The sequence below is a fragment of the Primulina huaijiensis genome, chromosome 1 (genome assembly GCF_012295235.1).
Source record: "Primulina huaijiensis isolate GDHJ02 chromosome 1, ASM1229523v2, whole genome shotgun sequence".
NCBI lineage: Eukaryota > Viridiplantae > Streptophyta > Magnoliopsida > Lamiales > Gesneriaceae > Primulina > Primulina huaijiensis.
Window position 1 is genome coordinate 21329835 of NC_133306.1, and position 72089 is coordinate 21401923.

The 72089-nt window shown below is 34.1% G+C and overlaps 4 protein-coding genes and 1 long non-coding RNA gene across 16 annotated transcripts in view; 1 reads left to right on the forward strand and 4 right to left on the reverse strand.

The window, feature by feature from the left end:
• LOC140984114 (golgin candidate 1-like) overlaps nucleotides 1-6495 on the reverse strand; it is a 23377-nt gene extending 16882 nt beyond the window's left edge. The window contains exons 1-2 of one of the 3 annotated variants that reach the window (XM_073451333.1): nucleotides 6174-6495; nucleotides 5815-5892 (exon numbers count right to left, since the gene is read on the reverse strand). In XM_073451333.1, coding sequence (XP_073307434.1) covers nucleotides 5815-5892; nucleotides 6174-6201 — 106 coding nt within the window. In that variant the 5' untranslated portion in view covers nucleotides 6202-6495. The remainder of the gene's footprint in view (nucleotides 1-5814; nucleotides 5893-6173) is intronic. The other 2 variants (XM_073451324.1, XM_073451316.1) reach the window with 2 other exon arrangements.
• A 6979-nt stretch (nucleotides 6496-13474) lies between these two features.
• LOC140984142 (uncharacterized) lies at nucleotides 13475-17358 on the reverse strand. Its single transcript, XM_073451373.1, has 5 exons — nucleotides 17031-17358; nucleotides 16911-16948; nucleotides 15583-15853; nucleotides 14993-15279; nucleotides 13475-13929 (listed from the first exon to the last, which is right to left on the reverse strand). Exons 1-5 carry the CDS (start codon nucleotides 17310-17312, stop codon nucleotides 13488-13490), a joined length of 1320 nt encoding a protein of 439 aa, XP_073307474.1. The 5' UTR covers nucleotides 17313-17358; the 3' UTR covers nucleotides 13475-13487.
• Nucleotides 17359-17757: 399 nt separating this feature from the next.
• LOC140984130 (uncharacterized) lies at nucleotides 17758-49714 on the reverse strand. 3 transcript variants are annotated; one of them, XM_073451347.1, is made up of 13 exons: nucleotides 49189-49714; nucleotides 46155-46881; nucleotides 39396-45382; nucleotides 34683-36160; nucleotides 34159-34422; nucleotides 31517-31737; nucleotides 30121-30392; nucleotides 25593-28635; nucleotides 25387-25519; nucleotides 20239-20753; nucleotides 19249-20148; nucleotides 18332-18541; nucleotides 17758-18219 (listed from the first exon to the last, which is right to left on the reverse strand). In XM_073451347.1, the coding sequence occupies exons 1-13, from the start codon at nucleotides 49518-49520 to the stop codon at nucleotides 18022-18024; spliced, it is 14280 nt and encodes a 4759-aa protein (XP_073307448.1). In that variant the 5' UTR covers nucleotides 49521-49714; the 3' UTR covers nucleotides 17758-18021. The 3 variants fall into 3 exon arrangements, with proteins under 3 accessions (XP_073307448.1, XP_073307466.1, XP_073307457.1); XM_073451365.1 differs by having other exon boundaries at nucleotides 46155-46951; nucleotides 49189-49307; XM_073451356.1 differs by having other exon boundaries at nucleotides 17759-18219; nucleotides 18332-18514; nucleotides 49189-49713.
• Nucleotides 49715-57854: 8140 nt separating this feature from the next.
• On the forward strand, nucleotides 57855-60116 carry LOC140984148 (uncharacterized). 8 transcript variants are annotated; one of them, XR_012176574.1, is made up of 5 exons: nucleotides 57855-58147; nucleotides 58240-58273; nucleotides 58411-59056; nucleotides 59475-59725; nucleotides 59855-60116. It is a non-coding gene; the product is annotated as an uncharacterized lncRNA (long non-coding RNA). The 8 variants fall into 8 exon arrangements; XR_012176571.1 differs by having other exon boundaries at nucleotides 58411-58648; nucleotides 59016-59056; nucleotides 59475-60116; XR_012176572.1 differs by having other exon boundaries at nucleotides 58411-58648; nucleotides 59016-59056; nucleotides 59480-60116.
• Nucleotides 60117-60490: 374 nt separating this feature from the next.
• On the reverse strand, nucleotides 60491-64714 carry LOC140984171 (palmitoyl-acyl carrier protein thioesterase, chloroplastic-like). Its single transcript, XM_073451414.1, has 8 exons — nucleotides 64516-64714; nucleotides 63676-64207; nucleotides 63434-63567; nucleotides 63212-63325; nucleotides 62700-62871; nucleotides 62532-62600; nucleotides 61898-62200; nucleotides 60491-60789 (listed from the first exon to the last, which is right to left on the reverse strand). The coding sequence occupies exons 2-7, from the start codon at nucleotides 64186-64188 to the stop codon at nucleotides 61928-61930; spliced, it is 1275 nt and encodes a 424-aa protein (XP_073307515.1). The 5' UTR covers nucleotides 64189-64207; nucleotides 64516-64714; the 3' UTR covers nucleotides 60491-60789; nucleotides 61898-61927.
• Between the last annotated feature and the right edge of the window lie 7375 nt (nucleotides 64715-72089).

The window sequence follows — 72089 nt, forward strand, 5'->3', positions numbered from 1 at the left end:
ATGTTACTTTTCTCCAATTCTAAATTTGGATGTTTTAAGTTCTGATCATGTTTTAAACAGTGACTTTTTTATTCATAAGAAAATATAGCTAATAGACCACTCTATTTGCAGAGCTCCATGCTTTATGGTTTAGCACTTACCAGTTTTTACTTTGCACAACCATGATTTGAAGCACTATGGCATAACACTATATCTTCAAGTTTCTGCTTCATTTGTTTGATCTACCCAGTACCCATCCATCTTTTTCACTTATTTTAAAGTTAAAAAAAAAAATACCCAACCAAATTAATGGCTGCCCAATATCACACATTAGTTGATACATTGACAGCAAAATGACTCAAACATCAAGATGTTTTTTAAAAAATTTTGCTGCTGGTATAAAAAACAGGAATAAGAAAACTCATTACATGTATCTGCATACTACCTCTAAATTTTCTAACTTCTTAGAAATTATTTTTTCGAATTTGACAAGTTGGGGATTTTACAGTATAAATTATCTGACACGATGATGCTTCGTTTTATAATACTAACAGTACGGCTCAATCTTGGCTTAAGTTTGTAATGTCACTGACGTTAAAGTAATCTGCCTGATGCATCAATAATATGAGACCAAGTCACTGGTTCACTGCCAGCTGTAGGTGTGGGTGTTTGGTGTCCTATTTTTCGAAATTCTACACTACAAGGACACACCAGAACATTAATGAGATACTCCTACTGTTAGTTTTCATGAAATATATATATTCTAAACAAAATTATAACTATTCACATTACACATGATAATCTGGGTATTAAAACAAACTTGTTTTATGCAATTTCCTTCTGCGGGGTAGAGAATTATCGCTTTATTGACTTGACAAGGTAAGATTCTGCAGCTAGTGCAGAGGTGAATTAAAAAGAAGAATTCTCACTGAGGGGGGAAAGAAGATAAAGGCAGAAGCTATACACATTGAGTCTGTACAGAAAGGTGAAAATATAAAGAGGAAAATGGATTCAAAATATTCAAAAAATTCTCTCTTTGAAAATGCTCTCCCCACCTTTCCCTGACTAACGACGACGGACACCATCATCTTCTGACCTTAGCCAACCATTGCCTACCCTTCCAACCACCGCCAACCATCGCCGACCTCCGCCCCACTTCACTGATCGTCTGTCTCTCTTCAAAATGATCTGCCCACCACTTCTTGACTATTGACGTCCCAACCCATCACCTCCCGACCTTAACCAGCCACCGCCAACCTGCTCCTCCGCCCTTCACCGACCCTCGACGACCTCAGCCTCACTTCGCCGCCCCTCTCTACCCTAGTCATCGGCCGCCTTTTCTAATTTTTTCTTGCTTTTCCCGTCTCCTTCTGACTAGCATCGGCCATCTTTCCTTTCTAGACAGACAGTTTTCTTTCTTGCCATTCAAAGTCCTGCGCTTACCCTCACTGAACCCAGCCTTCCAGAATTGTCCTTCTCTTTCCTAGCGGACTTTAGCCTTAGTCTTCGGGTTTAGTTAACCGTTCAGCTTTAGCTTCACCGGCCATGTACTTTTACGTTGATTCAGTCTCCACATTCCTACCTTGGGCAGTGGCTATTCTCTTGTGGTTTCTTTTTTTTTTTTGGATACGAAACTATTTTTCATTAAAATAATTAGTCGGGTTACAATGGATAGTAATCCTAAAAACTAGATTAGAAATAAATTGAAATATAATCTTTAAACCAAACTCAACAACATACAAACTTCCAATCCCTAATGACATCCGCAATAAGTAAAATTTTAAACTCCGGTAACATTGTTGTCCAAGTCGCGACCCTGAATTTGATCTTTGCCCATACTTCGTCCAAAGACTCCTGAATCCGCAAACAATCTACTGTTCTCTTGTGGTTTCAACGTCGAGTTAGTGGATTATCGAGTCATATGCGTTTTTTATGGAGATTCTAAACTCATTCTGCCGAATGTCGTGATTAAAGATACATTTGGAAAAAAGCGCATTGTTGGGAATCAATTGTACAGAAGCAAAAATGGAAGGGTTAGCTAGAGAGATTGGGTGTGGGAGGGAAGAGTGGCCTATTAAATATCTAGGGGTTCCATTAAGTGGCAACTCTTATAAAACTAAATTTTGGGAACCTGTGGTTTCTAAGATGTCGAAGAAGTTAGTGAGCTAGAAGAAAGCCTTTTTAACCTGGAGGGTCGATTAACTTTGATTTATGCAACTTTGAATGCTCTTCCAATGTACTTCATGTCTCTTTTTAGGGTACCAAAAGGGGCAGCGGAGGTAATGGAGAAGATCGTGAGGGGATTTTTATGGGACGGAGCTAAAGGAGATTAACATTGTCATTTGGTCGTGTGGGAGCATGTTTGCAAACCGAAAGAAAGAGGAGGCTTGGGTATTGGGAGCATATGTTTGAGGAATAAGACTTTTTGGGGAAATGGTGGTGGAGATGCTCTGTCGAGGGGGAGCCGTTATGGAATAAGGTTATTGTTAGCAAATATGGGATGCGAAAAAATGGATGGGATGCGGCTTTAGCAATGAATCTTACATTCAGAAACCCGTGGAAATTTATTTCTCAAACTTACACAACTTTTCATAAATTAGTGAGGGCAGTGGCTAAAAAGGGGAATATCATTAGATTTTGGAAGGAAAAGTGGTGGGAGAGATTCATCTTTCGAAGACCTTTCCTCATCTTTATTGCAGATTTCTTCGCTTCATAACAAGCTTATTATCCAATTCATTCAAGAAGAGGGAGGGAGCTCGTTCTTCTTTATCCCGGGTCTGCACTTCCATAGGGATTTGAGTGGCGAGGAAGTGAATGAGTTGAGTTCTTTGTTAGGGTCTTTAGATAATGTTAAGTTGGATGTGGACGGTGTAGATATCAGAGTTTGGGAAGGGGATTCTTTAAGAGTCTTTTCTGTTAAATCTTTCTAGGAGTATTTCTTCCCGATCAGTGCCTTTTTGTTATTTCCTTCTTTTCAATCTATTTGGGAAGTACCAATCCCACATAAGGTTCAAGTATTTTCGTGATCTGTGGCTCTGGGTAAATTGCCAACTTGTGATATGTTGTAAAAGAGATGGTCTACTTGTGCGACATGTCCGAATTGGTGTGTATATTGCCCGAAAGAGGAGGAAACTCAAGATCATATGCTTATGCATTGTCCATTCACGACTTATATTTGGTCCGAAGCTCAGGAGGAGTTAGGTTTGGTGTGGGCTGCTCCAAGATCAGCGCGTGAATTTTTTGTTTAGATATTGGTCATGATATTGGGAAGAGATGCAGTATTTTTTGGAGTGTGACAGTCCATTGTATATTTTGGTCAATCAGGCTGGAGCGAAACAGTAGGATCTTCGATGATAGAACAGAGTCAGCTGAAGATTGTTTGGGAAAAGATCAAATTTATAGATAGGAAACAAAGTCGTTGAGGGTAGCAGTGAGAAAGTTAATGAGGTGTGTGCACTTCTATTTCTTCTTTTTATTTATATAGGACACTATATTATATTCATTAAATAGGATCAATAATTACAGATAGCGGACAAGAAATCACTATTCGAGTCTTTATTTTCATATTCTAGTTATCCCTCTTTTTCTCCTTATCAAACAATTTGGAAAGTGCCTATTCCATCCAGGTTGCAAGTATTCTCGTGGATTGCAGTGCTTGGGAAATCACCAACGTCTGAGATGTTGCAAAAAAATATTTCCTTCTTGTTCTCTGTCCAAATTTGTGTGTGCTATGTCGGCAACAGATGGAGATTCAGAACCATTTGATCATCCATTGTCTTTTTCGGCCTTCTCTTGGGTTTCAAGCATTGGCGGAGTCCAGATTGATTTGGGTATCTCTCTTTTTTTTTGATAGGAAACAATATTTTTATATAATAATAAGGTCATTTTACATTACAAGCGGATGAGTAATCCGCAAAAGAAAACGTAAACAATACACCATCAATCAGGACAATACAAACTTCCAGTCTCTAACAACATCTGACAAAGATAAATGACTGAATTCTCTGAGCTTTGTTGTCGATGCCGCAACCCTGAATTTAATAACATCCCAGATTTGGGTATCTCTCATATCAACTTGGGATTCATTCACAGCAGATCTCAATCGTGATTTGGGGAGGGGTAGAATTTTTTGGGCTGTGGTGGTTCAGTGTTTGAGTTTGTCCGTGTGAATGGAGAGGAATATGAGGATTTTTTTAAGACCAAGAATACTCGATTGATGAGTGTTGGGACAAGATTAAATTCAGAGTTTCTTAATAAGTTTGAGGAATATAGAGTTCAAATCATTCTCGGTCTCAGATTTGTATAGAAATTGAGGTCTAGTATTATGTTAATCTATTTTGACCATAGATCTTACTTCGTTTTGTGTGAACCTCCGGTCCATTATTTATAATTAATATAATATCATTTTTTATAATAAAATAAAAATAAAAATAAAAAGAGATTGATAGTGAAAGAAATATAGTCCATAAGTTTAAAGGTTAATATCATTAAGAAAGTTAATCATATCTTTTTTTGTTTGTTAATCCCTGATTTAAAGTTGTGTAAATGCCTTAAATTAGTTTTTTTTCCTTCCCACCTTGATCTCTTTTGTATTAATTATTTGCTGTTGTAATTGAAAATTATAATTAAAAATTTGTTTTTCCTCCTATCTGCATGGCAGGTAACAAAAAAGGCCCAAGACCTTTGCATCTCAATCATGGACGCATGTGGAATAAACATCCTGAATGAGGACTAGTTCCAAAATTTCTATTTCTCAAAATCCAATAATTTTTTAATAGGAAACTATAATATATTCATTAACTAGAAACAATAATTACAGATAGCAGACAAGTGATCCGCACATAAAGAAGTAAAAAAGACAAAAACCCTTTGCACAAGTCAACAACATGTATAACTCCAATTTCTCATTAAGTCTGAAATCGATAAGTTTTTAAGCTATACATGCTTCTCACTCCAACTAGATGTCTGAATCTTAATCTTGTCCTAAAATTATTCAATTAACTCTTCTAAACTGTCAAAAAACCGTCTATTCCACTCCAACCCTACTAACCAGCAAATAAAATGAACTATTGTTGTACAATAATCATTATATAGTATATGATCATTCTGCTCTTCTCATTGCCAACCACAAATTAGATGTCGAACTTCCTTTGGTGATCTCAATGCATTCTAACGGTAATTTAAGGAAGAGGGAAATGGAATCTCTCATTGGAGAGGCACGAAACCGAGTCTAGACAATCCTACTCAGCATGGGGATTCAAGAATTTGACTGTAATTCAATGGAGACCAACATCAGCCACACTTGACTAATGTTTTTTTAAGCCTGCAAAGGCAATTTGGGGATGCTATTGCAAAAAATTATTCAAATCTTGAGAATACTTCTCAAGTGTTGGATATTAATATGAACCTCGAGCACTTTTGTCAAGGAATTTCGGAGTTAACTACATAAGATAATTCTCTTAAAGTTCTTTAACAGTAGCTTGATGAATTTCATGAAACTGACAAGGCAGATGCTGAAGACCATGTCACATTTAAAGCACATCTTGATAAATAAATGTTACATGATTTTCTGGCAGGATTAAACCGAGTTCAGGACAAAGTCAGAGGATGAATCTTTGGGAGAAATTTATTGACCTTCCATTGGAGAGGAACGCGTGATGATATTGGGAAACACTAAGGAATTAAAATATGTCATGTCTTTGGACAAAGATGATTAAAACAAAATAAAGCAATACTGCCATCTTCATTAGGGACAATCTAGCTCAAAGTAATAGTTTGCGATTGACCAGCAATACTTCTGTCAGAAAGGAGTGATGAAATTTCTCAAAAACATACCCGAGGTGGTAACTGGCAGCTCGTCCGATTGTTCACCAACCACAAGCTTTGCCCTTCGGTCCACTACTTCAAATAAATCTAGCACAACAATCATACATGAATTATCAAACCTAAACATTATAAGGTTCAACATGATATTTTAATTCAATTAACAAGATAAACAATTCAAAAAACTACAAATTTTTTCCCCTTCAGTAAAACTAAGTTTGCAGTCCATGAGGTCTGAAGAAATGCAATGCGTGCAATAATGTGCAAGTTTCTACATTTCCAAACAATCAAACGACAAGAAAACAAATACAAGAAACACTAAATTCAGATCAGTTCATATTCCAGAATAGCACAAAAAATGAAAATCCTACCTTCGGCCGCTTTCAGCCACGATGCCATCGAATCAACTTATTACTGAAACAGAAACGTCCTACACTTTTGAATCATCGAATAAAGAGGCAAATCAACAGGTGATCTCGATCAGTTAGAACGATCGCATAACAAATTTTTGGAGATCAATGAAATGATATTCGGAAATAATTCGATAATATTAATGTTGAAATGAAATGGTATGCATGAAGAATGACTCGTGGATCTCTAATGTTCAGTGTATCGCTGTCAAGCTGTTGGTTTGAAAGCCGAGTGCAATACAAGCAAAGGGACGACAATGATACGCCGTCGCTTGGAGATCTTCGGCCCGGTTCAGTCGATGCTGATAATGGGCCTTCTATGAAAATAACTGTTGGGCTTATTGATTGCCCATAAAACTATTAGAGCCCTAAAACATATGGTGATAGAAATAGAAACTGCCTTAGAACTATCCATAAAATTCTTATTCATGGTAATTTTAAAATAATTAAATATGTAATAATTGTTTATCCAATTTGGTTATCACCTCCCGAGCCCAACTTAAAGACCCGGCTAGGGCTGGGAAAATATACCGAAATATCGAAATACCGAAATATCGTACCGAAAAAATACCGAAATTACCGAAAAAATCAATATACCGAAACCGTACCGAAATTTTCGGTATCGGTAATTAAATTTTTTTTTTCGGTATTTCGGTATATACCGAAATACCGAAAATAANGAACCAAATACACTATACTATAGTTGTACCTTAGGCTTTAATGTTTGTATGTTAATGAATTCCATGAAGTTATTAAAAGTTTATTGAAAATTTGAATACCTATAGACTTTTATAGAGTTTTTAAAAGTCAATGTTTAATACCACTTGACTTTTTAAAACTATATGAAAGTCTATTTTGAATATCACTANTCCATACCGATATTTACGGTACGGTATACGGTACCGTAGTTCGGTACGGTATACCGTACCGTACCCACCCCTAGACCCGGCCCAATTTCTAACATATTAATAGAATGTTTTATCGATGATTAATTGTATTTTGATTATTACATGATGTTTAGTATTTTTAATTTTTAAAAATTTGTGTAAACGAAGTATGTTTTAGCAATGTATATTAAAAAATCGATAATAAATTATATCTCAATCACGATAAATGAATTATTGATGATTTTTTTAATTAAAAAATATATGTGTGAATCGAATTTGTAATTTATTTTTATTTTCTTCATGCATAGTATTTAGTACATTTACTTTTAATAATTTTTACAAACGAAGTTTGTTTGAATAAAGTATCGCACGATTTGAAACACCAAACGTAGTATATGATTTCGTCCCCACGTTTCATATCTAAATGCATAAGCCACCTTTACATTACCAAACATTCGTGTTCTCGATTCTTGCCGGAAAAGTGGACAAGCCAGCAATATATATACATGTTTCCATCCTCAAAAGATTCCCCAACATTCAGCAATAATATACTACAAAGAACACTTGAGTAAAAGAAAATTTCCAATCAATAAAATAACACATGCTCTTTATAAGAATCACCCCCCAAGACTCTACACAATACATAGTACAATTCAAGACTTAATTATTACAACCAAGTTTTTTGGGAAATATTAGACGATACATCCATCTATCTATCTATCGTCCCGGGAGAAAGACTGGTGGACGCAGTCTTGGTGGGTGGGAGTGGCATGGACGTGGATCTCTTAAACCATTTGGTTGAAGTATTTGAACGATGAAATTTACATCTAAATGAACCTTCATGTGTGGTTGGAGAGCATAAACACTGCCCAGCTTTCGGAGACTCGACGCTTCCATCTCCGCTTATGTTGCTGTTATTGCTTGTTTCTTGGGAAGCCATATATATCCTCCTGATCTATATCTTCAATCTTTTTTCTTTTCTTTGCTGAGTTGCTAGCTAGCTAAAGAAACTGGAGATGACACTAAAACCAATATATAGAGGATGAACAAGTGAAAATTAATGATTTAATACCAATCACAGAATAATATCTATCTATAAATTAATTTGTGTTCCAAACAATTTTCATATAATCTATTTAGGGAAAACTATTTTTCCTTTCATTAACTTGTTCAATGTTTGATTTTGGTCTTAAGTTTTCAAACTTTGGTTACGATGTATTAAATTTTAATTTTTAGCTATTTTAGTCTGATTGTTGACTTTTCTGATGTAACATAGTATTTTCTTGTTTCACATCAGCACTTCGATGTAAAAGGACTTAAATCCTAAAAAATTCGAATTTGGTATAAAAAAATCAAATTTTGAAAATTTAATGGACCAAAAATCACAATAATTAAATCTAGTGGACCTAAAAAGTTATTTTCCCTGATTTAACACCAGCCACAAGAATATAATTTTGAGTTCCAATAATTTTCATATTAAAACACACATCTGATGGATGGTATTTTCTTTTAGAAAAACACAACAATCGTCATATATTGTTAGTGTCTGTTATTTACTATAATATAGAATATCTTTATACAAGTGACATGGATCCACAAAAACTCAAGTTATATATCTCAATATGGAATATGTTATCTAGTCATCGTGTTCATCTCGATGTCTATCAATAAGACGACAATCGTCTATTAGATGTGATGAAATATATCCAAATTGTACATTCAATAGATGAGTATCACCTTATCGATAGACACAAAAATTTGTAGGTACACATGTGTGTTATCCAAGAGCAATTTATGGTGTATCGAGAAACATGAAACGTCGTGGAAGCCATCATCCAAAGTGATGGAAGCATGTTTGGCGTGGACACAGACAGACAAAAATTAGTTCAATTCTTATCCTTAGGCATGGAATCCAAGTCCCACGTAAAATCCAAAAACCTCGCAACAAAGCACTTTAAATTTGTGTCCAAAATTAAAAATAAACTAGACTACGTATCTCTAATTTTCATTTCTCTTGGTTTTTTTCCCAACTTCAAACATACCTTTCTCGTCTTTTAATTAAGATTGATCATTTTCGATATAATATTATTCAAATTCATGGCTTCAAATCATTCGATACAAGTTCACCATTAACTAATTTATTATTTGATAGACAATTTTAAATATGATATGCATATTTTCACATATTTTGATATATTGACTTAATAGTGTTGATTTTTTTTTTAAGTATATGTTGATAGGCAAAAACTCGTATGAGACGGTCTCACGGGTCGTATTTTGTGAGACGGATCTCTTATTTGGGTCATCCATGAAAATATATTACTCTTTTATATTAAGAGTATTAATTTTTATTGTGAATATCGATAGGGTTGACCCGTCTCACAGATAAAGATTCATGAGATCGTCTTGTTAAAGAACTGCTCATGTTGATATTTATTTTCAATGTCGTGTACATATATAATACCTATAATTTACGATATCAGGAATCGTGTCATATGAGTCATATCCGTGTCACGACGTCAGTATCATTGATGTCTCTACATAGAATAACAATTAACAAAATCTTTAAGAAAATAATAATAATAATAATAATAATAATATCAGTCAACAATTTATTATTTGTTGGACGACTAGTTCTAGCCTCAATTTCTTGATTTGTGCTTCGCACTAGATATAAATACCACTACATAAATACAAGTTCTATTTTCTTAGGAGATCAAGACATGAAATGTATTTAGTGGAGTATTTTTATTTTAAATGTTATTAAATACATTTATAATATTTATTCCGAAGTATGATACGTTTAGTTTTGAACTTTTCAAAATTCTAATGGGATCGAGTAGGTTTCTTGTGAGAATTTCTCACATAATCTATTTTCTATGAAATGGGTCGACGATCTATATTTAGAGTGAAAAATAAATATTTTTAGCATAAAAAAATAATATTTTATATAGATCGGGTCGGATTGAAGATCGGTCTCACGAAATGACCCGTGAAAGTGTCTTATAAAAGTCTTTGTGATGCGATTAAAGATAGAATTAGAAATTGAAATTTTAATAACAAATTTTATTAATATTATTGAAAATACAAATAATCAACAAAATATATTTAATGTTGAGTCATCTATTAGATAGAGTTTATGCAATAATTAAAATTGAATTATATTTATTATATAAAATATAAAAATGTGGGGGTAAAGTTTTCATTTTGAATCGTAAAATTTGTCTTTCATCGTATATATTTAACAAAAACACTACAAATTGACTTAAATGTTTCTTTTAAAAAATAAATTATTAAGATAGGACTAAAATTGGAAAATATCATATGTTTTATTGGAGACAATAAGAGATATCTGAAGATATTTGTTAAAATAATTATATGTATTTAAATATTTATATAGAGATTTTTGAATATTTATTTTTGAAAATTATAATTAAAAATATGATAAATCTTTTGAATAAGTTTGTATATATGCAAGAATTTTATCAAGAAGAAAAATATGTATTTGTCAAAGCATGAATGATGATTTGATAATTACCTATGAAACAATTATCTCAATTATTTGGTCTTGTTTGTTCTCTTTAAATTTAAAAGAATAAACTTTATTTCACCGTGCAGTGCATTTCTTAGAGGGTGTATTCAATGCAGGAGATTTAATGACTTTTGTTGATTTTATAAGTTTAGATGTATTCAATTAAGACTTTTATATACTCTATAGAAGTCTAGTGGTATTCAAAATAGACTTTCATATAGTTTTAAAAAATCAAGTGATATTCAACATTTATTTTTAAAAACTCTATAAAAGTCTATATGTATTCAAATTTTCAATAGACTTTTAATAATTTCATGGAATTCATTAACATACAAACATTAAAGTCTAAGTTACAACTATAAATTGTCAAAAATTGTATTTGGTTCAACCCAAATATTTGGATGGATTTTTAAAACTTATAACTCATATACAAGCTATTTATTTTTCTATGTCGTTTCACATCACATCTCTTCTCATATTCTCTCCTCTCATCTATCTCTATCACTCTCTCAAATTTTCGAAGTGTATCTCTATATATATTTTCATCTTTCTTTTTCAAAATTTTCATTTTTTGGCTGATTGTTCATTTAATAATTTTTTATTTTAATATCATAGAAAATTTTGAATTCTAGAATTTATTTTGTGATTTTTAATTTATGATTTATACAAATTAATGTAATATTCAATAATAATAAAAGATGATCCAAAAAAATGTCGCTCAATTCTTAATAATTGAATAACCTCGCAACAATCATTATTTTTTAAATTCTTTTTAGTATTTTTAATTAATATGTAAGATATGATATTTTTATACAAAATTATATCCACACAATGCTAAATAATATTTTTTTCACATGTATATTTTCAATTCAAAAACAAGGTTATAGATTAATCAATTGATGTATTTTAAAAAATTTACAAACATGCATACAAACCCACATATATATACATGTAAGGATTAAATGATTTAACTTTTAAATAAGTAAATTAATTTATAAACATAAATATTGAAAAATTATTTCAAACTGAACATGTTATATATGTCAATTAATTTTTGGTTCAAAAAATTAATAAAAAATAATATGTTATAATTAAGTACAAAATTTATAAAATCATATAAAAAAATTTACATAAGTCCAAAAAAATCTTACAAAAAAGTCTACATGAATCCACATAAATAGGTTTATAAATCTGTGAGATTCTGTAAAGTTCAATACAAATCTATCAAATCTATAAAAGTCTATCATTTGAAAAAGTCATCAAAACTCTGGATTGAATACACCCCACTTAGTGTTTTAAATGCATTAAACTCCATCTTGATTTTAATTACGTTCTAGATTTCTTTGTTTGTTGATGCTCAAAATACATTATACTATTTCAAGACTCGAGATATTCCCAAAATCATACACTTAGGGCATCTCCAACCCTTGCACCAAAATGGCGCTATTTTAAAAATAGCGCAGCTCCATTTCTCCTCTGCGCCAAATTGGCGCAGAGCTCTCTATTTTTTTTTATTTTTTTTTGTTTTTTTAATTATAAATATTAATATTAAAAATTGTAAATATTATTTATATAATAATAATATATTATTTTAATAATTAGATATTTTTAAATAATAATATATTCAATAATATATTTAAAATAATTAAATAAATCAAATAAAAAAAGAATATTCTAAGAATATACTTTTTAGAGTAAGATTTGAAGTAAATAGGTTGGAGATGGACGTTGTATTTGGTGCAGAAATCGCACTATTTTAATGCAGAATTTACACCAAAATAGATTTTTGGGTTGGAGATGACCTTAGTATATACATATAAGGTATCCATGCATGTATGTATTATACAAGCAAAGCAAAGGATTTGCAACTACAATGACTAAACTTCTAAGTCGAATACAACAATACCGAACTTGCCAATTTGTTATCTTGATGGAGTAAAAAAAAAGAAGTGATAATAACTTAGTATACTATAGTAATTATTCATTACAAGTCTTCAAATTTTGGCCATCCATCTCCATTTATCTTGATCTCAATGTCCCATTATATCCATAATTTTATTTTGAACATGGGCAGATATGGTGGTATATATTAGAAAAAGAGGTGGTGTACTTGCATACTCTGGCGCTTTCGGTTTATATGAAGGAAAATGAGATATAACAAAGAAAACACTCAAAGAAACTGAAAAAATCGGGTGAAACCCCTTTTCCAGTCGTCCTTTAACTAAGAATGGAAACGGAAGCCTTTCGACTCACTTCCGTTTACGGCCTGTTTCGGCTATATATTTGATGGACGAATGTGCCCCGTTTTTCCTACTTCTCTCTGGGGGCCGGACCACAAAAGAGAACTCAATACGGAGATCCTCCCCTTAGGGATTCCCTCCGGTGGTGGACCGAGGCAGAACCTTGGCCCTCGTCCCGATTCAAGCAGTCCATCTAATTCTATTTCGATAATTCCAGATGAGGAGACTCTCGGGCAATCCCATGAAGGAAACAATAATAAGAAAAACATACGGACAAAATAATATCGGTCTCACTGACAATTATCACGAAAACAATACATTCCTCAAACATATGATATTTTCATAAATCACATCCTGTATAAATTTTATGAACTTCATATGCAATTAAATTAATTTATATTAACTATATCATATGTACTTAAGAACACGATGCATAAAAATTCAAAGTTTAATCTAATTAAAAATCAAATAAATATTAGGCATTTTAATTTTATTATTGTAATCGTATCCCATTAGTTTGATTTTAATTCGAGATAAAATCAACAAATTAAATAAAATGATGCAATTGCAATATATATATATATATATATATATATTGCTATATATATACACGCCATTACATAAATGGAGTGGCGTCAACATGTCGAAACAAGTCTGCAGCAACATGTGAAATCCAATCTACTGTTGTACCAAAAAAGAGTTCCCAGAACCAGAGATCCAAGGCAAGGACTGAAGAAAAGATGAGCAATGCAAGAGTCTGGTATCGGTTTAAAGGCCAACCAGAGATTTCAGCTAATGTTCTCAAGAAAGGAAAAGAATCACTGGTGATATTTTTATTTCTAATCGACCATGCTGTTACCCAATGCACCTGGGCAGGAACGAGGTCAAATTCTTCTCGGAGGCGTCGTCCCAAATCTGGCATGTGTCCAGCCCCATATAGTATTGCAATCTTTTTATGTCCGACATTAATTGCTCTATCAAGTGCTTCTGTAGCGGCTCTGTTTCTCTCGCCAATAATAACAGATCTCTCTTCCACATCAGCTGTAACCTGTGAGAACCTACAGAGAGTAGTGGTATAAAGTTATCTACCATCACAAAAGAGTTGAATGAATAGATACGTCGCTATAAAATTTCACCATTCATCCACACTGTCATCTATGTTATGATGGTAAAATACACATTGCACAAGTTTTGTGAAGTTATAGCATGTCAACAGCTCGTGCTGCAGACTTGTACAAGACAGTGATTCAATTAACAGTACCGTCTCATTTTTACACGCAAAATGCATAAACACTTCATTTCAACTCCTTGACTGGCTCATGTGTAATGGCTTCTGCAATTATGGCCTTTGGACACAACAATAGACGTTAATAAGAACTTGAACAATCTTTAAGGACCAAAATGAATAGAAACAAAATTATCTGCAAAAGAGCTTCTGCTTGTTAATCTCTAAAATTAAGTATTCAAAGCTGAAAACTAAAGGCAAAGCAACAGGTGCCACTTTTGGGTGCTTTTTTTACCAATAATGGAACTACAAAAAATATAAATATGTAACACTCATTATATATGTATTCATAGTTACGTGCACATTAATAAATAATATATGGATACACATATATATGCATACAGCCACTTACACACGCATAAAAACACACGTACATGTATATACTAGCTACATAGTATATACATTGGGTGTGTGGCTCGTATGCCCTACAAATTGTCTCGTCTAAATCATTTTCGTCTATAGGCTCAATCATAACATAAAGATCAAAACTAGGAATAGTTTTTATAAAGAATCTTTTATTGAATTCGAATAACAATATATAAAAATTATATCTAAACTAAAACTCCATCTAGATAATTCGAATAATGGCAATTTTGGTAGATTTAATTGGTGACAGACAAAATAGACCAAAAAATAAATGATGCGTTCATTAAACATGTAGTATAGCATAGATACACCACACACAACACAAAGATATATATACATACATATGTACATCAAGCTTTCATTACTTTCATAACTAAGTGAACAAAATAATTTCCAAAACAATAAAGAACATGCTAGAAGTTCAACAGATAAAATAGAAAAGCGTATATTTCAAAAGTCAAAATACTCACTCAGATGTAAGCCTCTTTGCAAGGAAAACTTTCATTGCTGCACTGAAGTCAAGCCTGGACAGGGCTTTAAATTCAAGATTTTCTTCTGCTTCACTTCCCATATCTGTGCACACACTTCCAATTATGAGAAGACCAACAAGAGGCATCGGTATCACTCTGGAAGCCCATAAAAGTTTAGATCTCCAAGGACCAAGATCTTCTCGAAGGGGAGCAGGCATCACTATAGCTTTCGTGGATCTAAGTGTCATATCCCTGGCAAATGTGATGAAGCTCTCCCCTTTTTCAAGCTGAAATGGATTGATTGGTAACAACAATAAGGCTTCAAACTTTTAAATGGTATCACAGACATCGGAATGAAGAGCGTAAACAACAATTTCATGGCAGTAGAAATAAATCGACCCAAAATCTTACGCTCGCCTAATTTTCTCAAATGTGATTCAAGAGTTTCGACAGGAAACTTATTTGTTGAAGCGTAGAAAAAGAACGTACATGAAATATCCAGCTATTAAAACTTAATAGTAGCAATGGATGAAGTAGTGTTTAAGGTTTATTGGTGTTAAGAATGGAACGAATATATGACAAAATGATACCTGAAGTGACTTGAAAGTCTCAAAGTCCAGATCAGCATGATACCAATTCTCAAGTTGATAATCAAGACAATCTAGTTGAAAATCAAGCATAAGTAGTTTAGACATCTGTCTCTGAATGCATCCAACGATATTAAATCCCCTAAAAGATGATCCCCTCAGCTTCTTTTTAGAATCAGGTTTTCTCCTGCTTTCTAAACTTTCTCTGCTAGCAACCATCTCATAAAGAATACAATCATACGGCTCAAGTACATTTTGCAGGGTTGCAAAGTACCTGCAAAACATGCCCTTTTGTTGGTTCCTAATAGTCGGAAAAACATTAAGTATAGCTCATAAAAAATACATGTTGAGCAAAACTAACAATCGGATGAGTATAATATTTAAATAAATTAATACACATTCTCCTATGTAGCCCACTTCTACATTCTCTTTCATTTGTATTTCTGAAAATACTTAATCCACAAATAGACGACAATATTGTACGAGCTACCAATCGCCTCCAAATGAAAATGGAGAACCAAAACTCCTACTTATTCCACAACTCATTTGACCTAAGCTGCTCGTGAAGGCCATGATATTCAAGGGTTTGGCGAATCTGAATGGTAAAGCGCAAATTCATACAGGCAGCAGATATATGATTGAGCTGTTGGTGTCTTGATGTCTTAGGAGATGAGAAAGAAATACAAGAAAGCCCTGTCTAAATATATCCATGTATATCAAGAAAATGTAGCACAAACATTGTATCTCACTTGTCTAACATCAGGATATATGAAGAATTAGAAAAAAGAAAGTGAGGGTGTGAGCGAGGAACCCAAAACCAAGGAGAAAAACCAATAGAATCAAAAGATCAAAATAGGAAACACGACATGACAAGAAGAAAACCAAAGAAGCTCGAAAACACAACTTAACAGCAAGACAACTCTGAAGCTTTAATCAGCATGCTAGTTAGGAGCACTCATAGAATAAAATTGATGCAAAGAGAAGAGAAGTGAAGGAGAACATAATTTTGATACAAAAATATGTGGGATATTATTCCAGGAAAATATTTCTCAACATGTATGGTTGCATGCTTCTGGCAAAGCAGCTCTCACACATATAAATAAAGAAACTCATCCCCGCCAATAAACGCATCCTTAATGCTTTCTCAATCACCATTCTTAACCTTTTTAGGCAGTAGCACCTTATCCTGTTCTTCTGACTCGATTAATGAACATATTAACAATTATCATGAATATGCATAAGATAAGTTAACTTTTCGACTACAATTCCAAACAAGTAACATGGAAAAGGACCCCCAAAAGTTCCCAGAATTAGAGTGGGTAAAAACATACTCCTTATCCGCAATGTGAATAGTTGATACCAAGTCCACCTACAAAAACAAAAGAACCGCTTGAAAACAGAAAAGGAAGCCATCTCCATACACCAAAACCGAATCAAAATGAAAAACTGACCTGCAGAAAGGGCTGAAGAAGGGACCAAGGGAACTTCTTGCGGTAACTAACAACAGCAGTCTGCAACTGGGAATGTCCGTCCCTCTTAAACCTCATGAAATCCGCAATAGAATTGTTCTGCAAGAACTGCTCCGCCGACCCATTATCACCGCCATCATCTTTCTTGGAAAAAATCTTGAACTTGGAAAATCCAAGGCTTCTTGTTGTTGAGCACAACAGGGAGCGATGAGAGTCGTAGGCAGAAGTGGAAGGAAACGAGAAAGCTGGCTTCTGATACGTCATCGCGAGAGAATCTCCTGGAGGATCACGCAAGACCAAAGAATCACAAGTGATATTTTGTACTCATGATATGCATATATTCAAGATTTTTAGGAATTTCATGTCGCTCCATCTATAACTCTGAATTAAAAAAATAAATCGAAGATTCATAATCCTTTAAGACAAGGTGGATGATGCCTGAAACATCATAGCAGAAGCTATAAATTCGGATGTAATTCGTAGAAAAATTCATATTATATGACGTATTACACCAATTGTATTTATTTTTTGTTGATGGAATAATGAAAACCGTAGAAATTTAGAATTCAAGGATTTAAGTTTGGTTTTAATTAAAATGAGGAGAGATTTAGATTCAAGTTAACTGGTTCATGATTTCTGGTGTTTTGGGCATTATTCCATTCCACATATTTTGTGCATCATGGATTAAGAACAACTTTGCAAATGCTGTAGCAAGAATAGCCATGAAATAGGTTTGTTGCGATGGTAGTTGTGTAGTAATATATATATATATTACAACACACACTAGCCTAAGTATCCGAGCCATCTTGGGACACACACACTAGCCTAAGTATCCGAGCCTCATCGAACTAGCCTAACCTCGGGAAGGAAGACCATCCGTCCTGGTTTGTAACAACACATTACTTACATACAATCATATGACCAAATGTAACAATACATCAATAACTTAATTAAAAACCTAATTGAGTAGTGATCAAGGCCTATATATTCTCATTGTTTTTGAAACTTGGAGACGACAGAAAGGACACCTCGAAACTGCAGATGAGCATCGTCGACATAGTACATGACCACAGGGAATCAAGGAAACATCAACTTCATTATTTAAACAGACTCGGCATGACCATGCTGCTTTTGCTGTATCAGCTTCTTTGATAGCCATCTCAGACTTTTCCTGTTCATCACAACATATTATAGTTAATGATCTTTATCAATTTCGAACGTTCTTTTAATTGGTAAATTTTTTGTCAGCGCACATTTCACAACACAAATTTTAATATAGTTACCTGTTCCAGCAATAGCTCAGCCCGAGCTTCCTTCAGCTGTTCTTGAAGTGTCAATGCTGTTTGCAGTAACGACTGCTTTTCTATATCGAGATTGATGCCAGCTGCAAAAAGCATTTCATGAACCGCCTGCACGAATTCTGCAGCTGATACCCGGCCATGCTGAAGGTCTTGCACTGGCTGCCGCTGCTCATTTATAACATTGGTCAGCATCTTCTCATGGCAAGAAATCAAACTAATTGAAATTATTTTCAGACAATGGTACGGTGGATTGCCATAATTACAAATTGAGGATTGAGACTTGCATTGGGAAAAAAAAATGCATGTTAAGAAGGAAACAAGTGCTCTTCTCGTAACTTCTAATCTCAAACAATGATGAGCCGATCCATGAAGGAGAGTTTCATACTCTTTCAGAACCACAGTGAACATCTATCTACGCATACATATTTAAAAAGAAGAGCCACTAGAATAACTAATTTTAATATTTTAAGCGTAGATGAAAATGCTTCTTCAGTTAAACAGGCCAAACCCTATGATGGTAAATAATTAAAGCCTATTCATTTTATCTAACAAATCTCATATTAATCATTCCTAAATTCTCTCTCTTCAATATTAACCATGACTTCATTAAAATTTAATTCCATTTGTTCTACCACACTTGTAATTTAAGTTACATCAGCAAATATTAAATTTAAATTTTATAACAGAATAAAATTTTCAAAATATAATAAGTTGTACACACGCTACATCTATCCCTGACAGCTTCTATAAATTAGAAATCCATGGTTTCAATCACTCATCAAAATTCTGGCGAATTCACAAGAAAGGATCTATCGAACTTATCGAACCATGCTACAAAATATTCTAAGATTATGTAATTCATTAACAAGTAAAGGACGCCGACTGAGACAGTCGCATACCTGGAAGGACCTTGATCTGACACCTCCAGACGTTTCCGGCATTGATTTATCACGAATCATATGCTCGCTCTCCTGCATAGTTGCTGATGAAAATTCACTGCTGCATGAAATATTCTTGAATGAGAAAATGTTTGAAGAAAGAAGGGGCACAATCATCCCTGGTGATGTTTCCAGCATGAATCTGTAAAGTGCTTGTCCCACTGACGGCCTAACATTCTCTGGAACCCTGCCGTACTTCAGTCTTTCTCCATCGGAAGATTTCCAGGCCACTATCTCTCCTTTGTAGAAAGGTCTTAATGGGTTGAATTGCACTTGAATTGCATCTTGGGGCAGTATCTCTTTGCCAAGCAAATTGCTACCACCTTGAAACTCGGTCTCCCTTATATGAGGAAAAAATTTCAGGATATCGAGGACTGCAGTCTCAGTATACTCCGGACACATGAACAAAGATCCAATGGGTAATGGGACTGGTGAGTCCAGTATGTGACTTACAGCAGCAGCAATTACATCAGTAACGGCAATATATTTTGTTGGCTCAGCAATTAAGAAGCAAGTTTTGAACCGATCGACAAAGTATAAAGCCTTGTGTTTGGATACATCCTCCCACTCAGGGATGCCAGATTTCTTTGCAATGAGGGTAATGTTTAGTGACTTTGGCAGTAACAAGAAACGAGTGTATAAGAATCGAACAAACTTCAATCTTTCTGCGATAGATTCCAATGATTCTTGGACAGTCTCCAAGACTGGAGGCCTAAATCCAGAGGAAAATCTTGCTATGCTAGACAGTACTCTCCACAGTGCAGCCTGAAACGATTGATTGTTCAACTTTTGCCTGATGACAGCTAGAGAAACTGATCCAATACATTCCAAAGGGCATAAATCTTCACTATCATCCAATTCCTACAGACAGAGTCGATTTCCCAATATCATGAGGTGAAACACTATGTAATAGAAAAACTACAAGATGTTAATTTTGGCTTGTTGAATTACCTCTATGACGACCTCAGAGAGCTTTCTCACACCAAGGGTCACACACACACTTTCTGGAAGATCTGGGTGAACAAATCTTAACCTGGACGTGTCGATATGCTTCACATATTGTGAACCAAGAAGATCAATAAATACACATGAATGTGCATGGACAAGTCTACATCCATCATCAGGGACGATTGCTTCGGATTCCCAGTTGGAGATGGCTAAACTGTTTGGCTCATCACATAAAAAGTATAAAATTTCAATAACAGCACGCAATTCATTTGGATTTAGTCGCTGATAACCACAAGATTTTTGTAGATCTGAAAGAAGATTCCTCGCAGAAACAACAGAAAGAGAGTCCTGAAGACCCAGATCTCTGAGAATCTTCACAAAAGGAAGATATTCTGAAGGGAGTTCAAAAGCAAATGGAGAGAGATTGATCGTCAAACGAGCAAACAGGGAGCTAGCTGTTACCAAGCGAGTAAAGTTTGCAGCAGGCAGGAAGGCAACTTGCTGCAGCATTGAGATGTCTGTCGAAGCAGCAATAAAATTAAATGAATTTTAGAAACTAAGGGGAGAAACCTATAGGCCCTAAAAGCTCATTCGATGAATAGGATTATCTATTTTCAAAGTCAAGTAAAGCGTCATATGCATTGAACTGGTAAGCAATATACATTTATTTTTAAAGGTAGAATCCTACTCATAAAGTAAATACACTTGTCAAAGTGTTACACAAGGATAGAGTTCTGTAGATTCGAGAGAAGAATATTCGTCATTATGAATTCTACCGAGAACAAAACAATATTTTTACAAATAATGCAAATTAATCACCATATAATTAGGACTTAAATCTTAGATAACAAATCTCCTAAAAACACCATTCCAAAATTAATCTGATATAATCCCTATAAATCCTCTCTATATTTACAATAGTATCAAATTTCTAACTTTGCTCCATCATTTTTTTTTTTTGATAAGAAACATAATATATTAATGATAATAAAATTTTTGTTACAAACAGCGGATAAGTAATCCGCTTAGTCTAGATAGAGCTATAAAAAAACAAAACCCGTCTACAACACGACCATCAATCGAAAACAAAATTCCAATCCCTGTATAAGTCTGAGACACTGAGATGTTCATATTTCGGCTGTAACATCGTCCAACTCGCAACTCTAAATTTGACTTTGTCCCATAGGTCGAAGACCGAATCCTCTTTCTCCTCAAATAAACGTGTATTCCTCTCCAACCAAATGGACCATAATATGCAATGGACAACTATAAACCAGAACCGCAAATGTTTCCTCTCCCCCTCAAGTTGGGCGTAGATATTGCACATGCACAGCTTGTGACTTAGTTCTTCGAAGCTGGTTCTCGGAAGAGCTTTAGTGAGTATGTATGTTGTTTGCGATTTTGTAGAAGTATAGATCAATTCTATAATCGCCTTCTTAATTTTTTCTGAACTAAAATGTCAATCTATCTCGATGTGTTTTGTTCTATCATGATCTACAGGGTTCTTTGCAATGCTGATGGCAGCTTGATTGTCACATAACATCTTGATAGGATTTCCTGTAGCTCTTCCCGATTCTTCAAGAAAATCTTTGTATCCAGATTCTTTCACAAACACAAAGAGCTAGAGATCTAAGCTCAGCTTCTGTACCACTTCTTGAAACTGCAGATCGTTTCTTACTTTTCCAAGTCACAAGATTACCCCATATATAAGAACAATATCCAGATGTTGACCGCCTATCTATGTTTCCTGCCCAATCTGCATCTAAAAAAACTTCAACATTTATGTCATTGTTTCTTTTATACAACAAACCTTTCCCAGCTGTCATTTTCAAGTATCAAAAAATTCTATTTCTCTAGGATTGTTCATAAATTGGCTTACAACACTAACCGCGAATCCGATATCTAGTCGAGTATGTTATAGGTAGATAAGGCGGCTTACAAGTCACTGATATCTTCCCTTGTAAACGAGTGCACTTTCTGTTTCAGTTACTATCTTCTTGGTAGAGTCCATCGGAGTGTCTGCTAGTTTATATCCAACATGTCTGTCTCTTTGAGTAGGTCTAGGACATATTTACGTTGGGAGATAAATATGTCTTTCTTAGATCGAGCCACCTCCATGACAAGAAAGTATTTTAGATATCCGAGATCCTTGATTTCAAGTTCCTCAGATAAATGTTTCTTCATTTCTGAAAGTTCCTCTTCATAATCACCTGTTAAGATGATGTCATCTACATACACTATCAACACTGCTATTTTCTTATTTGATGAGAACTTAACAAATAGAGTATGATTAACCTGACATTGAATATATCTTTCTTTTATTACTGAACTTGCAGACCTGTCAAATCATTCTCGAGGCGACTGTTTGAGCCAAAGACTTCTTGAGTTTGCTCACGTTGTTAGCGCTGAAAGATGTATATCCATATACACCTCTTCCTCTCTAAGTTCCCATTGAGAAATGCCTTTTTGACATCTAGTTGATGCAAAAATGCAGGTTAGCTGCAAGAGAAAAAACACTCGAATAGTGTTGAGTTTGGCCACCGGGACAAATGTTTCTTGGAAATCTATTCCATAAAATCTATTTCTTATGATGGAAGAAATGCATAGTTGGTCGAACAATAGTTATGATGGAAGAAATACATAGATGGAAGAAATGCATCATCCAAATTTCTTCCGGACGTCTTATGCATATGTAGTCTTGTAGTAACCCAACACTCCGAACCACAAAGCGTAGTTGGTCGAATAATAGTCTTATAACATTTTCCTTTCAATCTCGCATCATCTTCTATCGCATAAGACGTTCGATGTCATGTTCCATTTCATTCACCCTGCTTTAATCATATGGTCTACATCCTCTCTAATGTCTCCAATCATTTTTATAATAGATCTTAAATAGCGAAAAGTTTCACACTCTGAGACTTCTCGACCTTTAATCTCAATTCAGTTACACATTCATCTAGATTCAGGACAAAAGTTACAAGCTAAATATTCCGTTTTCGAGCGACTAATTCTAAAACATTTGCTCTCAAGAGCTTCATGTTATCTATCCAATTTTTTATTTACACTTTTTTTAGTTTCGTCTATCAGGATAATATAATCTGCAAACAACACACACCAAGGTACCTCATCCTAATATGTCCCGTCAGCTCATCCATATCCAAATCTAAGAGGTAAGGGATTAAAGTCGATCCTTGATGAAGTTCTACTGCAACTTCATGCATATCTTTAATGATCTCGTTGTAGCATTGATGTACGTGCTTCCTTCTAAATACCCATTAGATTAATTCTCTAGACATTCTATCATATGCTTTCTCTAAGTCAATAAATACAATATACATTCTTTTATTGTTCTCTAAATTTCTCTATCGTTTGTCTAATCAAGAAAATAGCTTTCATTGTAAACCTACCCGGCATAAAACCAAATTGGTTCTCTGATACAGTAGTCGATCACTCGCTCTCATAGCTTCATCTTATGGCTCATAAGCTTAATCTCTCTATAGTTTGGATTGTTCTGTATATCTACTACAATACTATGTCTCCAAGATTCTAGCATTTTCCTAGTATCTAGAAAAATATTAAAGAGTCTAGTCAACCATTAGACCCAACTTCCCCTAGACACTTCCATACCTCAATTGGTATCTCATTTGGTCCAACTGTCTTCCCCGGTTTCATCCTCACTAGCTCTACGATGGAACAATAGATGTCTTACTTCATGTATCTCATATCTACCCACGCTCAACTCCTCCGTAGTTGTCCCATTGAGTAAGTTTTTAAAGTAATCCCTCCATATATCTAGGATAACTTTATCTTGCATTAAAACTATATCATCTTCGTGCTTGATACATCTGACATGGATCAAGTCTTTAGTGTTCCGATCCCTGACTTTCGCTATCTTTAGTGTTCCGATCCCTGACTTTCGCTATCTTAAAAATTTATAATTTTCTCTTCGTACCTAGCCTATCATACTAATCATTACATGCTTTTTCTTAGCATCTCCTACTGCTCTACTACTGAGAGTCTTGGCTTGTTTACGTAGCTCATATGATCATTGGTCTCTAGCTTCTTGCCAGTTCTTGAACCTTATTTTCTTTTCCCTAATGGCTTGTTGCACCTCATTCTTCCTATACCCTTGGCCTTGGAGAGTTTTTGGAAACATCCGGGGGACAAACCACATATTCCAAGATTCCTACCAAATTTGCATAAATACCTTAACAAGCTAACAACATCCCAGCACCCATTTATGACAATGCATAAAGAAAATTCATAATGTGCCTTTTAGGTAAATTTTTAATCCCTTACAACCTGAATCATCATATACTAGCTCAAGGCAGGGAGAAAACCAACAAGCTAGTACATAACGTGAAGAGGAAAGTAAGGATCTCTTATTATTAATGCAGATAACCTGCACCCGGGTAGATAGATCATAGATACAAACACCTGACTCAAATTTAATAAAAGATTACTTTTCAAAACATTTTATGAGTTCAATGATTTGATTCAGATTTCAACCTCCAGCTTTAGTGTAAGAGTTAGAAATTGAGGAATATATTCCAACTGTTTGTTACAAAAAAGAACTCTTGCCATATTTCTCCCAGTATATTTCACTTATATGAAGTAGGTGATATTTGTCATCTAAAAAGATTCTAAACTTCCACAAACTGATCAGAGGTTTTAACCTTTGGGAATTGTTTATTTGATGAAAGCTTACATGACCATACAACATATACATATACCTAGTTCTGTGTTGTACTAATTTTTTCACTCTATTTCTACTATCTAGAACTTACTCAACAAGACATATTTAGGAACAAATTATGCTAATATTCATAGTTGTCAAGTATTAAGTAAAACTGAAGCAACAAGAATATAATGATAATTCACGCCAATGAACCAGAGAATGCCATTTAAAAATGTAGAAAGCACCACAATCAAATCATACCAGCATAATTCACGCAACAGAGAACTTAAAGGTGAAATGTGACGGACCAAGATTGTGGTTAAATTGAAACATTAAAGAGGGAGTTGTGACTAGTCATAAATAAAAATGAGAAATATAAAGAAGAGCAATGGGATTGCCTGAAGCATTATATCCTGTGCATGTATGTGCCCAGACAAAAGTATCAACACTAAAACTAGATCAAGGTAAGGCACCTGATGAAGAGAGGGAGCCCCAGACTTTGTCCAGATACCTTAACACCTCAAGGGAAGCTTCATCAATTGTTCTGCAACCTGATACAGCAGGCCAATGAGCTAGAGTGTCCTCACCACCATTTCTTCCAATAATCTGAGGAAGATATTTGATACATGTCAAGTAAAATAAGCTATGTCAATCAAATAATCACAATGCAAAACCGCACCTGAAGGTGCTTCAGCACGGTTGAAAAGGCTGGAGGACTCCTCAAATGTAGTGGTTCCCAAGCATACTCTGGGGGTACAACAGTCTGTTTCAAAAGAATTGGGGCACAACTCCAAGCAAGAGACCAATCCTTAACCAATATAGCATCACTGTAAGAACAAAGCACTCTGTTCCCATTCCTTTTGCCACCAATATTTGGAAAACCATTTTCAGCTGGAATGCAAGAAATCTTGCTGAGGAGATTGCAAAATTTGTTCCCATAAAGTACAGCAAAATTTGAAAAAATTGTTTTCGCCAAACTTTCAGCCAGTTCCCAAATTTCAATAGTTACCCCATTCTCTGAATGCATGCCGTTGGTCTCAAGGTCATCCACAACTTCTGTGGGGTTCATACACTCATTTCCCAGATACTCCACTCTTTGGGCACATTCTAACACCACATCTGTTTCAGTAGAAGTTCTGAGACCTGTTTTTCGTAAAATTTGAAGCCATCCATCAGAAACAAACCTCTCTCCTGGAAATTTCTGCTTTACGCCAGAGAATACAGAAGTCAATAATGAATCACTGGGGTCAAAAAGATCTTTCGGTTTACATAGGTTTTCAGATCGAACGTCAGCTGTTTTGACAAAATTGGTATCCTTAAGCACTTCTAACACAGATGAATCTAAATATAGGTCTTGCCAATTTGTGTACAAGTATATCAAGATATCCTCCCGCTCAAGCTGAGATTTACATTCAAATCCAGGCAATCCAAATTTCACAAGAATCTGTGGATCATGCAATTCAGGGATTCCAAGTGCTCGAAGGAAAGAACTTTCAGAAGAATTAGAAGAGTGAGAAAGACAACGATCATCAAATGGCTTGAGAAATGTATTTGATGAGATAATGCAAAGATCTTGGTCTTGCAGTTGGGTATATGTCCCGAGTACTGTTCTGTAAATAGGAAGATTGCGTAAAACTTCAAGTTCTTCCCTCGCATAAGAGCAACCAGTGGAAATGATATCAGCGGCAAATAAATTGAAAAGCTCATCTCGTTCTGAAGTGGAAAAGGAAGTAATTTCGGGGAAATAACCAGCTTGTTTGGCGGCCACAAGCTTGGATGCTATAATTTTCCCTAATGACTTGCCATCTTCTGGTAAACAATTTGACGATGCAGCACAATCAATAAAATTAACATCAAATATAGGAATATTACATTGGTTAAGCATTGACCACAACCAAGGATACTTCTGTTCTATAAATCTAAACGATGACAAGTATGATTGCATCTCACGAGATTCAGAGGAAAATTCAGATTGATTAACTTCAGATGCATCTACTTCCGAAGTAGCACTAGAAGACTGAAAATTGCAACTAGAAGGAGGAATAAAGATGAGATGGCTTTCTCTCACCCGGCACAAGATCGGACGACCAAGAAAAGCAGGGATAAGGGGCCAATCAGAAAAAAGAGAGAGGTCTTCTGATGTGGCACTGAAAATTTTCCAAAAGAGTAATATCCACTCAGGAGAAGGACCTGCCTCCCCACCAGAACTCCCGGTTTTTTCCCATGAAAACCAGGGAGCATTATTTGAGTTAACATGTATCACCCAATTTTCATGAAAAACAAACTTCATATGGCTAGCAAGCAAGCGCAAAGAGAAAGTCTGGAGCTTCAAAAATGATTTCATTGAATGGTTTGAGAAAATATTTTCCAAGATTGGTCGCTCAAGTGCTTCGGGATGCATGAACTTTCCCACTAAAGAGGCAACCAAAGATAGTTCCTCCTTGCTTCCAATCCAAACTTCAGTAAACCCCAATTTTATCAAACTATTATTCGCTGTTGGACATGGTAAACCTTTGACTTCAGACGCTATATGGAAAAACTTTTGATCTTCCATCGAAACAAAGCCATAACTTTTATTACCAATCACAGTATCCCTGTGGGAAGAACCTCCGGTCATACCTATATCTTCAACCACTCCACGACCAAATTCAAATAGAGCCTTCCCTAGGTTTGTCATCATTTCAATTGCATCACCCCCAGAGTTGTTTGAATCTAGCGTAGACTCCCCCCCATATTTACGTACATTAGCATTTGATACAGCTGAGGAATAATTGTCTTCATGTTTGCTTAAAGAACCCAAATCAGAAATACTCAAGCCCCTCGATTTGTTAAGATCACTGACTCGAGATGAATCCAAAAGTTGGATGTCTGATAAACAGTATTCAAGGACGTCTATGTAGGTGTCAATTGACCAATCACCAATACGAGGAGTAGTAGTCCGAAGAAGGTCTCGTACCATCTTGGGCTTGATTTCTTTAACAGCGATGCCCACAGCCTGAATTTCAGCCACCAATTCCCATGGGACTGAAAACACAGGATAATGTTCCTTGACAAAAGCACAAACACTGGCTGGAAGCAAGTTGTCTCCTACACCACTTCCAGGCTGTGAAAGAAACATACCTTCTGAAGCCTTGATTAAATTTCCAGAATACATCCGCCAAACTGGAAGGTCAACAAGACGAGCATATAATGGCTTAATAACTTGTTCGATAAGACATTCGAAGTCTGCCTCAAGAGGCATCGTAGTTGACTCTGCACCATTTTTTGATTGCTTGACCGAAGCAATAGCCCCTGATCTAGGCCAAAAATTATATGCATCCCTCCCGTATGACCTCAAAACCAAACTAACAGAACGAGCTAAATTTGGCTCAAGAGTCGAGGTCAACGGATCTCTCTGTAACCGCTGCATCTCCGATATTAATTTAACATAAGAATCGCGAACGCAAGACATCAATTCTCTGTTCCAAGCTTCTATCAAATGACTACTAGCATCAGATTGCACCTCCAATGCAGCATCGCTATGTTGGAATCTGAAAAGGTAGCGACTCTGATTATGACACACAAGGAAAGATCCAACAACAGTCACGGGAATGTTTACATTGCTTGATAGAGGAAGCGGAGACATGATGAAGTTTGACAGATGGTTCTCTAAACGATGGCCATTTCGTGACAAATGTGCTGCAACTCCAGCAACAGGCATCAAGTTATATGCAAGGTACCGCCTGCAAAGGGTATATATGTTAGATATGGAGGAAGACGATTAAGTAAGAAAATTAATATTCAAAGAAGTTAACAGTTAAAAATAAGTTAGTTGAGAAGTAGATTAACCATCATACAGTTTTAAATATCTGTGTACACGTATCCACTAAAAGTTGAGTATTAATATACAAAGGACAAGTCAGAAGAGCACAACTAAACAGCAGTCAGAATTTTAAATTCGAGCGTGAGCTCAAAGTTTCTTCAAGAAGCCTCAAAATTGACTTGAATTAGAACTCCAAATGTAACGTTCAAGTTCTATTCAAGTCATAAGTCCAGCTTCTTGAACTGCAGCCACAAATGACAGATGCAAAACATGGGACGATGGAATGAAAAAGATGAAGATGCAAAGTGAGGAGGTGTAAAGAAAATATAAGAGAAAAATGGCACAAAATTTACAAAAATGACAATATGTATGTTTTATCAAGGGTAAATAGAAAAAATCCCACAAGAAATAAATTATTTTTTATTAATTCATTCAACCAAATACTTCATGATTATTATCTAAAAAAGTGCTGAAATAATTATCCCATATCATTCCTTAATTTGCAAACATGAAATCATCAATCACTCAATCATCCCATCAAACAAAACCAAACATAGAGCATACATTACATTTTATCATTATGAATTAGTTTCTTATAGAAAGGATAAACCTTTTAGGAAGATAGAAAAGGGACACAACAATTAGAACGTGTAATAGTTAGGCAAAACATGGGACGTACACAGGTATCCACATTTATCACATAAGCTTCATGATTGAATATATTTACAAAATCTACCACACAATTATTTTGAAGGTTAACAGATCATCTGGAGCAGTAAGACATGTAAAACATAAGATATTGCTTAAATATGTACTATGTAGCAACTAGTTTTCCTAGGAAGCAAGGACTCAATTCCATATTTCTCATTAAATGCTTTTTATATCACTAGAAATACAAACCTTTAAAAAGAAAAATAGAAAAAAAGACTTCTCATTATAAAGATGATTCCTTGACTTGTACTTAGTTTATTTTAATGGTTGATATTCTTTTACAAGACCGTGTGGATGCACTTATTAAAGAAACTTGTTGCCATCAAAATGTAAAGGGAATGTTCGTTTTCCAGTCATCAACCATCATCAGACATTCCCGCATGCATAACACTTGTTCAAACATTAATCCCATGGCTACCATGTGATAAGTGCGATGCCACAGTGTCAGCATATATGCGTGTGCAACACCTCTCATAATAGTTGTTAGGAGAAACATCAAAATCATTCATTTACTCACAAAAAATGTAGCTACCAGGTTTCATTGCACAAGAAGTTTCGTGAATGGCATAATTTCTAAATGAACCCATATGGGATGACAGGTTAGACATTTTGATTCACTTACTAATACTCTTAATCAACACTTGAGCTACACATCATGATTTACGTAAACAAGTGTTTGAACCTTACAGCATACCTATCAAGGGCCATGTTTCTTGTCTGACCAGAACCCATACTGAGTACCATGAGCCACCGGTCGACGAATTTAGCTCCTCCAAGACTCAAGTTCAAATCAAGAACTTGCAACTTGATGGCATCACTTGAGCTACTGAATATGCTTGATAGTTGGAATTTCTTCCACTTCTTTTTGGAAAAAGGATTTCTAGATATAGCAGACAAGGGATCGAGATCAATCGAATAATCTAGGCAGGGCCGTGGGCTGCCATCCTCCCATGTTAACAAAGATACCTGAGAAGTGGAATATTATCTCGAAATCAGGCCCCAAATAAAATTGTTATTTTGTCCATTTCACACCTCATGTTTCTGTGATTCCCTTCAAATGAAACTCATTTAGATTTTCCATCTCACGCCTTTATTCTGAGAGTTTACAATAACTAGGTTTTCCGTACATCTATACTGATATTTAAAAGAAAAAATTACCAAGTTTACAAGAACTCTTAAAGTAGTCATTTAAATGAATATGCACATTTCAGAAGAATTTCTAGAAACAGTGGACAGTAATTTTTCTTTGGTTTTTTCCTTAGTAGTTAATTCATTAAATACTTACACATTCAGTGAAGGCAACATAGTTTTATAAACAACCTAATGGCTTATTATGAAAAATCACCGTCTAAAGCTCAAAATTCATTTATGAATTCGACTCCAAGGGGACGTTGATTTATTTTGATTTTATCTACATCAAGTCCCAACAATTAACTTCGACAGATTGGAAAGTTTAGCTCACAAAAGTAGCTCATAAATCACATTTTACGAGCAGTATTTTGCCTAAATTTCAGATTTTTTCATCTTGACAAATGGAGCTCCAACTAATGATAAAGCCAGCTAACAAACCAAAAAATAATCATTAATTACAAATAAACTTTAAAGTAACTGAATTTTGAAAAATACAACCTAAAAGACTCAATTCATAAAGTTCAAAAGCATTTAGAAGGAACTATGCTCTCCTCCACAAGTAACATGATCACTGAATCCCACGCAAAATAACAGGAGTTAACTGAATATAGTGGCTTGGGGGTAAAGAATTATATAATGGACTGAACTAGTGTATTATATCAGATGCTCCACAAGTTACTATCAGATGCCCAAATCAGAATTATATAATGAAATGTATTGCCCCAAAAATATAGAGCCACAACCTCATAGTTAACACTTCTTAAATTGAACCAAACAGAATACAATTTCAGTGGTTTGTACTGAACAGTTCACATATGAAATTGGGTACACAAAAATATGGTTGGTGAATTTCATCCATCGTGACTCAGACCCATAGAATATTTCCTGGCTAGATCTCTGGAAACCAATCATTTGGAAATATTCTTATTTAATCTTCATTTCTTTAATACTAATCATACCTGTGAAATTGACTTCAAAAATAGCATTATTTTAGAAGAATGCTCCATGAACTTGTCAAATATCAATGTCATCCTAGATGAGTCAAGATCTGCTCCATCTTCCTTGAACTTAGATGAAAGAGGCATTCGTATTACTGTAGAATTAGATGAAGACCATTGCATATCTTCTCCAATCAACATTGGCATGAACTGATCACGAAAACGGTCCGTCAATTTTGTACCTATATATTAGCGGGGACAAAACAATTGGATTCGTAAGATAGTTGCTCACAAATAAGAAGTTATGGCCAATCAAGGGACATGAAAGACAAATTTATGGTCCAAGTTTTCTGACATTTGATTTAGCCTTATCCAACAATTGGTGAGAAACGCCCCACAGAAATTCTGAATTTTCATTGCCAAAACAAGGAGAGTAGTTATAAACAAATGAGAGGAACAAGTTATAATTGGTGGCTAAAGATGTGCTTGGATTGATGGATTTGAGAGCATGAATTTCAAATCCATTGATTTCATATTCTTTGACTTGCTTTGATTGACAAAATTGGATTTAATTTCAAAACCACTCAATATCAGAATATGCAATTTCAATGGTATTTGTGATCGATTTCAAATACAGCCAATACAGGTGTCATTTGAAATACATCCATCAAATCCTTCTCTAAATCAAATCCTCCCTCCACTAGAGTGCGCTACCAAGAAGCTATTGATTGGTTTATTAGTAGTGGAGGAAATTTGATAAATAGAAGGAAAACGGTTTCGAAACGACTCCCCCCTCCCAAACATCTTCCCAAAACCGAATGACATTACGTCATTACCCTTTCTTAACACCGCACCCACCAATTGATGAAAAGTCGGGTAAGACCGAGATATAAATTTCCACGGGCTTCTAAATGTTGTGTTCCTTGCCAACCTCGCATCCCACCCATTATCTTGGAGACCATAAATGCTTGATATAACTTTTTTCCATAACGGCTCTTTTTCCACCGATCCTCTCCACCACCATTTCCCCAACAATGCTCTATTTCTTAAACAAATATTCCCCAAACCCAATCCTCCTCTGTTCTTCGGTTTAGTAACCTGTTCCCATCCAACAACATGACAATGTGTGTCCCCGTCTGCCCCGTCCCACAAAAAATCTCTCGTCAACTTTTCCATCAATTTCTCCACCCGTCTTGGCACTCTAAATAAAGACATGAAATAAGATGGCAAAGCGCTCAACATTGACTTTATCAGAACTAACCGTCCCCCCTTGAAAGGAAAGCTTTTTTCCATGAAGCTAATTTTCTTGCCATTTTTGATAAGACCGGTTCCCAAAAGTATAATTTCGTGGGATTACGTCCCAATGGAACCCCGAGGTACTTTATTTGCCAAATATCTTTTTTACATCCAATTGCCTGTGCCAAAGCATCAACTTCGTCTTCCTGAAAATTAATTCCCAACACAACACTTTTATCCAAATTTATTTTCAATCCCGATTGAAGCCCGAAGCAGTTAAGCATATCCACTAATGCAATCATCCGCAAACTGAATATGTGAGATCTCCAATTTCCTCCTCCCTATTTCGAGTCCTTTAACTTCATTTAAGCGCCTGGCCTTATCTACCAGTCTTCCCAAAACATCCACTACTAAATTAAAAAGGAAAGGGGATAACGGATCCCCCTGTCGAAGTCCTCGCTTCCCTTTGAATTTTCCCCTTGGCCTTCCATTAATGAAAATCGAAAAAGACACACTCGAAACACAGCCCATAATCCACATCCTCCATCTTGCCCCAAACCCTTTCATATGCAACACATAATCCAGAAACTTCCAATCTACATTGTCATAGGTTTTTTCCAAATCAACTTTAAGAATCCAGCCTTTCTTATGTTTACGTCGATAGTCCTCAATCACCTCATTCGCAATGAGGCAACATTCAAGAATCCGTCTCCCCTTAATAAAAGCACAATGGTTTTCCTTGATTGTTCTAGCCAAGACTTTCTTAAGTCTATTAGTCAACACTTTGACCAATATCTTGTACAAGCTCGTCGTCAAACTAATCGGTCTGAAATCCTTTACCTTAATTGCCTCGTGTTTCTGTGGGATTAGGCAAATATATGTTTCGTTTGTGATGCCATTAACCACCCCTCCCTCATAAAATTCATCAAACACTTTCATTAGGTCTGCTTTAACCGTGTCCCAATTATGTTGAAAAAAAGCCAATGTAAATCCATCCGGCTCTGGCGCTTTATCACCATCACATTCGAACACCGCTCTTCTAATCTCTTCCTCTGAAAAAACAATCTCCAACTGCCTCCCTCAAATCTGAAGGACACCATTCCACTCCATCGATCCCACCTCCCCCAACCCCGTCTCCTTTTCTGTACAGATTCCTATAAAAGTTGATTATATGTTTTACAAACACAAAAAACTACGGAAAGAAATACACATAAAATTTTTTTTTTTGATACGAAACAGAATAAATAGACATAAAATAAATGACAGCATAAGCACCATACAGTTGATACTTGCAAAAATATCAAACTTTCTACATGGGCATCTAATCTAATTAAGTAAATGGACCAAATAAGATATCCAACGCAAGAAAATGTGTTATTTAATGTATAAACCCTCAGTTGAGAGCTGAGGATGTCACGACAGCGTACCTTTCAATGGAAAAAGTTTGGCAGAAGGTAAGTGACTTGAAGGTGGGGCAATAGCTACACCCCTAGGATCAAAAATGTAGAAGAAGCCATCAGATAAGACTGATGGCAAATCACTTATGGAAAAACAGCTCAGTAATCCTAAGCCATAGTTGAGAGTGTCACCCCTCAGATTCCATGGTGGAAGAAATTGGAGGCTGGCTACTTCATCTCCACTTAAACTGGCACCCTCCAGTACTGCCACCAGGGCAGGCCCTTGAAATTCCGCTGCATAGGTTGGGGCATCAATCACAGAAAGCTCAGAATCAGAAAGTACAAAAGACACCAGATTTTTTTAACTTACATATGTCATCAAAAGCTGTCATTTCCAAGAACACACAAAAAATGTATACACTCTCAAGCTAAATATAAGAATCATTTCTATTAACACACTTAAAACCCGGGAACAATAAAAAAATTCAATACAGTAAAATCTGCAATTTATTCATCTTAAAATAGCTATAACAAATTAAACAGAAGATTATCACCTAGATTGTGTTGCAACAGAGACTGGCGTGGATGTTCCCTCTTGTCAAAAATGAGGTGAAGCTTATCGGTTTTGCAACAATCTGCCAATTCAATCAAGTCAAAAAGAAGAAACTCATAGTTCCCATGAGATTCCAGTAGCTCTTTTATTTTACTATAGTCCATGCAAGGCAGATCTTTAGTTAATTCTTTACTGACTAAAGAAAGGGAACGGAGTGATTGAACGCCTAATCTGTTGGCCAAGTCATAGCTGATTGATGGATGCACACAACGTTTCCCGACAGGGGAATGAATCTCCATCCATGGTGCATCATTGTACACAAGATCCCCAGCAGCTCTGAGTACTCCAGTAGAATCTGGAATCAATAGAGTACTAGGAATTTCAACTACTGACCCTTCCGTGTAACTATCTGCAAGAGTTTCTAGTATATGCAGGACAAAACTCAACTGGTCAGTTGGGAGACAGCCACCTTTTAAATCATTTTCCAACCGTTGTAGAACATGAAAATAATCAAAAACATCGAAACTGCGTCTGACACCTAATGCCAGAAGCAAATCCTGGAAAAGTGATAATTCAGATGGTACAACATACATATATGGACTAAATTTCACAGGGGAATCGAATGCAAGCACCTCACAAACCACAAAATCATCTCCAATCCAAACCCAAGGAACACCAGCCAAGGAAGATTTAAGTAACATCAAATCATCAGTTTGAATATAATTTTGCAAGTGTGAATAGATTAATGGTATCTGCTTTTGCAATTCGTCATTAAAATGCAGCTTCAGCTCATTATAGCTATTAGATAACCCAACTAATTGGGCAGACAAGGTTTCCACATCTGGGTGATCCATCCAACCAAGTTTCTGCTGTAGGAACTCAGAACATTCTCCATCCAACAAATGAAACTTACATGAAACAATCCACATCTGTGATTTAGGTCTGACCTTAAATGGTGCTGCGATTCTATGAGCTGAGGCTAACCATGGAAGGCCATGAATTGGTGGATCCGTGTAGACAGGACACCAGCTGATAGCCCTCAGATCTGACCAAAAATCTTCTCCAATCTTGTCATCAACCATGTCACTGACAACTGAATCGATGTCCAAAACATCTGACAAAAGATATTCAGAACCGTAAATGTAGGACCTCTCCTCTTCACCTTCATGAAGTGCAATATCTGAAGATTCCATATCATTGGTTGAAAGTTTTTCCTCATCACGAGAAGGCAGCTTCAAAGTTACTATGTTTAAACAAGAAAGCAGCCTTCTTGAGATCATTGTTGCTTCTGAGTCTCTTGATTTGTACAACATTGAAACTGACTTGGCAGAATCAAGTAAACCAGTAAAGCCCAAAGTCTGTCTAAGCCCAAGGGTTACCAGAGTGTCCAGAGTTTGTGGGTCAGAGAAGTTCTCCGAGGGGAAAAAGGCTCCACTGTGAAGAAATGTTTTCAGTTCAGGAATGCGAGGATCATAAAGCCTGCCATAGAGCAACTCACAAATCATAATGGGCATACATCAAAGATTGAGATAAACATCTTCATGTAATGAGAAAGCAACAACCATGCAAAGTGTGAAAAGAAAGCCTCTCCTCTCACCACAGTTTACATGAGACATTAAACCATGGAATTAAATTCTTTGGTTTCATTGTCAACTCTTCATTTTACCTCCCCCGAAATAAAATAAATTAATCACCATCTCATTTTCATTATTCCCCAAACCACATTTTCTGTCCTTTCATATCTCCCAACACAATATTCTTTTAAACTTTTTATCACCTTTCAAAATAATATAAATATTATTATATTTTAACCCAAAACACAAAACGTGAAATCTTTTAATTAGGATTACATTATGATATAGCACCATTACGAGACAATTTTTTATGTGATTTGACATCTATAATAACATATATGTTTTCCTAAAACAATACCAATTAAGCATACTGTTGTACAACACTGTTAGGAAACATCTTGGTGGTTCAATAAGGAGGGCTGTCTTAGGTACACATCCAGTGTATAACAATAATCACTCCTATGACTATGAACTTATCTCAAAATAGCAGAGGTGCCCCCCACTAATGATGCGCTACGCCTGAGCCTCAATTTAGTGAAATGTGCACAAGTGCTATCGCATTTCTACACAAGGCAGCGAGAAGTAATGAAATTAGTTATTCTTTGTAGGTAGTTCTAGTAGTTCTATGGACGACTATATATAGGGGTGGACCATATTGGTGCTAGCCTTGGCTTCAGCCCAGGCTAGCCCACATCTTAATAGATTAATAATGTACCGGAGCACACGTTGTGTGCTTGTACAGTCTTTTTTTAATTAATTTGATTTATATTCAGAGGTAAAATCGCAAGTGTAAAAAGTAATAAAGGATCATACTGAAATTTGAATTGATTAAATTTAAATTGAGATCATACCATAATTGTAAAAATTAATGAGGGACTAAACTGTAATTTGAAATTATGAAGAAAAAATGGTAAAAAACAAAACAAAAACAAAAAGTCAGACAATGACACCATTTTTTGTCATTATTAGGCTTGCACTTAATAATAGTAATAGATATAATGGGTCATATATTTAAATTGGCCTAGTCCAAAAAAATTTGAAAAAAATAAATAAGTTCTGTATTTATTGGTATGAGCTTTATTATACTAATGGGCTCTATATTTATCTTTGAGCCCAAGCATATGGCGGTCAGCCGCCATTTTGGCTGAGAGCGAGATTGTTGAGCCAACCCACCTATTTTACACAACAAGACAAGGTGGCCCACCGCTTTGGCTAGTCGAAAAATTGCTAACTCAACCCGCCTATTTCTTTAGCGAGGCAGACCCAATCTATTTCAATAGCTTTAATCGGAGTGAAAGATATTCAAAGCTAAGCTATGTGGTTTAATGGATAAAAATGCATATTATAAATTAAATATATTATTGTCTTTTGTGTCTTTTGTGAGAAACAAAAATAAGACTAATTAATTGTTCTAATAGGTTGTGTTTAATTGGGTAGATGGGATTGGATAGGATAAATAATGTTGTAATTATTAAAATATTGCATAGGGTGTGGAATAGATTTAATAAGTAATAGTATGCTTCGTATGACTAAATAAATTTAAGATAAGATGATAAATTATGATTTTGTCTTTTTCAATAATTAATGAATATTAAAAAAAGATATATGAAGGATGATGTTCTAATTTTAAATTAAATGATTTTATTGATATGGAATACATAATCAGTACAGAAAATGCAACCAAACAAGCGACAAGATAGGATTATTTTAGATAATCCAATCCCATCCATCTAAAATAAACACACCCATATTAAATTAATAATCTTGTTATGATATAAATTGATTGGTGCTTAAATCTATAATCTATAAAGTGAACAAACATCCATATAAGTGGCATTTCAATTAAACATCCATATAAGTGGCATTTCAATTAAATCTCAATATTTATGATTTTAGTATTGGATCAATGCTTTAATTTTTATAACATAGAACAAAACCAACATAAATTAAATTTAAAAAATTATACCATATGTTATGAAAATATTTTATAATTATGTTAACTATTCAAGCAACTTATAACATTATTCATTTATAAAACAAAATTTTGTGTAATGTTTTTCAAAACAAAATTCCATTGCTAAAATATAATATAATGTTCTTTATTAGATTTAGATAATATAATATTATAAATTTCTCATGTTAATTCTATAAATTTAGTTTCTTGTATTATCATAAACGGGAGTGTTATTCAAAAAAATTAAAATAAACATAAAAATCAAGAGAATGATAAAAACTAATCTGATATAATTGATATCTTGTCCTATTGATCAATATTTTTTACCATAAAATTCCCTCCTAGCTCAAAGTTTTGGTTCCGCTCCTGCTATGATATATGGAATGAGTAATGGAGTATGAAAAACAACACATCAAATTGAGTGTGGCCAAGAAGCGAACACAAAAGGTGAATAAGTTAACAAGAATGATTTGCAAGAGAAAGGATGCGGTGGCAGCTATTAAATATAACACCAGAATTGATTATTAAAGGTTGTATAGAAATACTTAGCATAAAAAGCATGTACGAGGAAGTAAGAGAATACATTTAGTAAATCAAATAAAATGAAAGAAGCCTAAAATTCCCTTGTCAAGAAGTTACTAAGTTTATATAACTTTTCGGATATAGTATTTTCAGCGAGAGCACGCTACCGAAGAAAGATGTATGTACTTGATTTAACTGTCTGGACAAGTGTGTAATGATAATGATATTCGATAACTTTATATAAACCTTCACAAACTAAATGGCTATAAAAAGACTGGTGAAGAACTTCTCCGTTATTCGTAAAAAAATTATATAATTCAACGATCATCAAAACAAGCTTAAGGTTATATTGGACATCCAAGCTGCCTGTAAGCTTTATGCATTGAAAAAACAAGAGAATTCATGTTTTTTAGCTGCTTTTCCCAGGCTCATGTAAGTAAAAGATGTCTCAAACTTCCACTCTATTTTTTTCATGACCTATTTGTGTCCCTACCGCTCCGGTACTCAAGCGTTGAAATTAAAAAAAATCAAAAACATGCACTCAGAAGAAAATATGGAGGCATTCCCATGGGGCAATTTATACAGCCCAACAAGAATTGTTTAGAAATTTAATTTTTAAGTGCAATTATTTGTGGTGGTGAATTGAGGAAGTTGAGAAACACACCTGATTGGTTCTTTCCAAGCACCATCAAGAGCCTGAACAAAAGGTATCACAGAGAACAATGCTATGCAGCTGTTATCCTCCTCAATCAAGAACCTAATATCAGACAGAATGCCTGAGAGAATGCCATCCTGGAAAATGAATTGTGACATGCGAGAAAGAACATAATCTTTGTAGAAAACCACTCTCGATGGTTCACTGATCCCTAAATATGTTTTCAGTATCATTCTTTCTTTTTCTGAATCCAGTTTCACAAAGTCATCACCTAAAAGATCTTCGTGTATGGATACTGGTTTAAGCAATTTGGGCGATCCACTAAGGGACACAAGCTTTTTACTTTTGAACACTTCAAACATTGGAATGCTCTTAATGATATTAATGTGAGTGTTACTCATAGAGTCTTGAGAGAACCATTTGGACTGGAGAATAAAACTCCTAAGCTCATGAAGTGCCCCATCGGTAGCATCACCAAAAAGCTCCTCAATGTCAACCACCATACTGTTTGCCGCTAGTAGTGCATTTAGAACACCCATTGCAGAAGATGACTGCACATAATGATTCAACTGGGAGTGTTCAATTGGAATGTCGCGTCTCAATATAAGACATCCAGCTCTATGCAATAGAGCAGACATGTTTTCGCTCCACCCGCCATCTCTTATCACCTTAGAATTTTCAACAAGTTGCATTAAATAATTGTTTTCAACAGGTAAAATTGGCCAGTTTGAAAACAAAGATAGATCTTCACAACATGATCGCAGATAACTCCATAGAAGCCTAACCCATTCCATACTGGGATGGTCTTGATTACCAGGAACCCAAGTCACTTGCTTAGCATAATGCCATTCTGATGGAAGTAATCTGATAAGCAGTTTTTCTAGCATTGGACATGTCAGGAAATAAATGTTAAAATCTTCACTTTCAGCAAGAAGACATAACTTTTGAAATAGGTAGTCGGAAATCCTCGCATCTACCAGTTGATGTGGGATTGAATGCTTGAGAAGCATGTGTCCATCCCCCAGTGCAACATAAATTTGATCGCTTGACCCTCTTTTCTCTAGCTTAGCAAATTCATCATTTGAAAGAGGTATCAAGGGTAACCCGTAAAAACTTTTTGATGTTGCTGGAGTTTTTATATCAAGCAAACAGTATTCCAGAATTAAGAACATTGCATCTCTATTGCTGAATTCACGTCTCCTCCTTATCAAAAGAGTTCTCAGCAACTCAGGTGTGAGGTAATGCAGAGATGGGATGATGTCCTTGAATTTGTCAACAATCTCCTTTTGAACAATAGCCACAGGTAAACCAGCATCAGACAATGCATCTAAAAGTTCCCAAGCTTTATGAAAAGTATGATCAGGAAAAATAGCTTGCTTGGTCGAAATCCATCGTCCACCTCGAGTTTTAGTGTACAACACACAAAGATCCCTATTAGAAATATAATGGTAAAGGCTCCTCATCAATGATGTCCAAGGCTCAAAACCTGCCTTTGTTGGCCAATAGGAAAAAAATATATTACCTGGGCCCAATTCCAAAGCCAGTGTCTCAAGAAGGTGACCATAAGCTGGTGCAACAACTTCTTCAAGTAGGTACATGTTCCAGTCTGAACGCATCTTCCCACCCCCCACCATGTCATCACCAAACCATATGTCCCTCCGATTTGATGACAACTCAAAATAGGCATTGACGTGAACGGGTAGACCAGTACTGATTGGAAGTGGTAAGAAGCAAAAGGCACGACCTTCAAAATTGAATATTTCTGGGCTAAAGGCTAGAGGAACCTGCGGAATGTCAGCAGTATTTGGAGTAGACTCTTCATAATTTTCCCCTCTCTCCGTCGAATTTTTCCCAATCTCAACTGAGTTGATAGGTGTGGCAACACAGGCCCAGGGAACAAATTTGAAAAATTTCTTGTCATAGGTTGTTGATTTAATTCGGCAATGGGAACCTCCAAAGCATTCGCTCATTAACCACAGGTTTGACCTACACCCAGAAGGGTTCTGTTCAGACATGATAAGCTTTTGAGACCTCCATGGAACATCTGAATTGATAGATTTGCTCAACCTATTAAGGAACTGATCCTTGCTCAATTTATCTTGCTGATTTCCATACATAAAACTAAAAATGTCATTAAACGGATTTTTTCCGGCTTCAGGTTCAATAACACATTTCTTGCCAACATGGTGTAATAACTGCATGGCGCTGTCAGGCCCTTCTTTGACATAAACGGATACTGTTTGCACATTTCGAAGGAATAGCAGAGTCTCAGAAACAACTTCGGAAAAGGAAGAAAAAAGTGATAGGACATCAGCAGGTGCACATATTTCTTTTTTTATTTGGCTTCTAGAGGCAGCACTTGAAGTCCTAAGGGCAAAACGGAAAAGCGTGCCAGGAAATGGATGTTGCAGATCGCATCCAAAGAGCAGAAATGGAGAAAATTGATCAGGAAAATGTTCCAAAATTTTTCTACCTACAAATTTTATTCTGAGGCCAGGGTGAGAAGCAGAAATTCCTGGCAAATTGCAGGCATGAGGATCAAACATAACAAAATTTTCCCCAGAAACAAAAGCAGGAATGTCTGTAAAGTGATAAACACAATTAAATCCAAGCCCAAATCTTCCAATTGCAAGTGGCTTCTCAAGTTTATTTTCCTGGCCTATGCGTGAAATAGCATAGAGATCTTGGGAACTGAATACAGAGTCGTTAAAACAATACAAAGCTGGCCCCTGCCAATCAGCCATTTCGCGAGACAAAAGAGATGAAGTGCCATGATTTGTTTTGTCTAGTAAAAACACCACACTGGAAGCTCCAGCATCCTCAGCATTTTGCACCAACTCAAAGAGAACTGATGGCCCGTCAGCATACATTTCAAGAATATGCCTAAGTCTAGTTGTTAGTGCTTCATGCTGCCCAAATGCTTCAGCAGCTCCAGACAAACTCAAATTCATAGAGTCGGAACTCTCTGCAAGCAAGATCCTCCGGAAGGATCGTACTCCAAGTTTTTCAGCAACATCATGAGAAATGTTACCGTGAACAAATTTGTGAATAGTTTGTTTAGCACCCAATGAAATTGTGGTACTACCAAACAAATTGTCACAGCCTTCAGAGTCGAGCAACCAGGGAGCATCGTTATACACTAGATCCGTTGCACTATATAGTCTGCCCGATACATCTGGAAGATACAGATGTGCTTGATCCTCTTGAAAGTGAGCTTCAGCAAGATGATGAGCAATAAATACAACAGAACTAATTTCCTGAGAATCCAGAGGAACAGTACCCTTCTTCATGGCCATTCTATATAATATATTTGCATAATCAGAAGGCCTCAAACGTTCCTGAATACCTAGTTCCAGAAATAAGTCACTGAAAGCAGCTAAATCGATAGGCATGACACGTATATATGGAGCCAAATTAAGAGGACCATTAAGGACAACCTCACTGGAGGTGGCAAATCCATCTCCCACCCAAATCCACCGGCAACCTTCTAGAACTGCCTTTACAATGTCAATCTCATCAGAACCAAGCAAAGACATCAAGTTAGAGTATATCCTTGGCATTGCCAAAGCCAGTTCTTGCCGAAGAATAGGATCAGATACAATCTCATTATTCTTACCAAGCTCAAGCAGCTGGGCAGCAACTACACTTCCTCCAGGAGGGTTAGACCAGCCAAGTTGGTAGGATAATGCAGAAGAGGAGCATTCTCCATCAAGTATCCTCATGCTGGCAGAAACAAGCCACATGTCCGAGTATGGCCGCACAAGTTTGGGGGGAGCAACCATTGATGAAGCTGTGGGCCACGGTAATGAAATGTGAGGTGGAGAAACACGGACGGGGCACCATGAAATAAGCCTAAGATCATTCCAGAATTTTTCTAAGTCAGATTTGAATTGACGAGATTTAAATGCATTTGCAGCTCTTAAAAATATTCTATTAACTGTTCCTTGATCATCAGCTGGTGGATCAGGTAGCCACTTGAATGCATTCACTTCCAAATATGAAAGAAGTATCTTTGCTTTTGAGTTAGCATTTTCCTGATTTTCATGCATTAAGCGTTCCACATGCCGAGCACTTTCTATGACCACCTCGACAGACACAGTCCCCTTAAGACCCAAACCTTGTAGCATGTCCAGAATTCCTGAGTCACGAAATTTCCCAGAAGGAAAACTATCAAAATCCTCTAGTAAAGCACACAGTTCCTCATTCCGTGGATCATATAGACTAGATGGTCTTTTAAGATCCCCGCTAACTGTGGGTACAAATGCAAAGGTCATCAAGATTTCTTTGAAGGATTCATCCTCGACACATAATTGAGGTAAATCTTGAAGAATCGATAACATGACACTATCCCGCACATCAATGTTCAAGTTCTTTATACTATTCAAAACATGAAGCTTATAGAACTGTGTCTTCTTCATTCTTTCGATTCCATAATATCTCCTAAGCAGTTCTTCTTCAGTGTTTGACAAATTACAGAGAAATTCATCGCAAAACAAGCACTCTGGACTATCAAATGGGGGTATGTATTTACGAGGGTTTATCAAATCTGAATGCTTGGAAGTTTCAGAAGATTCTCCACCATACACTCTATAAATTGGAAGCCACTTGCTATTTCGTATGAGAGAATCATCCATTTTCTTTCCAATAAACCATGACGGATTTAGAACAAATTGCCGAAGCACATCTCTTTCATTTGCTTCCAAACATTGAAGAAGCTGACTAATGCTATAGTTAGAAGACACGTCAAAAATTGAATCTAAAACACCTTCACCATCAGCATCATGCACATAGTTAGCCAAATCTGCGTGTTCAATGCGGTAATTGTTGTTCAGTATCTTGCACCCTAGCTTGACAAGAATGTGTTGCATTTTATCAGACAATTTCACCACATTAAGCATTTTTTTCTGCATAGAAGGCCTACACAAATGCCCAGTCCGTGATGGTAGTATAGGCCAATCTCCAAAAAGAGATAGCTCTTCACACTGCTCCCTAAGATAATGCCAAAAGTGTAAAAACCAAGAAGAAGTTGGGTGAGAAGAATTGGAACACGGATCCCATAAAACGCTCGTCTTATATTTCCATTCACCAGGTACAAACGCAGAAAATAGTTTAACAAACTCATTTACATTAAAAACAGCTAGATTTGCTCCCGAGACATTTGCTATTGCTGTTAATCTGCATAAAAGGTTCATCGGAATACTCCCATCTATCAGCCTATCTGAGATTCGTTGAAGGAGCACATATTCTAGCTCACTGCAAATAAAATATGTAATCCCTTCTGTGGATTTGGAAATTGGTCCAAAATCACCATTTGCCAATGGAAACAAAGGCAGGCCAGATGCACGACTCCCAGCATCAGTGTCAACCAAGTCTTCAAAGCAATATTCCAACAGCATAAGCTTCCAGGATTTGCTGATTACATTCAAATCGTCGCAATTTCTCAAATACTGACGTACTGAATCAGGAGTAATAACTTTTTGATCACTGGCAGTTGTGGAATTCAATATCATATTAAATAAATCACTGGGTAAAGGAACAGTAGGCATTCCAAGCTGGACAAGAACATCACCAAGTTCCTTACTTCCTGAACTTTCGGAGTCATGAAGAAATGCTTCCTTAGGTGAAATCCATTTCCCACCTTCCACCTCTGAATATAAGACAGGAGACTTCCTGATACTCCTATATATATGCTCAACTAACAAATTCCATGGCTCTTCAAATAAACCAATAGGCCACAAAGAATAATAATTTCTTGTTGGACCCAGGAGTTGTTGTATACCAAGAAGCAGTTTATTGAAACAAGGAGCCACAACATCTTCCAGGAGAAGCCTGTTCCAGACGGACCGAATTTTTCCGGATCTGTCCATGTCATCTCCGTACCAAATCCCACGGCGATTCGAAGAAACCTCAAAGTATCCATTGATTTGCACATGGAATCCAGTTTTCACAGGCAATGGGAGAAAACAGAATGCCCGTCCTAGCTTCAGAATATCATCCTGTCAAGTTTTACATGAAAAAAAGACTTGTTTAATTGGAGAAAGGGTCCAAAAATCAGTACATGCCTTTCCTGCATTTTCTCCAATGAAAGACAACAAAAAACAAAAAACAAAAAACAAAAAACAAAAAACAAAAAAACTTCTATGGGAACAAGGTTGCTTATCAAATCCTCATTACATATTGGAAACTTATGCACCAAGATATATTTAATACAGTAGCAAATCAAGACATTAGATCTAAAAGAAAAATAAGTATCATTCAGCTCTAGCACTTCATTTGCCCTCTAAACTGTTAAAATATTTAAATAATCGAGAGCAAATATTGTAGCTTCAAACATTTTCAAGAGATGACAATCTATTACTGCAGCCCAAGGCTCGATGAGCTACATCGTACAGGTTATTTCTAGACGTGATTCTTAATCAGCACACTAATCACCACCTAACAAACTCTTCAACCATCAATTAAATATGTGCAGGTAGTAATTAAAACAATGGAAGGCACAAGTAAATCCACATATTATTTGCCCCCCAAAAAATTGAAGAAGCGTGAAGCATTCAAGTTATTCAACAAACCAAACCCTGTATTTGTGATAATAAATCCCAACCAAAATGCATAGGGAAGAACAAAAAACTAAGTGTCGCATACATAATTTAACAAGAACCCCAAAGAATTTCATGTACTTGTAAAGGAGCAAGAGAAAAATCCCCAGAACAGACAGTTACAGAGATTGAGAAATATCACCCAACATCTAATTGAGTTACTAAGAATTACGTCAAGCAAATCATCTGAAATGCATGCTGCGACTGATCCCCAAGGCAATAGATGTAAGTCATAATCCTTTGCCGCAGAAGTTGAGAAAGAGCCAATCCTACTGGATGGTGAAGCCATCATTTGCACCACAAAAAACCTATGTGTCCTTTTATATGAAACATCATCAATCACAGCCTCACTCAAGAAGTCCAATGAGAAGTCAGTCATCCTGAAATCAGAATCATTTGTTGATTTTGAGAATCTCATAAGAGCCTGACGATGCCCCACCACTTTTTCATCAGTCGAATCAATGCAGCACGAAAACAACTTCCTTGGTTCAGTTGTGCCTTCTTCCCATACATACATTTCTATGGATAATACACATTTAAGAAAAAGCAGTGATAGAATTCCTTCCTCATAGAGCTGACTAAACATGGAAGATAAATCATCTTCAAGGTACACTTGTTTCGAGAGCTGACTTTTTGCAGCCTGATCTGCATTCCTCAAGGGAAATCGAAATAAAGTTCCATGGAAAGGATTTTTCATGTCACATCCAAAAGCACAATATGGAAGAAATTGATCTTCATACAGCGAAATCGCTGAGGAACTAACATACTCAACTCGTTTCCCAGGATTAGCCGCCGAGATATTGGGAAGATAAGCACTCTGAGGATCAAATAGAACCACATATTTTCCACTTACAAAAGAAGGCAAGTCAGTTAAATGGTACACCGAGTTGAAGCCCACCCTGGAAACAATGAAATTAGAGATGATCCATTTCAAACAGAACAAAGAGAATTCAGCACCAAACTGAAAATCTGCAAAAACCATAATTACCCATTGTAAAAACCAAAGTAAATACAAAGAAGTATCTCCTAGTTCACCAGTAACTACAAAACGATTTATGAGTATATAAAGTTGCCACTTATACAATGTAATTAGATGCAAAAAAATAAAAGTCACGAGAAAATAGAATAGAGCGTCAACATTTTGTTACAGAGTTGTGCAACTGATTATGTGGGATACAATTACCTATATTTTATTCTTTTTTTGGCATGCGACAGCCCAGCAGAAGTCTGGATCTGTAAAGTGGGGTTCTGATACGGGCTAACCCTAGTCATGCTTGAGCTGTTTCTAAAAGCATTTGCCCTACCTCCAAGGAGGTGAGCATGCCTTGTGAAGAAATGGAAGTAAAATATCCTAAACAATCCATATGGAATATGAACTAACCAGATATTAATCTTCAAGATAGCTTAATTCACCCATGACTCGATCAGAACATCAAATGTTCATTGTTGGTACTTAATCTGAACATCAACCATCGAAGGCTTCGATGGATAAGTAGGGGAATTATAAATATTTAAGACCCAAAAAAAGAAAGAAAAAGAGGATGGAGTCCAAAACTGACTTCGATGCACTAATTGAAAATGACTTGAACTATTTGAGGATTACAAAAATACCAAACAGAGCACAACGGACAAAAGTGATCGTGTAGCCAATGCAACTAGCTAGAAATTAACATGTGGATAATGATTGTGATATTTGAGTTGAACAATATTTAATTTCAAGGGTTTTATCATGTATTAAATTCTAATGATTTCTTCTTTTATTGATATTCTAGACCGTAGATTGTTCGCCCACATCAACGTTAATCAGAAGTGAATTGGAATCATATCGTTAATCAAGGTTCAAAAATTACCATGATACGTTATTAACATGTAGAACTTGCAATTGTTCTCAATCCAAAGGTTTTAAATAAGACATTTCCACCCTGATGTGTCAATTATAGACGGTCCTATATAGTTAATACATCTGAAACATAACAGGCAGAAATCATTAAAAAAAACTCCATTTAGTTAATTGCTGATTGTCAGGTAACCTATATCATTCTAGGTAAATAATTGTGCTGAAAGTGGATATCTAAGTTGGGTTGTCATCTCAAAACACTGGCATTAAGCACACGTATCCTACAATTGCACATTTAATAGTTACTAACAAATTTTGGTTCTCAGAGATCAATAGAGAGGTGAATTCTTTCAACAAAAAGCCACTGAACACCTACAAATGTTTGATCTTCATCTCCCAACTCCAGTTTTCATTCCTTAACATAAAATCAAATAACAACACTTCCTTTTCAGTCCTTTTTCCCAAAAAATACATTTCTCAGTTTCTATGCTTCCCAAAATAATCAATACATTATGTTCAATTTTCCACCTCTTCCCACCAAAAAACCCAATTTATCATATGATAGTTCAATATTTGAACTAAATATACAATATTTTAAAATTTAATATATTTTACTCCAATCATCATACACACAAATATACATTCGAACATAACTCAATAATATTAAGCAAACCAATTTTTACATTATTTGGCATGCAAAATAATAAATGTATGCTTAGAAAATAATATCAAAAGTTTTTTTTTATTTTCAAAAGCCATTTCTCCTGACACTTCCCTAAACATAAAATAAGACCATGCTAATCGGTCTTCGGCATTTCATGGCCTGACAAATCTGAGTCCTAAAAATTAAATAAAAAACTTAAATAAATAACTTTTTTATAGGAAAATATCATTGCCTTGAATAATCTCTCTTCAAAGATTCTCAGTATGTCTCTTTCAAATGTAGGAACTAAATATTTGACCAGATCGGCCGTATATTAATGCATTGAAATATTCATTAGTGTGGATGGTAGAAATTCACATTCTATCAAGCACAAAGTTGCAACCTTGCTCATTATCAGCACAAAGCAACAGCATGTCCTCATTTTCAATGTCTAATAGAGGCAAAGGTCAACGCAAGCAATGCCATCATCAATATGATCCTCAAAAGCATATCGATCACGGGCAGGAGGTAAATCTACAACCATAAATACCGCACCGGTCTTCCACAACCACGAAAGCGTACAAGGAAATGGTAGAGAAAAGGGGCATATGGACACAATACACTTGGTTATATATAATCAACATTCAATACACACACAAAAAAACCCGAACTCGAGCGCTTCTCTCTAAATAGAATAGCTTTTATAAACTGAATTTGCGGGATTACCCAAATCGACCAGTCTTCCAAGCCTGAGAATGTTTAGAACTGCCGCCAATCCTGGAAATACTGAGGAAATCGTCTTCGGTGAAGACAGCATCGTTGTACGCCAAAAGCGCGGGGCCCTGCCACTGAGCGAGAGAATCAGATAAGAGAGAGCCGGTGGCATGGGTCCTGCGGTCAAGGCAGAGCGAGACTCTGGTGGCGCCCGCGTCGTCGGCGTTCTGGATGAGCTCTTTCAGCACGGTGGTGCCCTCCGGGTAGTTCAACAGAACCTCTCTGATCCTGCGCGTCAAATCCACCTTCTGACCAAAGTCTTCCAAAAGACCCGGCGATTCCATTCCCGCCGATGATGGATCGGAGATTCCGACTCAAAATTCACAACATCTATCAAATTTTGAAAAGAATTTGTAGCCCAGTGACGGATTTAGAATTTACTGAAACAGAGAAATTATATTATGCGTATATATGAATGGCATCAAGTCAATGTTCGTCTTTTCCATTATCACACATACTCTTCGGGCTGGAATTTTGGCCCTCCGGTTTGCAGGACTTTATATTTATTTGTTTAGGAACTATGTATTTATTTGTTTAGGAACTATGTATTTTTTTAATTACAATTATAATTAATGTGAATTTAGAGAAACATACATATGTCTATGATTTATTTAAGATTCAGTACCCATCAATTTTTTTTTTTGTATTTTAATTCCTGACAAAAGACAACTTAGTTTTTACTACATGTTTCATGCATTTTTACCTTTTTACCCTTTTAATTAATAAAAAATTATAGAAATACATATTTTAGTTGGTTATCTTCTCTTTCCACTCATCATTACCTATGTATTTGGTTGATATGTATATTGAATTTAAATATTTTTATTTTAAAAAAAAAAAACAAATTCGAAAATAATAAAAAATTTTAAAATACTTGATTTAGTAAATGAAATACTCAGAATGTGTATTAAAATAATAAATATTCGAATATGCAACGCAAGTTCACCGAATGCTCGCATTTCCATCCAAGATCTGTTTGAATGACATGTTCATTTCATTTAATTATTTTTTTTATTATTAAAAAAACAAATTCGCAACTAAACATTGAACTTTTTCAAATACTTAGTTTTACTTGCGAATACCTAATTTCAATTTTAAAATACTTGATTTGGTAAATGAGATACTCAAAATAGGTATTAAAATACTGGATATTCGAATATGAAATGTAAGTTCACCAAATGCTCGCATTCCATCCAATATGCATTTGGATGACATGTTCATTTCATTTAATTATTTTTTTTATTTTTTTAAAAATAAAATTCGCAACTAAGCATTGAACATTTTGAGGTACTTACTTTTATTTGCGAAATACCTAATTTCAATTTTAAATACTTGATTTGGTAATTGAGATACTCATAAAAGTTAATAAAATACTTGATATTCTAGTAGACAATGTAAGTTCATCAAGTGCTCGCATGTCTATCCAAGATGCATTAGATGACATTTACATTTAAATTAAATATTTTTTTATTTTTAAAAGAAAAATAAATTCGCAACTAAGCATTGAACTTTTTGAAGTACTTAGTTTTACTTGCGAAATACCTAATTTCAATTTTAAAATACTTGATTTAGTAAATGAAATACTCAGAATGGGTATTAAAATACTGGATATTAGAAATGCAACGTAAGTTCAACAAATGCTTACATTTCCATCCAAGATGCATTTGGATGACATGTTCATTCATTTAATAATTTTTTATATTGTTAAAAAAACAAATTCGTAATTAATCATTGAACTTTTTCAAGTATTTAGTTTTACTTGCGAAATACCTAACTTTAATTTTAAAATACTTGATTTTTTAGATGAGATACTCAGAATAAGTATTAAAATACTGAATATTCGAATATACAATATAAGTTCACCCAGTGCTAGCATTTCCATCCAAGATACATTTGGATGACATGTTCATTTCATTTAATTATTTTTTTATTTTTTTTAAAAAAAATTCGCAACTAAGCATTGAACATTTTGAAATACTTACTTTTATTTGCGAAATACCTAATTTCAATTTTAAATACATGATTTGGTAATTGAGATACTCATAAAAGTTAATAAAATATTTGATATTCTAGTAGACAATGTAAATTCACCAAGTGCTCGTATTTCAATCCAAGATGCATTTAGATGACATGTACATTTAAATTAATGTTTTTTAATTTTTTTTTAAAAAAAAAACAAATTCGCAACTAAGCATTGAACTTTTTGAAGTACTTAGTTTTACTTGCGAAATACCTAATTTCAATTTTAAAATACTTGATTTGATAAATGAAATAATCAGAATGGGTATTAAAATACTGGATATTAGAATATGCAACGTAAGTTCACCAAATGCTCACATTTCCATCCAAGATGTATTTGGATGACATGTTCATTTCATTTAATTATTTTTTTATTGTTAAAAAAACAAATTCGTAACTAATCATTGAACTTTTTCAAATACTTAGTTTTACTTGCGAAATACCTAATTTTAATTTTAAAATACTTGATTTTTTAGATGAGATACTCAGAATAAGTATTAAAATACTGGATATTCGAATATGCAACGTAAGTTCACCCAGTGCTCGCATTTCCATCCAAGATACATTTGGATGACATGTTCATTTCATTTAATTATTTTTTTTATTTTTTTTTAAAAAAAATCGCAACTAAGCATTGAACATTTTGAAGTACTTACTTTTATTTGCGAAATACCTAATTCAATTTTAAATACTTGATTTGGTAATTGAGATACTCATGAAAGTTAATAAAATACTGGATATTCTAGTAGACAATGCAAATTCACCAAGTGCTCGTATTTCTATTCAAGATGCATTTAGATGACATGTACATTTAAATTAAATATTTTTTAATTTTTTTTTTTTTAAAAAAAAAAAAAACAAATTCGCAACTAAGCATTGAACTTTTTGAAATACTTAGTTTTACTTGAGAAATACCTAATTTCAATTTTAAAATACTTGATTTGGTAAATGAAATAATCAGAATGAATATTAAAATACTGGATATTAGAATATGCAACGTAAGTTCACCAAATGCTCACATTTTCATCCAAGATGCATTTGGATGACATGTTCATTTTATTTAATTATTTTTTTATTGTTAAAAAAACAAATTCGTAACACAATCATTGAACTTTTTCAAGTACTTAGTTTTACTTGCGAAATACCTAATTTCAATTTTAAAATACTTGATTTGGTAAATGAGATACTCAGAATGAGTATTAAAATACTGTATATTCTAATATGCAACGTAAGTTCACCAAGTACTCGTATTTCCATCCAAGATACATTTAGATGAAATGTTCATTTCTTTTAATAGTTTTTTAAATTGTTTAAAAAAAAAAAACAAATTTGCAACTAAGTATTGAACTTTTTCAAGTACTTAGTTTTACTTGCGAAATACCTAATTTCAGTTTTAAAATACTTGATTTGTTAAATTTGATACTCATAATGAGTATTAAAATACTGGATATTTGAATATATAACGTAAGTTCACTAAGTGCTCGTGTTTCCATCCAAGATGCATTTGGATGACATGTTCAAGGACTTTTCAGCAGCCACAAAGCTTTGAAAGAGAAAAAAGGCTTAGAGCAAAGATTTGAAGATTTCCTGACAATGTTCTTCGAGAGAATAGCCAGTGATAGAAACGAGTAGCATAATCCGTGGATTTACAATTTACAAATAAATATGAAGTCGGATACATGTCGATAGTCATAGTCCAGTAGGTTGAAAGCTATGGGATTTAATAAAACAACATGCGATTCACCATTGATAAATAATTAAAGAGATTTAATTATTTTACCGAGTTGAATTAGTTTAGCATAGCTTGAGAGGGCGTGTTCAATTGGATATGAAATCTCGTCGAAAGCATAGATAATTGTCGAACGGATTAAGTAGATTAGCGAGGGGTAGGTGAACCGAGATTCCCAACAAATTCATTTCTCATCGAACTTTAATCAATCATTCTAGCTTATTTATTTCATCATTTAATCCTTGAACCATTTCATTGAGTTTTATTTAATAATCGTAGTAGTAAAAAATCATCTGAAGTATCGCTGCTAAAAATTGAATAACTGAGAATAATAATTGAGAAATACAGTTCTTAGACAATGAAAGTGTAAATCAAGTATATGTGAAATTATGATTAGTAATTATTTTTACCAATTTAGGTAGCACGTTTTTTATTCACAAATCTCATCATAAAAAATTATTCAATATTATCTTCAAATTATATATTTTGACATACTCAATCGAATTTGAGTATTTAAAAGGTAAAATCAAGTGTTTGTGAAGTCAAATTATGTATTATTTGTATTAAGTTAGTTATCACATTTTTACTTCACGAATATCATCATCGGTGTCACTTTATATTAACTTCAAATTATATATTGTATATGAGTATTTACGAGGTAAAATCATGTATTTATATATTCTAATTAGATATTCTGTGTACCAATTTAAGTATCATATTTTAACTTCACAAATGACACAATCAAAAGTCACTTAATATTACTTGAAACTTAAGTGTTTTCTTACACATTTGAAGTATTCAAATAGCCAAATCAAATATTTGGAACCCGAAAATAGGTATTTTATCGATCAAAATAAGTAATTTTTCTAATTCAACAATGAGTGAGAAACTGTGTTTTTTCAAAAATTAGATGACATGAATAAGTCATCTTAATGCATTTTTGATGAAAATACCAACAATTATAGAATTTATTGTGATAGTTCGAAGATCCAGTATTTTCTTACACGTTTGGAGTATTCAAAGAGTAAAATCAAGCATTTGGAACTCCAAAATAGGTATTTTGTTGGTCAAAATAAATACTTAATCTTATTTCATGATGAGTGATGACCTATGTTTTTTTTTAAAAAATAAAATGATATGAATAAGTCATCCTAATGCATTTTTCATGAAAAAGACCAACAATGACTGAATTTATGGTGAATGCTCGAAAATATAGTATTTTCTTATATATTTGGAGTATTCAAAGAGCTAATTCAAGTATCTGAAACCCCATAATAGGTACTTTGTATGTCAAAATAATTATTTACTTTTATTCCATGATAATTGAGAAACAATATTTTGTTAAAAGTATATTTTAAATGGAGAAAAATGATATAATTTTTGTGGATAAAATAATATATTTATTTAAATAATAAAGGGTAAAAACATAAAGTTTGCTTTATGGATAGTTAAAACTAAATGTATAGATTTGTCAGGTACTGATTTCTAATTAATTATGGGTAGGTACTGAATTTTAATTGAACATGTCATCCAAATCTATCTTGGATGGAAATACGAGCACTGAGTGAACTTATGTTGCATATTCGAATATCCAGTACTTTAATACTCATTCTGAGTATCTCATTTACCAAATCAAGTATTTTAAAATTGAAATTAGGTATTTTGCAAATAAACTAAGTACTTGAAAAAGTTCAATGATTAGTTACGAATTTGTTTTTTTAACAATAAAAAAATAATTAAATGAAATGAACATGTCATCCAAATGCATCTTGGATGGAAATGTGAGCATTTGGTGAACTTACGTTGCATATTCTAATATCCAGTATTTTAATACACATTCTGAGTATTTCATTTAATAAATCAAGTATTTTAAAATTGAAATTAGGTATTTCGCAAGTAAAACTAAGTACTTCAAAAAGTTCAATGCTTAGTTGAGAATTTGTTTATCTTTTAAAAATTAAAAAAAATTTAATTTAAATGTACATGTCATCTAAATGCATCTTAGATAGAAATACGAGCACTTGGTGAACTTACATTGTCTACTAGAATATCCAGTATTTTATTAACTTTTATGAGTATCTCAATTACCAAATCAATTATTTAAAATTGAAATTAGGTATTTCGCAAATAAAAGTAAGTACTTCAAAATGTTCAATGCTTAGTTGTGAATTTTTTTAAAAAAAATAAATAAAATAAATAAATGAAATGAACATGTCATCCAAATACATCTTGGATGGAATGCGAGCATTTGGTGAACTTACATTGCATATTCGAATATCCAGTATTTTAATATCCATTCTGAGTATCTCATTTACTAAATCAAGTATTTTAAAATTTAAATTAGGCACTCGTAAGTAAAACTAAGTACTTGAAAAAGTTCAATACTTAGTTGCGAATTTGTTTTTTAAACAATAAAAAAATAATTAAATGAAATGAACATGTCATTCAAATGGATTTTGGATGGAAATGCGAGCATTTGGTGAACTTGCGTTGCATATTCGAATATTCAGTATTTTAATACACATTCTGAGTATTTCATTTACTAAATCAAGTATTTTAAAATTGAAATTAAGTATTTCGTAAGTAAAACTAAGTATTTCAAAAAGTTAAATTAGTTGCGAATTTGTTTTTTTTTTTTTTAAATAAAAATAAAAAATATTTAAATTCAATTTACATGTCATCCAAATGCATCGGGAATGATGAGTGGAAAGAGAAGATGACCAACTAAAATATGTATTTATAAAAAGGTAAAAATGCATGAAACATGTAGTAAAAACTAAGTTGGTCTTTTGTCAGGTATTAAAATACAAAAAAAAAATTGATGGGTACTGAATCTTAAATAAATCATAGGCAGATGTATTTTTCTCCAAATTGCCCTATAAATAATATATGTGATTTTATTATATTTTTATTGTACCTTTCATTAAAACACATCAATAATATCACGATTTACAATAGTTGATGATCACGAAAGATAATCACTGTTAATCCAATCGAAACTCGGATTTAATTGCTTCATGTGCTAGACAATGAGTTACAGCCTTTCATATGCTTTAACGAAAGAAAATCGAGAAAGACAAAATTGTTTGAATTTTGACAACCAGAATTCCTTCTAATAGAAATTACTCCACATTATTGGTTACTGATTTAACTATCAGAAGAGAATCTGAACATAATGTAAACATAAATCCATATCGAATCGAATTGCTCCAATTCTATGCTAAGCTTTGAGCCCGAAAAACGAATAACACTCGCCTGATCTCCCATCATTTGTCCCTGGGAATTTCTAATCATCGATGTGCACTATACATGTTATTTGTGATATTGCAACTCACATCTACATTTAATCTCAATTGATTTGCGTTGGAGCCACCCATCTCGATTATGAATTCATTCAACTTACTAATAAATATCAGTTTATGACCTCTGTATGTAACATTTCGAAATGCCTCCAAAGATGAATACACCAAATCCACTCTCAATTCCTTCGATTTAGCATGATCTAAATGTGTGTGTGTACAAATCTCAAACCAAACAGCCCAACGCAACATTGCAAACAATTCAAACTCTTCTTTTTCAAAGGTTTTCGACGAATCTAACTCGCACTCAAGAAAGAAGCCATGTGAAGCTTGCACAAATGTTGCCAAAACACAGTCTTTCCAACAATTCCGAACCGCATGACAAAACAAAACGCAGTGGCTTGTAGTAGCATGAAAAAAAAATGATATAATTTGCATAAAGGAGAAATACCTGAGATGGGCATGTGATGCATCTTCAAGTTAGCTGCAGTCGGGCTAAAGTCTCGAGATATTCACCACAAAAATATACGTACTTTGGGAGAGGTATTAAGACTCCAAAGTAATGACGCACTAATTATTAATCCTAAACTCAGTAATTATGGATGTAATTTGCCACTTTCTCCTTCTAATTTACATGAGGAGTAGGAAAACATTTATAGTTTAGAAAACCTAGAACCCAAAGGATCTGAAAATACTTAGATATCATGTCAATTTCTCACTCTCCAACAAAGACCTTCGGCTAGTAGATATCACCCCCAAAGTAAGGATGGTCACACTTACAAAGGGTTAGCTCCTAATCCAGCTTCCATAATACCAGAATGTTTAAAATAACGACCTTTGAGTACTTTTGTCATCAAAGAATTAAGAGCTTGTATAACATGCCAAACTTGTTTTGCCAATGGTGCTATATCGGATGCATATACTTTTCGGAAATCCAAACCAACATGTATTTTTGGTTTATAGAGCCCGTACCACTTAGTCCAATGTAAAACATATATTCACATTGTTTTCATTCCACGAAAAATTAGCACGTGCTTGCTCGATACCCTGACGAATAGAAGCCGAAATTTTGAAACAAGACATCACATAGGAAGGGATAGCCTGCACACCGATTTAATAAGAACCTCCCGACCGCTTGTAGAGAACGATTCGGAGCTTTATCCTTAGTTTTCTTGCAAATACAGTCCCTTGAGTAGGTAAAGTTGGAGCTCCATCTTTTAATGGTTCCGATGACTAGCCTACCCCGACCCAAAAGTGCCAGAGACCATCAAGGAAAACGAAAGATAAGTTATAGTAGACTTCATTTCGATCACGATTCTTCATATTCAAACAGCCAAAATTACATGTTATTAAGTTATCTCATCGTGCAAACGAAACGGTACCTAAATATATTGTAAAATATTTAATTGTACCAGGTTTACGACATTAAATTTGACTAGTAAACTAGAAACATTACAAGAAAGATGATTTTTTTCAACGCGACATCATTGACATGCTATCATACACACATTATTAACTTTATTGCACCTTACAAAAACGACATTAATTAAAACATGCGGCGGATGTTACTTCTTATTAAACGCATTATGTTACCCAAAAAATACACCGATATAAGTTCATTTCTTCAGCAGCCCCATATTCCTCCCGCAAACCCCAACCCGTCGCCCCCTGTTTCCACCCAAAAATCTGAGCGCTCCTCCACCGGACAGAGGCCGTCGTCCACCGTGAACGTGAGACCAAGACCTCACGACCTCGATTGCGACATGAATCGTACCGTTGGAGCTCGGATTCGAGCGAACCGAAGCCCTAGCGTGAGCCCTGTTTCTGCGTGTCGTCGTGCTCGTTATTTCAGCAAGTTTTTGGGGTGAGTTCCTCTGATTTCAGACCTTGTTTATGTATAAGGATGATGGATGTTGATTGATATGGAAGTTTGGTTACTGGCTGTAAAATCCACAGGATGTCGTTTTACATTGGTCGCGAGGCTTCAAAGGTTCACCATTTTTTTTAATATTTATGGCTTTCGTTTTCTCGTTTAAAGAAATTGCTATTGTTTTGTTTAATTTCTTGATGTGTTTTTGTTCTTTCTTTTCCATTTTATTTCTTGCGTTGTTTCTTGGTGATGAGAAGTTCTAAAAGTTTTTGCGCGGAGACGACAATAGAAATCAACCTTCTTGCAGAAAACCGAAAGTATATTTTAGGGGGTCTCATCTGTCAGGTTCGTCTTTACCTATATTTATACATTAATAATTGCTTGATCAATCTCTTCTTGCTTGTCGTATTTAGTGTTAATGCCAGAGCAATTTCTCTGTCCTGTAATACATGGAATCTGAAAAGTAAATGTAAAAAACTGGAAAAAAATTCCCATGTACGAACGATTTTCCCTATTCTCACTACTTAGTCGATTTGTTTTTTTGTTAAGACTTCTTTGGTTATTGGTTGCATTTTTACGCAATTACTTGTTGTTTTTTAATATTTTTTAAGTTGCGTAAAATAAGGACTAGATTTTTTACTTTGTCCAAGGAAAAAATGAAGCCTTAACATTGGTTTCGTATCTTTCTTTGGCTTGACGTTGAATCTGTTAATGGATAAATGGTTTGTGGTGGCTACATATTTGTAAAGAAAAGCTGAATAGTTTGAAAGGTTAAGGAAATTGGTTTCGTAAAATTGTTGGGAAAAATGAAGGTTGTTGAGTTATATACTGTAGTTGATTGGTGTAGTTAATTTATCGGCAGGAATTCCAGTTCGTTGAATGACAAGGCATTGCATCTTGATGGTAATTGTGATTTGGAATGTGTAAATTACGTTAAAGCATAAAGTACGACCTAGCTGTCATTTGATGTAATTGTTAACTTTATTTATTTATTTCTACACTCCTATGTAGCGTGTGTTTATAAAGTAAGTGCTCGGGACTGATGCTTCTATTATGATGGTTCAAGAAAAGTGGATTTCTTCTAAAATTTTCTTACACACGCCTTTAATTGCACAAGTGAGCTCTGTCTAGTCTAACTAATCTCTGCTTTTCCAAGAACTTGTACTTCGAACTCCCACATACTTTTTCTTTTATAGTTATTGATTTGATTGAAGTTCAGATGAATCTTGTGATTGCCTTGTTATATCTTACTTATTTTCATTGAATTTCATGCATCATTATCTTGATTTATGTCTCTAATATCTATATTAACTTTCAATAGTACAGTCATGGATTGGCTGCCCGAGGATTTCATTATTTCCATCGTCCAGGACCAATAGTTCAGGACGTTGGCTTCTTCCTTCTTCCGGTTTGTTCAAATAATTTATCGTTATTTCATTCCATAAGTCACAAGTGAGTTGTCTGCTCACATCTGGAAATTTTGCTTGTGCTATAAAGTTGAATTACTTGAGCTGTAGGAACTTGGGCAAGACAAAGCTTACATTAGTGAAACTGTATTTACCTTCATTTGAGGCACATTTTATCATCGAAGAACTAATTGAGCATAAATTTGTCGTTTCCTGTTTATTCTTCCTCTAATTGGGTTTAATTTTCAGATTTTGTTTGTAGGAGTTTAGACTAAAATTTGACTGTTCATTGCAGGCTTACAATGGATGTGATTAAAGAAATGTTTGCGGCTGAAAGAATAGTCTGTAATGTTGTACATAAGCTTTGAGAAATAATAGTGACGATGTTTAATTTTGGAACATATTGATGTCGGTTTGATTTTGGAATATATTTATGTTGTTTTGATCTTGGAACATATCAATGTTGATGGTGATTTGATTTTGGAATATGATGTAATATTTAATCAACGGCTTGTAGTGAGATGTCAATGTCTTTTTGCAGCGCACAGTCTGCGTCGTTGATGTTATTTTCCATATTGTGCATTGAGTTGTCAATATATCTGATCTTCAATAGTTTTTGTTATTTTCCATATTGTGCATTGAGTTGTCAATATATCTGATCTTCAATAGTTTTTAATTGTGCAGCGTGCAATGCTCACGACAGAAAACCCATTTATACGTTGCGAAAATATCATATCCATTATTTAGTTTTAACAAAGTAGTATGAGTTTGAATAGTTGAGATGTAAGGCTCAACTAAGAAGGTAAACCTACCCTCCAAGGCAAGGTTTGAGATTTTGAACGTGGAATTGGTCTACTCAAGAAGCATTCCCTCATGAATAAATAAAGTAATGATCTTTCCACTTGCACAAGTCAAACTAAAAAATTAGACTAAACAATAAATTATTTTATGTTATATATTTCCTTTTTTGTGTCGTTTTACTTTTATTCTCAATTATATTATATAAATAGAAAACGAAAACAAAACTTACAAGAAAATAAATATGATATACAATCAAGGTGTGTACATTATTTCACTAATTTTTATTTATTTGATATCTTACAAGTTTTCTACGGCGATAGAGTCCGTTAACATGGCTTGCTTTTGTTGAAATATTTATTCAACAATGTTTCCAACGTGCCACAATCCCATGCAAACCAACAATCCCGCCACGCTCCAATTCCATCCTTTCTGTGCAACAATTTGAAACGGAAAGAAATGGAAATTCGAATTGAAATCACATGACAGATGATTTGACACGGTGTCCATTCATTAAAAAAAAAAAATAACAATCACTTTAAATAACATAAAAAATAACAATCACTATCTCGTTCATATCATCTTTCATTCAATGCATCGATCATTCAAGATTATTCTATGTTACACCAGATCATAAAACAAATAAATTCATGATCAAACAAATGTTATATTCTTAATTTTCTCCACAAATATACTCCATCGATCCGTCCAGACTTTAAAATGAACTATCTTTATGATCAATCAAGAAAAAACAATACCATTTAAAAGGAATATAATAATTATCAACAAAAGGGCCAACTATATTAGTTGATTTTCCTTCCAACAGCTACGTGCAGTGACAGAGCCAATAATATGATTCTAACCAGGCTAAAATTTTAAACTCTATAATTTTTTAATATTTTAAATTGATCTACCCGAACTAAAATTTTAAACTCTAGAATAATATCAAATTAATTCAAAATTTACATAGAAAAAAAAATTGGGCCCGGGTGTCATATAAGGTGGCTCCGCCACTGGCTACGTGGTTGGAGTTTGCATCACCCAACATCTAAACTCAAATAGCCCTATATATGTGTCTCATGGGTCGTGCAATGACATTCTCTTTTCCGTTCCTAGGTGATATAGGCTGATAGCGACAAAACTCCCACCTCCATCTAATTTTTCTTTCTTTTTTTTTAAAAATAGTCTTTATATAATATATGAGTAAGCAACTCAATTAATACATTTTGAATGAAAGCAGAAACCCGTTGGACAGTAAAGAAATAGACTGCTAACCGCCCCTACACACCAACTTTCACTTTGAATAATTGAAAACGGTACCAAAATAATGGTACCGTTGTGAGTTTTCATCTAGCTGGAAATTAAATGGCAGACGGAGACAGGTACTAGCAATCACTTAATGCTGTATGTATCTTTCTCCCGATCAATAAAATAATCAATAAAATTTTTAAAAAACAAACATGGAGTCTTGAATATTACATGGAATTGGACAGAAAATGCAGCACAACCACAAGCAAAAGCAGTATCTAATTCACAGTACCTCCACTTCAGCTGTGAGAAGACAGAGTCACTATGCACTTTCGACCGGAAGCGGATTCGAGCTTCCAATTGTATTATATGATTTAGGCCTCCAGTCAGTTCTTGCCTTAACAATTTCACCACCGTCCTCTAACCGTAGCAAGTGCTGGCATTCAATAAAGCCAGAATTTGCTGCCAAGTCACCAACCTCATTCTCCACAACGGAAGTGAGGGACTCCAGAACACTGTCTTTCCTACATTCTCTCCTGTACTCCAAAGTCACACTGGCAAGCTCGAGAGTCTCCAAAACCGTGGACGGGGTACTCTGAAACAAACATAGATGATGTAGATGCACATCACTTTGAAACAAGTAACTACAAATGAGATTATGAAAAAGTAGCTAATAAAAAGCCGGGAATTTCCGCAATCAGTAATTTCACGGATAAGATCATATCGTAAACGTGGTGAAGTTTGTTAATATTATTCATTTTGATGCATTTCATAGAATTAATTCACCAATCCAATCTACCAAAATATTAGTTAAGATGAACTAAAATAAGCAAAAAAAAACACTATATCCTATCTTTCAAATAAGGAACACCAAAATGCAACATTTGCCAAAGTTAAAGAGAATGGGGAGGAAAATAAATATTCACCTCAAGAATCCAACCAACATATTTCACATTATTCACATGTTGGTTCACATCCAAATCATTCCATCTTGGCTGCACACAAAGAATGGGAACTTTCAAGCAGTGAGAAAAAAGAATGTCATATTTGTAGGGTACGAAGTAGTTTACTAACATCTAACAGATTCTACTTACAGTTAAACCAGTACGAATTGAGTCTGCAGTGCTTTCATTGAGTTTCGGAAACTTCCTGCTATCCTCATCTACAACAGGAGGATATTCCAAAAAATAGCTACTTATTTCTTCTCGGACCTCCTCTGGAATTTTAGATAGTTTCCTCGTCTCTTTATTCATCATCACCCACAGACTGCCATTAATCCAACAAGAAACAAAGTTTTGGGTAAATTGTTCAGAGTCTGATAGATTTCAAATGCTATGCAACATTTAGCAACAAATTCTATCAGTCTGACTCAAAAGATGCTGGAAGAAGTCACCCATTGATGGTTGAAGATTGGAAGTAGAGTGCCTTTCATTGGCCCCTCTTATTTAACCCACAAAACCAGATTAACCAGGTTACTCATTGGGCATGACGTTGTTTTGCTATTATAAATCCCCTAATTGACAAAGTAGGCTACCAAGATGATGGAAAAAATCTAATAACTGTAAATAAAATACTTATTTATGCAGACTAGTCACACAATTCTCACCTGGATGCTCTGGTTAGAACGTCACCTGTATTGGTGTCACGTACAAGCCAATCCCGTCTCATTCCATTCTTACCAGATGCAGCCACCCAAGTAGTGACTTGAACAACATCACCCCTGCAGGAGAAACATTTATGCCATTGAACTTTACAGATTTAATTGCATCTCTAAGACATCAAGCCAAAGGATAGCCAAATCAAGATTGCTCAACGTATCGTGAATTACCATACAGGATAACGATCCACAAGAAGCTGCATCTTAGCTACCACCCAAATCAAATTGTTTTTACTCATCCCTGGTGTTGAACCAAAGCCATCATCAAGCAGACCTTCACTCTTCACATGGTTAAGAGCTGTTTCCTGTACTTACACCATATTAACCATAATCAAGTAAGACTTTCAATAATTGTAGTCTTGCAAACATAATTAACATACCAAGGCACCATAATAACGATTTCCAGCGGTTACCTGCAAATGATTCATCAATGTCTCTATAGAAGCTGTTCGGTCAGCTCCTATTTCATAGGACCTGATACTGAAGTTTTGTCGATAGATTAAACTATCTTGCACAATTTTCCCAAAACCAAAAGGATCAACAAGCATATCAGGTCGTTTCGGTTTCCAATCAAGCATCATCCATTGCTTCTCAGCTGCCAAAAATAGTGTCGTGATGGCAGCAAGGAGCATGCTCCAGTCAGGCAATTGATTGATAAATGTTCGAGGGGGAGATGATGGGGTCACTTCATCAGTCTCAAAACCATCCATAACTCCAACCTTAGACCCGTTAACTTTGGGAGGGATTTGTGCATTGGCCCTAACCCTTAAATTTCCCAAAGATGGGGACTTTGAACTAAGGCCATTTCCACGACCATCAACACTAGCAACAATGCTTCCCCCGAACTTTCCCAATGGTTTTCCGGAGGAATCCGAAGTTGGGGACACTACTGGAAGGAATGCGTGAGTTGCTGCAGCGGCCACCATGGCTTTGTTAGTGCACAGTCTGTGAGAAGGAGATACGGATCAAACTGAAGTTCAACAGAGAGACAAAAAAAAAGACAGAAGGAGAAAAAAAATAAAAATCAAGAAAAAAGGAAACGTTCTTCTTAAACTCTTGTAAATCATATATGCAGAGAAGTGGCACAATAACACAGATGCATTAATACACATGAATTCTACCACTTTACAAGATTCCTAAGTTTAATACACAGAGTCGAAGTCAGAATTCAGAAGCACGCAACCAACCACAAAAAAAAAAAAAAAAAACAAANCCTTTCCAATGCCAGAAAAACTACAACAAAAAATGCGGACTTTATCAATACGAATACAAAAAGGACTTCCTCAATATCAGCTCAGAAAACCCATTAGCAGAGACTCGCAAGATTCTACTGTTGGCTACCGTTCTCCCCCTTCCCTGAATTTTGCGAGATATTGTGTATTATCTTCGTTTTCTTCAGTATTTTGGGAAGCTTGCTTGAAATACTAGCTGGGCATTTGGCTTCTCGCAAACTCTATATACACACACATATATATAAGCAAATTATTAAATTATTAAAAAAAATAACATAATCTATTGAAACTAATTAATTTTATAATTATTAATTTTATGAGATAAATATTTTATTTGAGTAATCTATAAAAAAAAATTATTTTTTATGAGCTTTTTTCCCCAAAAAAACAAGTTTTTTTCTTTAAAATAAAGAGCATGTGTTGTTTCACGGATTTTTATTCGTGAAAGAGTCAATCTTACTCATATTTACAATAAAATTAATTTTGTAAATTTTTTTATCGTACAAAATTAATTTTATTGTAAACCGTAAGGCTACGTTTGGTTTGGAGGATAAAATAAATTAATGATTAGTGTGTAAATGATAAAAAAAAATGATTGTGATAGAAATGTAATATATAATGTAAAATTGTATTATGTTTGGTATGATTTTTAAGTGTGGGATAATTTTGAATTTTTTGATAAAATGACAAAATTGTTTTTTTTTTTTTATTCTTCCACTCCGGCGACGGCGACGGGGTCGGCCGGAGGTTGTCGGCGGCTGGCGGCTGGCGGCGGAGATGGTCGGTGACGGCCGGAGGTGGCCGGCGGTGGTGGCCGACGGTTGCCGGTCGACGGTCGGTGGAAGAAACTGGTGGTGAGTTTGAATTTAGAAGAAGGGTAAAATTGGAAAACTATGATGGATTAAGAGTTTGATAAATAATCCTAGGGGGTGAGGAGTTATTATTTTAACCACCTAATATAATTTAATCATTCATAGGAGGGATTGACTTGGTTAAATAATCACGCGTACCAAACGAGATATAAGGTGGGTTAAAAAAATAAACCCACCTTATCACATGAACCAAACGCCCCCTAAAAAGATTAATTTTATTGTAAATATGAGTAAGATTGACTCTTTTACGTATAAAAATATGTGAGACAGTCTTACAAGACACATACGGTTTATTTAACCAAGGTTTTTTTGGGGAAAAAAAGCCTATTTCCACATATGTCGTACCCTCAATCAACTCTTTTACGAGGGACCATCACAGGAAGTTAGAACTTGTGTTCCTTATAAATTTCTCATCATAAAGACTATTCAATATTTTCGCCATTACTTTTTTTAAAACTAATTTTTATCGAAATAAATATATTTTAAGATTTCAAAATCTCACTTTTTCATTGAAAAAAATTGAAACAAAAACATTTTCTAATCAAATATTTTATCACTTTATATATATTAAAAAAAAAGGACCAAACAATATTTTTTTTAAAAAAAATGTAATCTTGAGCTATAAATTACCACACCTAATTATTATGACATCGAAAATGTCGTAAGTAGGCTAAACTAGCCAACCGAGTTTAATGGCGCTTACCTTTCTCATAAAGCCTTTGCTTGATATGTTGGTTGGTTTATATTATTTAATTTATATGGTAATAATATGATAAAAAAAAACTTTTTGTAATTGATCAAATTTTTTCTATTCAAAGTGTATTATGCGGGAATAACTGTCCATCGAATTCTTTGATAGAAAAAAAAAATCAAATTTCAAATATTTCTAATTCAAATGAAAATGTATGTTGCTGCCATTTGTTTTTTAAGTATTAAGAAGTACCAAAAGAATATCTAAACCCAATGATTTAAAATAAAATCACAGTTAACTCATTTTTTAGATAAACGAGTGCCCTTAACCCACGACATATAGAGGATGATTTGTTCAATCAATTACTATATTCCTATATGCCAAATATATTATAGTTTTAAGATATATTATTATTATTATTATTATTATTATTATTATTATTATTATTTAATAATTGTCATCAATAACTATGTTTATTGGTTAAATGATAGGAGATGATAAATAAAATGCAATTTTATTAACAATCATTAATCTTTATTTTATTCTCTTGTGAGACGGTCTCACATATCTTTATTCATGAAACGCGTCAATCATGTCCTTATTTACAATAAAAAGTAATATTTTTTCATGGTGACTCAAATAAAAGTTTCGTCTCACGAAATTGACCCATGAAATGTCTCACAAGAGTTTTTTTTTGTTTCACTTATATTTTTGAATTAATACATCTTTACAAATATTATGTTGAGGTGCAATGATTGCTCATTAGAAAGTGGGATGTCGTACAGTTTAAAATATTTGAGTTGCAATATGACCACCAGCTATAATTTTTAGTAAAACGACAAGTACTCGGTCGTATAATTGGTATCAGAGCCAAAATCAAGAGTTTGATTACCATTGATTGCAAGTAGTACAATTACCTGGATAGAGATTGTTGGGATGCAATAATTGTTCATGATTGTTAGAGCAATCGAAACGTAGTGTTTGAACTGTTATATGACTTAAAATATTTGAATTTCATTACTAACATCAGAAATAACTTTTGGCAAAACGACAAACGTTCGGTTTTACATATTAAATAAAAAATCATGAACATTAATATGACATACTGATTGATAATGAACTAATTTTATTATATTATTTTGTAGATTTGTGAAACTATTAATTCTTATATTTTTAATAATTTAATATTCTTAGCACTTTAATTTATTCACGTAGTCTTAATTTTATAATAATTCCATCTTTTTATTTATTGTTTGACTAAAAATAATAAAAAGTTAATTATAATAAAAATTGAAAATGTTTCTTACACATAATCTCGCTTAACATTGAAAAATGACATTCATGTTTTTCAGAACCTTGATTTGTATGAATATATATTTATGTGAAGTAATAGGGATCCACAGGGCTATATTTAGACGTGTTACATGGAAAAACACTTTAGAATAAATAAAGTCATTGAATATATGATAAGTCGTGTACATGTTCTGCAACCTATTTACAAGGTAACAAGGATAGTTAGCAAATTAACATTGATCGATTTTTACTATAAAAAAACTTACATTCTCAAGTACATTTGAATTATTGAATACACTCGAATATACTTAGATTGAATTATTTTTCTGAAAATTAGTTTAACCAAGGTTATTATTTACTTGGAGCAGTAGCGGAGCCACATGGTTGTGTACTCGGGCTTTAGGCCGGTAGTCAAATTTTTTTTAAAAAAATTTATATGTAAATTTTGTATAATTTTGGAATAATATGATATTAGTCCGGCTAGATCAATTTAAAATATTAAAAGATTTTAGAATTTAAAATTATAATCAGAATAGAGTCATATTTATGGCTTCGCCTATGACTTTTAAGGCTATGCTAATACCTATAATTTTGAATTTTGATGAGGAGAAGAAAACTAGTTACAATTGCATGTCACGTCCCATGCCACACCGGACTACCCGGTTCCTTTTAAATAACAGACTAACCGGCCCACTTATACTTCCAAAAGTTAAGCCCAATAGTCCAATTAGTTCTTAAACATTGGGGCCCAAATATATATTAAACCCGCCCACTTAGCAGTCCATATTTATAAATTTCAAAGCAAACAATGCTCAAAATGTGCATATAAAATTTTAGAGAATATTGATTATAAAAAAAAGTAAATAAAGAATTGTAAATATCAAAGTAATTTAACATATAATATAAAGTTCTAATTTTTGCGTTGATTTAAGTAATCGAATTCAGGATACAAATTACGTCATTCCTTATTTGGTAAGTTTTCTAAAAAAAATTTATAGGATCGAACGCCTGCCGTTTTACCAAAAACATAGCTGTTGTTAATTGTGTAACTCAAATCTTTTAAACCGCACAGCAGCTCAAGCACCATGGTTCGATCGCTCTTATAGCAGGGACAATTATTGCACCCAACAATCTCCCTCCCCAATAATTGCACTCCTTGCAATCAATGAGAATCGAACCTGTGACATTGACTCTTATACCTCTTGTAGGACCGAGCACTTGCCGCTTTACCAAAGCTATAGCTAGTAGTAATTGTGCAACTCAAATTTTTAAAACGTGCAGCAGCTACAGCACCACGGTTCGATCGCTCTTCCAGTAGAGACAATTATTGCACCAACAAAACTAATTGAAATTTACAATTTTCTTTATTAAATTCCTTCATGTATTTATAAATATTCAAATATCTACTATTGTATTTGAATAGATGGATTTGTGTTTGATTCGATGAGAGGGTTTGAATGGCTTTAGTTTGAGGATGCTGAAATTTATTGGAAATATTAAAACATAAACTTTAACAAAATTGAAATTCAATTACTTTTGGATTAAGAATTTTAAATCCAAAATTTAAATTAATGTAATTTATTTTATAATAACATAATAAATGTACGAATTACAAAAAAAACACCCCCCCTCCCCCCCTAAATATTTTTAGCTAGTTCGATGAATTAATAATACATTTACGATCGATTTCAAATTTTCAAAAATTAAATTACTTTGAAATTCATATCTCAAATTCAAATAACTCTATCCCGGATTAATTATTTGAGAAATCCTCCTTTCACCAAAAGCACCCAAAACAGCTAAGAATATATGGATAATTTAATATACACAAATATGCTAGAAGAATTTGAAATCGATAATACTAAAAATAAATATCCAAACTAGCTCAGTCGTTTTGAAGCACAGATTTAGAATCACTTGATTTTGAAGTGAAGAATTTCAAATAATGATTTTAAATTAATGGGCTTATTTGGATAATAAAATTGAAGTGATTTCAAATTCATATACTATCTGCCGACTGAAACAATTTCAATGGAAATTGTGGTATATTAGTGTCATTTAAGGTTTATTCATCATGTCACTAGACTAATCAAATGATTTCTTCCGAATAAAATTAATCGATCCAAACATAAACTTAAAGATACCTTATTACTCTATTTTAGTGCATCACTAACTTCAAAATAATATAATTTCTACATCAAATAGAAATTCTTCTCTAACTCATTAGCTCTAAACTCAAGTCTAAAAAGAATATTATAAGGATCGAAAATAATAGTTTAGTGGGGGAGTGAATGAATTGTTATGCAAACTATGTCAAAATAATGTTAAGCTTAAGTTGTATTAATAGATCAAGTCAATATTTCATTTATACGAGTAATTTGAGCTACTAGAAATAAGTTTTAAGTACGGAAATTGCTCAGATGACTTAATGAGTATGATATAAAAACAACAACCCAGTTTTCATCAGCTAACCTATCAGCACAAATGACAATCTTAACAATACAAGTAAATAATAGTAAATAAAGAAGTAACGAGTTGTTTATGGAAGTTCGAATGTTAAACTTGTATGTCTGCCCTTCTTTTGTTTCATAATGATCCTACTACAAGATTTGATTAGTACAATAACTTGTACAAAGTACTTCAGTTCGGTTCTACAACCCTAACGAGATGAACTGTCAGCACTCTTTTCTTCAACTTGATATATTCAAAAACATGTTTGATAATTACAATTGATTCTCACAATACAACAATGTTCGTGTGTAAAGCATAATTCAGAATACAAAGTGTGTGATATTTTTTATAATTCTTTTAGTTTATATTTAAATGAAGATCAAAATGTAATTATAAAAAATAGTGATGGACTACTGCAATTTTGATATATGAGTTAAGAAAATAAATAGAAAAAAAAAGAATTAAAAAAAACTCAAATAGGAATTGAACCTACAACCTGATGCTTAAGAAACAAAAACTCTATCCGCTGAACTACATGTGACTTACATTAAAGTTTTAACACTTTATTAATATATATAATTATTAAAAGAGATCATGATATCAAAAGTTAGTTANTTGAACATCTTGGTTCAAGTCGTGCTTATGAAGAAACTCTATCAGGTCGAAATAGTATAATAGCTCGATCTGTCTGTTCAGTTTAGTTGGCAACATCATAGCTTGATCATCGTACTTGTAGTCATGTTTAATTCGATTTAATAATCTACATTAATATAAACTCGAATTAGATTAATTTAGTTTATGATCATCAAAACTTATATATAAATTTGTCTTAACAAATATTTTTAGAATATTCTTAGCATTTTTATTTATAGCAGTTCAATTATATAACAAATAACTTCATTATAAATTTATTCAAATTCATATATATTAAATTTAAACTTGAATTTAATATATACAAAATATAATTATATTATTTATGTATTTATTAAATAATTAAAATATGAAATTTCTAATGTATAACACCATAAAATTAATAATAATTTATTGTTAATCTATTAACCATATTTTTAATTCATTTACTATAAAATTATATGATATTATTATTTTTTAAAAAATAATAAAACATATTTAGTGCAAGCTACACCAAATATGGTGAAACACTGTAGTACCACCCCAATCTAACTTCAAGAATAGCATTGGATTGGAGTGACTTTTCTACACAATTTTGGCTTCTAACGTTGAAGTAGCACATGATCGGATATGTCCTAAATATTTGATGATACAGAAGAAAATCTTTTCATTGGATAATCATCTCGTCTCTCAAATAAGGACGATAATATATAGAAAAATACAATGACGTTGAGAGCCTCGAATTGATCCACTAAATCTCAAGACTCATATCGAACATGTTTGTGGATACATTGTGAACCTCGAGCTGATCCATTAAATCTCAAGACTCATATCGAACATGCTTGTGGATCCGTTTAAGAGTAGGTTTCTTGTGAGATGGTATCACGAATCTTTATCTGTGAGACAGGTCAACCCTACCGATATTTACAACAAAAAGTAATACTCTTAGCATAAAAAGTAATACTTTTTTTTTATGGATGACCCAATAAGAAATCCGTCTCACAAAATACGATCCGTGAGACCGTCTCACACAAATTTTTGTCTTCGTTTAATCGGATCTAACTCGTCCCAAACAAATTTTTTAATCCGAATCGTATTTAAACTTGACCAATTGCCATTCATACTCCCAAACAAAAACCCAAAAAATTAAATAATTAAATAAATAAAGAAAAGGTATAGATGCGCAGGCCAAATTTTACTTTTCTAGGCAATCATGAACATTGTTTTGTCCTCTGATTAACATGGTAGGCCCCCACGGAAAAAAGCTGTTAATTGTATATTTTCCCAACTGCCCCCATCAATTCTTTACGACAAAAGGAACCTTTTTGGCAGCTAACTAAAATAAAACAAAATAAAATACAAAAATAAAATCGAATATAATATTTTGATTCCAGAAATAGCTATTTCAATTTTGTTTAAATAAATTATAAAATTGGGAAAAAAAGAATAAGTGTTCACAATGAGATTTTCTTGAGTCAGATCTTTATTTATAATATTTTTGACATAAAAATGATATTTGTTCATTATTCGGGTCGAGTAAGAGATCTATTTAACAAAATTGACATATAAGACCGTCTCATATGAGTTTTTGTGTACTTAAACTTCAATACCATTCATCTGTCATCTTTAGTTGAATTATATATTCTTGATCATAAATA

Coding starts and splice junctions, on each gene's coding strand:
- LOC140984142 (XM_073451373.1), bottom strand. CDS start 17,312: ATGACGTATCAGAAGCCAGCTTTCTCGTTTCCTTCCACTTCTGCCTAC. Junction 16,949..17,030: donor TTCTTCAGCCCTTTCTGCAG/GTCAGTTTTTCA, acceptor TTGTTTTTGTAG/GTGGACTTGGTATCAACTAT. Junction 15,280..15,582: donor AGACTTTCAAGTCACTTCAG/GTATCATTTTGT, acceptor AATCCATTTCAG/CTTGAAAAAGGGGAGAGCTT.
- LOC140984130 (XM_073451347.1), bottom strand. CDS start 49,520: ATGGAATCGCCGGGTCTTTTGGAAGACTTTGGTCAGAAGGTGGATTTG. Junction 30,393..31,516: donor TTTTGAAGTCAATTTCACAG/GTATGATTAGTA, acceptor TCCACTTCTCAG/GTATCTTTGTTAACATGGGA. Junction 20,754..25,386: donor GGGCTCCCTCTCTTCATCAG/GTGCCTTACCTT, acceptor CTGCTTCGACAG/ACATCTCAATGCTGCAGCAA.
- LOC140984171 (XM_073451414.1), bottom strand. CDS start 64,188: ATGGTGGCCGCTGCAGCAACTCACGCATTCCTTCCAGTAGTGTCCCCA. Junction 63,568..63,675: donor CATTGATGAATCATTTGCAG/GTAACCGCTGGA, acceptor GTGTAAGTACAG/GAAACAGCTCTTAACCATGT. Junction 62,201..62,531: donor ATGTTGGTTGGATTCTTGAG/GTGAATATTTAT, acceptor TGTTTGTTTCAG/AGTACCCCGTCCACGGTTTT.